General features: G+C 47.8%; 7 protein-coding genes, 1 long non-coding RNA gene and 1 pseudogene across 10 annotated transcripts in view; 6 read left to right on the top strand and 3 right to left on the bottom strand.

Annotated features, from left to right (window-relative positions):
* The window catches only part of LOC133909173 (protein OCTOPUS-like), a 2,554-nt gene extending 1,067 nt beyond the window's left edge, over positions 1-1,487 (top strand). The window contains exon 1 of the mRNA XM_062351487.1: positions 1-1,487. This exon is cut by the window's left edge and continues 1,067 nt beyond it. Coding sequence (XP_062207471.1) covers positions 1-1,233 — 1,233 coding nt within the window. The 3' untranslated portion in view covers positions 1,234-1,487.
* Positions 1,488-17,879: 16,392 nt separating this feature from the next.
* LOC133910163 (prefoldin subunit 3-like) lies at positions 17,880-20,740 on the top strand (annotated as a pseudogene).
* Positions 20,741-25,771: 5,031 nt separating this feature from the next.
* LOC133909172 (sedoheptulose-1,7-bisphosphatase, chloroplastic) lies at positions 25,772-28,769 on the bottom strand. The gene is made up of 8 exons (XM_062351486.1): positions 28,544-28,769; positions 28,316-28,447; positions 28,023-28,208; positions 27,858-27,939; positions 27,207-27,428; positions 27,021-27,121; positions 26,823-26,894; positions 25,772-26,306 (listed from the first exon to the last, which is right to left on the bottom strand). Exons 1-8 carry the CDS (start codon positions 28,643-28,645, stop codon positions 26,022-26,024), a joined length of 1,182 nt encoding a protein of 393 aa, XP_062207470.1. The 5' UTR covers positions 28,646-28,769; the 3' UTR covers positions 25,772-26,021.
* Positions 28,770-30,953: 2,184 nt separating this feature from the next.
* On the top strand, positions 30,954-32,086 carry LOC133908059 (uncharacterized). Its single transcript, XM_062350186.1, has 2 exons — positions 30,954-31,488; positions 31,524-32,086. The coding sequence occupies exons 1-2, from the start codon at positions 30,954-30,956 to the stop codon at positions 32,084-32,086; spliced, it is 1,098 nt and encodes a 365-aa protein (XP_062206170.1).
* A 2,354-nt stretch (positions 32,087-34,440) lies between these two features.
* On the top strand, positions 34,441-38,092 carry LOC133909169 (probable anion transporter 3, chloroplastic). The gene is made up of 8 exons (XM_062351482.1): positions 34,441-34,940; positions 35,396-35,622; positions 35,759-36,122; positions 36,226-36,270; positions 36,358-36,504; positions 36,810-36,947; positions 37,058-37,091; positions 37,179-38,092. Exons 1-8 carry the CDS (start codon positions 34,518-34,520, stop codon positions 37,361-37,363), a joined length of 1,563 nt encoding a protein of 520 aa, XP_062207466.1. The 5' UTR covers positions 34,441-34,517; the 3' UTR covers positions 37,364-38,092.
* A 136-nt stretch (positions 38,093-38,228) lies between these two features.
* Positions 38,229-42,187, top strand: LOC133909170 (calmodulin-binding receptor-like cytoplasmic kinase 1). Of its 3 annotated transcripts, none has more exons than XM_062351483.1 (6): positions 38,229-39,170; positions 39,806-40,029; positions 40,144-40,312; positions 40,732-40,821; positions 41,289-41,587; positions 41,670-42,187. In XM_062351483.1, the coding sequence occupies exons 1-6, from the start codon at positions 38,897-38,899 to the stop codon at positions 41,946-41,948; spliced, it is 1,335 nt and encodes a 444-aa protein (XP_062207467.1). In that variant the 5' UTR covers positions 38,229-38,896; the 3' UTR covers positions 41,949-42,187. The 3 variants fall into 3 exon arrangements, with proteins under 3 accessions (XP_062207467.1, XP_062207468.1, XP_062207469.1); XM_062351484.1 differs by having other exon boundaries at positions 41,289-41,583; positions 41,670-41,776; XM_062351485.1 differs by having other exon boundaries at positions 39,027-39,320.
* On the bottom strand, positions 38,975-41,788 carry LOC133909171 (uncharacterized). Its single transcript, XR_009908310.1, has 3 exons — positions 41,657-41,788; positions 39,181-39,235; positions 38,975-39,107 (listed from the first exon to the last, which is right to left on the bottom strand). It is a non-coding gene; the product is annotated as an uncharacterized LOC133909171 (long non-coding RNA).
* A 3,469-nt stretch (positions 42,188-45,656) lies between the features above and the next one.
* On the top strand, positions 45,657-52,446 carry LOC133909168 (alpha-glucan phosphorylase, H isozyme). The gene is made up of 15 exons (XM_062351480.1): positions 45,657-46,004; positions 46,111-46,290; positions 46,949-47,125; positions 47,209-47,294; positions 47,822-48,011; positions 48,213-48,305; positions 48,750-48,934; positions 49,082-49,199; positions 49,280-49,411; positions 49,726-49,944; positions 50,019-50,222; positions 50,336-50,494; positions 50,902-51,165; positions 51,333-51,523; positions 52,057-52,446. Exons 1-15 carry the CDS (start codon positions 45,813-45,815, stop codon positions 52,181-52,183), a joined length of 2,517 nt encoding a protein of 838 aa, XP_062207464.1. The 5' UTR covers positions 45,657-45,812; the 3' UTR covers positions 52,184-52,446.
* Positions 52,447-55,094: 2,648 nt separating this feature from the next.
* LOC133909167 (protein DEETIOLATED 2) lies at positions 55,095-56,208 on the bottom strand. The gene has a single exon (XM_062351479.1). It carries the CDS (start codon positions 56,007-56,009, stop codon positions 55,200-55,202), a length of 810 nt encoding a protein of 269 aa, XP_062207463.1. The 5' UTR covers positions 56,010-56,208; the 3' UTR covers positions 55,095-55,199.
* Between the last annotated feature and the right edge of the window lie 12,726 nt (positions 56,209-68,934).

Raw genomic sequence — 68,934 nt, 5'->3', positions numbered from 1 at the left:
CCCAAAGACCTGAAAGAGATAGCCGGGAGCTTCTGGGTCGCCGCCTCCGTGTTCAGCAAGAAGTGGCAGAAGTGGCGGCGCAAGCAGAAGATCAAGAAGGAGGCTGCCGTGAGCAAGGCCGCGGCAGCGGCAATGCCTCCACCAGAGAAGCCCTCCAAGCCATCATTCCTCCGGCGCCGTCGCCTCCGAGGGGAGGCCGGCTCGGAGCTCGCCGGTGGCCGTCGCTCGTGCGACACCGACCCGCGTTTCTCCCTGGACGCCGCGCGCATGTCCGTCGACGACGCCGGCTTCTCGTGGGACGAGCCCCGCGCGTCCTGGGACGGGTACCTGTTTGGTGCGGGCAATGGCATTGGCCTTGGACGCGCGCCTCCGCCGCTCTCCCGCCTCCCTCCCATCCTGTCCGTCCTGGAGGACACCCCGGCCGACATCATCGAGCGCTCCGACGGTCAAATCCCCGTGGAAGACGATGCTAACCCCGACGAGCCGCCAGGTGGCTCATTGCAGACAAGAGACTATTACATCGACTCCTCCAGCCGGCGGCGCCGGAGCCTTGAGCATTCAAGCTCCGTGCGCAGGCCGTCCTTCGAGGTCACCGACCCAAGGCCAGCTCCGGCCGCGGTAACCGGGAAGGAGTCCCCCGTTGGCGGCTCAGAATTCTACCACTTCCACCACGCCGAGGACTTGCTCGACCGCGGCTTCAGCTCCAACTCCCTCATCGAGGACATCTCCGCGAGCTTGGAGGCGGCCTTGTCCGGCCCAGCCAAGAAGCCGCGCCGGTGGCGCAAGGCGTGGAGCCTCTGGGGGCTCATCCACCGGCGAGCCGCGGGCCTCAGGAACAGCGGTCCGTCCGACATCACCGACCGTTCGTTCTCCGAGCCGTGGCCGAACCTGCGCGTCCGCGGGGCCAGCCCCAAGATGCAGCGGTGCAACAGCAACCTCAGCGCGCGCAGCTCGTTCAGCAGCAACAGCGGCGGGCTGGGCAGCTCCAGGCGCAGCTACGTGGACGCCAATGGCAACGTGAAACGGAGGGATCAGGAGCACGTGCAGCTGGAGCGGAACCGCAGCGCGCGCTACTCGCCCGGGCGCGCCGCGGACAACGGTATGCTGCGGTTCTACCTCACGCCGATGCGGAGCGGCAGCGCGAGGCGCGGCGGCGGCTTGCCGAGCAAGGCCGGGCCCGGGCAGCCGCTGGCCTCGCAGTCGTTCGCGCGCAGCGTGCTCCGAATGTACTAAGCCACACGCACGCTGACGCCGGCGGCAGGTTCCTCTATTACTCTACAGCTCAAGGAAGAGGGTTCATAGCCATAAATCTTCGTGCATTGTAAGCTGTTGCTACTTACTACCTTGTTCTTTTTGTTCATTTGTGGGGTGGATAACACGCAGCTCATCTCATAATATCCTATCGTCTTTCTCAAGTTATATCACCCGTGTTCTCGACGTGCCTTGAGTTGCCAGCAATTGGCAAAGTTCGTGTTTGGATGTACTAAATTTGGAGGGAAACTCATTCTAATTCTGGTGTCCGAGCTCATCCCGGACGCACGGCGCGTTGCGTCCTCGTTAGACCGACCAGCATCGCTTTGTGTCAAACGCGAGGGCCCTACCGCCGGTCACCCTCGTTCGCTCTTTTGGACCGTGGGGAATTCCTTCCCGCTGAGACCCGAGAGCTTGACAGGACACGCCGTAGGAGCGGGCGAGCAGACAGCAGGCCATGCCTCATGCGGCTCCAACACTGGTGGCACTAGGCTCGGGCCGTCCACTGCACGTGATTGGTCCTTAAAGGAGGTCGTGCTTGCCGCCGCCTCGGAAACCGTTAAAGGCAGCTTGCACTCCTGCTGGCCCGCGGCAAAAGAGCGCCCCTCCAACCTTGCCTGCCCTGCCCATGGGGCTCACCGTTGTCGCCTCCCGGACTTCCCCGGCCGCGTCCGCGCTTGTTTCTTGTGCCATTCTCTCTCAGGGGCGTGCTGTTGGCCTTGCGTTGCGTTTGCGCCGCGGCGCCCACCGGCAGCGTCAGCACAGGCGTTGGACCACCGCGCTGATCCATCTGTTTTATGGACGTGTCGCTTGGCTACAGGCGTCTGGTGTGGAGTTCTGCCGGCTGCTTCTGACCGATGTTGTCCCGTCGGCCATGCTTTGTCTCAACGGGCAAGTTCGGCTCGGCGAAGCGCTCGCCGCACCAGTCATCGGGTTCAGACGAGCCTGTGTTCATGTCCGGGGTCCAAGATATTTGCGTTGTTTTTTTTATCCCAACGAACTGGCAATGTGGAGTAACTTTGTATTCTGTTGTCAAGAACTGGACTGCTGTGACGCCCGTTTTTCTTGCTGCGGCCCAGCCCAGCAGTCGCCGCTTCCAGCCCAGCCCACCCCGTCCGCGCGCCGCTGCCCAGTGGGACCCGCCCGTCAGCTCCTTCGTCCCCGCAGCTCCCGCGCGCCGTATCCGAACCGAACCCGCAACTGCCGCGCCGAGTCCGATTTCGCCGCGCCGTCCGCCCTACGCGCTGCGCCCCGCAACAACCCGCGCCTGCCTCGCCTATATAACCCAGCAGCGCCGCCTTTTCCCCCCTGCACACGCGCAAGAACCCGAGAAAGCCGAGCGCCATAGCCGCCGCCGTCGCCGAGCCATCCGCCGCGCCAAGCCCTCCCCGCCGCGTCCGAGCTCGTCGCCAGCTTCGCAGTAGCGGGAGGAACTCGTTTTGCTGCTCGCCGACGCATCTCCACCGCCGGACCGAGTTCTCTCCGCTCGCCGGTAAGCGCCGCCGCCCTTCACCGTCGCTAGCAGCGCCCGAAGCTTCCCGCGGCCAACTAACCCCCCCTCCGGCACCTTATGTCCCCCAGGAAGCTTCCCCGCCCGTCGGATTCGCCTCTCCGCCGTCGCAGCCGGATCTCCGTCGACTTCCGAGCGCCGCCGCCCGCCATTGTCGTCGCCCGTCGCCGTCAAGACCTCCCCGGCCGTCGACAAGCCCCCGGTGAGCTTCCCCGTGCGCTCCCCGTCCGTTTGCGCCTTTCCCCGTAGAGTTTGGTAGCCCGTAGCGTGGTTTAGCGTGTCTCCGGCGATCCTCCGGCGAGATCCGAGGCGGCGCCGCCGTGTTCCGATCGCCGCCGGCCTGTTTTTCCCCCAATCAATCTCAGCCGTCGGATCCCCTTTGAACGCTCCTGATTAGATCGCAAATACCCCTTCGCAACCCAGTAGAAAGCCGCCACGTGTCCTCCTTAATCCAGTCAGCAGTCAAGACATGTCAGCGCGCCACGTGGATGTCCCTGTCCTACGTGGCAGAGCCCAGTCAGCAGTGGATGCCCAGTCAGCAGCCCAGTCAGCCTGTGACGTCAGCATTGCGCATTAATTAGGATTTCAGTATAAAAAGAATTCCACCTATTCTCGGAAAATAGGGAGATTTGCAAGGAGACCCCTAGGCTTCACTGTTTTTGCATATAGGCCCTTAGATAGTTCTGGATAATTGCAATTTGGCCCCTGGACTATAGGATAATTGCAATTAGGCCCCTGGATTTTAGGGTAATTATGTTTAGGTCCCTGAACTTTGCACTTAAGCCCCTAGAACTGTCTGTTTTACAATTTAGACCCTGCAAACTTTCAGAAAAGCCCCTGTAGAGTAGAATTAGTGTAACTTTTCCATACGACCTCCGATTTAGGTGATTTTCGCGCCCCCGAGATCGTAGCTGCGTGTACTTTCCGTTCATAGCCTTTTTAGAGTTAGTTTCTCCTGTTTAGTGTGTTGTGCTTAGCTGTTTTGTTATTTCTTTCCGGTGTGTTCTTCGGCTTAGGAGGAGAGCAGAGTGCCAGCATTCAAGACCAAGTTTTCGAAGATTCTGAGCAGCCAACTTACGAAGGCAAGTGTCCTTGATCACCTTGATTTAACCATAGATCATTATAGTTTACTTTTCCTTAGTTGCATGCTTGTCTAATTTTGAATCCCATGAATAGGGTTTACTAGAATTTGTATGGCCATTCCTTGTAGCCTTTTTGGGGTTTTTGGGTCCTGTCAAAGGGTAGTCATGCTAGTGCAGTCATGGATTAGAATCATTATGAACTTTGATTAATAACTATGGAACAAGTACTTGGGAGAATTGATAACCTTGTAGTAACTTGAATTTAGGGATCCCAACTGGATGGCTAGTATGTGGTGGAGCTATACAGCAGGGTTTGTGTATGTTCTTGTGTGGGATCCTAAGGACCGGTTCTTGGAGCCTGTAACCTGGCAAAACAGCACAACCATGAGGCCTATATGGGTACGGCCTGGCTAAGTAACTAGTGTTCTTCGCATTCTGTACGCACCGATGGTTGGTTCAGTGGCACAAGAGGGGGCCTCTGCAGTGGATGGGATCCCTGTTAGCGGTGAAACCTTAGTGGGTGCTTATAGATGCGGAGATACTTTGTAACAGCCTTGTAGTGAAACCCCGGCCATACACCCCGGAAGTGTAAGGCAAAAAGGGAATCACGACTCGTGGGTAAAGTGTGCAAACTCTGCAGAGTAAATAACTGATCGATCAGCCGTGCTCACGGTCAAGAGCGGCTTGGACTTCTTCAGGATTAGATGAGAACTTTAAGGGTTGGTTTGGGTAGTCGGGTGGTGGTACTCCCGATGAGTCGGTAGCCGGATATGGGATATCTGGTGAGTCTGGTAGTCGGATGGAATCCGATGAGTTATGTTCTTATATTGTTGGAATAAAATCTAGTAAATAGGATTGCTAGGTTGTTTGAGTCTGTTTTAGCTGAGCTTAGTCGCAGTAAATTCCCAAGTTGAACTTTCCTTGTCAATAGCCTGCATGTCATATTTTTCCTCCACTTGCTGAGTACTTTATGTACTCACGCTTGCCTTTTCCCTACCCTCGGATGCTGCTCAGAAGGTGAAGTCTTCGAGGAAGTCCCGGGCGAGGACGCTGATTTCTAGAAGGAAGAAGGCGTTGATTGAAGACCATGTCCTAGGCTGGTGTTTCCCCCGGACAACGCCTGTGGATGGATGGGTGTTCCGCTGCCAATTGAAGATTTATTAGTATTTTCTTTCAGACCCACGGGTCCTTTTGTAAGGATTGTTTACGTTATTTGAGACACAGTTTATGTTATCACTAATGACGTCGCTGCATGTATGTAAAACTTGATCCTGGCATACATGTGGAATACATCTGGTTGTTTCCTTTAAAACCGGGTGTGACAACTGCCTATCATCAGCGATGGGGATTCTGTTAAAGGGCGAGTAGATTTGCCACTTGGGCTTTGAGATGAACTGATTGGCACCACTTGAAACTCAACATGTTCTATTAAAAATGGTAACCATCGATCATGCCATGAGATTCCGCGAGCATGCATCGGCCGACCACTGTTAGCCATAATGAATTTGATTAAGCAATAAGCCATGGCAAGGATCAAGCCATCAAGATGGCGAATCATGCCGGAAGCGGAATAGAAACAGGCTGCAGAAGCAATGTGTTAGCAACAACTGGATATCATGTATATTAGATACCATTAACAGTAGCTAGATACACTAAGGTTCATCGTTGGCGATCGCCGGGATGCCTCCACCGCCTACAACTTCCTCTCCAAGTCCCTCCCAGCAGCGGTCCTCCCTCCCTTTTCTTGCCGCTCCTGCTATTACATTTACATGGGCCCTCACGGTTCCCAATTACCGCCCAAGTACTTCGGGTTAGGTCTGGTGAGCCGTCGCCTACGGCCCAGGTGCTCGTTGCCGGTTCTCGCATAGCTCTTCGCCACTTTGTTGTCCGTGTTCTGCTCCACTGATGCTTGCTGCCCGATGCCCTGTTACAGGTCCACGCTGACATCATCCCCTCCTTGTGAGTTGGCTTGTCCCCAAGCTAGAGCATCCGGGAACCAGCGATGCAGTTCATCTTCATTTTCCCACATTGCCATCGATGGTGGCCAAGCAGACCACTGAACTAGAACGTGCGGTATCACCTGACCTGCAATGGACCACAACCTTTGATCAAGCAACATAGCAGGAACTTGTGAGTCAAAAGGAGTATCTGGAATAGACGTACTGACATGCGTATCTAGGTCAATTGCTCGCTTCAGTTGAGACACATGAAAGATTGGGTGAAATGAACTGGACGATGGCAATTGCAACTTGTAAGCAGCTGTGTTGATTTTCTGAATAATTTGATAGGGTCCAAAGTAACGGAAAGACAGCTTATAATTGGCACGATGGACAATCGATGATTGAGCATACGTCTGCAACTTAAGATAGACAAAGTCACCAACTGAAAACTAACACTCCATTCTTTTCTTGTCAGCTTGAGTCTTCATACGGTGTTGGGCACGTTGGAGATGTTTCCGGACCACCTGAGTCATGAGCTGACGTTCAGCAAGCCATTCCTAGAGATCTAAGGACAGCATAAGTTTCAATAATGTCATAGCCAAAATGTTTGGGAGAATGACCATAAAGGACCTCAAATGGTGATCGGTTCGATGCAATATGATAACTGGAATTGTACCAAAATTCAGGCAGTGATAGCCATTTACTCCACTTTATCGAACACGCATGACAAAACAGCGTAAATAAGTTTTCAAGCATTGATTTATGCGTTCGGTTTGACCATCGGATTGAAGATGATATGCACAACTCATATACACTCGTGTACCTATCAATCTGAATAATTCTTGCCAAAAGAGACTTGTAAATAATCGATCTCGACCTGAGACAATTGACTAAGGCATTCCATGTAATTGAACACATGGTGCATATAAGTTGTAGCTACTATCAGAGCAGTCAATGGGTGTGCCATAGGAAGGAAATGAGCATATTTAGAAAATTTGTCAACCACTACTAATATGCAATTGTACTTACCAGATTTAGAAAGACCTTCAATAAAATCCATTGAAACCATATGCCAAGCATGAGAGGGAATGGGCAAAGGTTGTAAGAGACATGGGTATTTGAGTCTTTCAGGCTTGGCTTGCTGACAAGTTGGGCGTTGACTGACAAATATTTGGACAAATTTCTTGAGACCAAGCCATACAAAAATGTTTTTCACTCTCATGTATGTGACTGGAAAGCCAGAATGAACCCCTATGCTACAAGCATGTAAGGCTTGTACTACTTTGTTTTGTAACACTGTATTATTGCCTAGCTAAACTCTATTTTGTATCTGATAAGACCATTATGTAAAGTAAAATGCTTCAAAGAATGACCAGAGGAGAGGGTAGTCAATACCTTCATAGCAGTAGAATCCTATTGATATATTGACATCACATCTTCTATCCAGATTGGTTTGATGGCGGAAACAACAAAGCAATTAACTACTTGCTGATCTTCTGCAAAATTAGGACATCTTGATAATGTGACTGCCAAATTTTCTACACCCTGTTTATACATGGGTTTATATTGCAACCCCAATAGTTTTGTTAAAGCTTTCTGTTGCCAAGGTGTAGTAAGTCTTTGATCATCCAAGTGAATCAAACTTCTCTGGTCAGTTTTGATGATGAATTCAGTATGTGTCAGGTAAGACCTCCAGTGAACAATAGCAAATAAAATTGCCAAACACTCTTTTTCATAAGTTGATAGCCCTATATTTCTAGGTCCCAAAGCTTTGCTTATAAAAGCAATAGGATGGCCTTCTTACTGCAGTACTACCCCAATTCCCTTCTCACCAGCATTTGTTTCTATTACAAAAAAATTCTTAAAATCTAGTAATGCTAGAACAGGAGCAGTGGTCAAAGCTTCCTTCAATGCCTGAAATGCATCTTTAGTTTGTGCTGTTCAGGTGAATATATGCATTTCTTCAGTAATTTTGTCAAAGGTTTGCTAATAATTCCATAGTGTTTAACAAATTTTTGTGTAATATCCAGACATACCCAAGAAACTCCTAACTTCTTTCTGATTAGTTGGTGTGGCGTGTTGGACAGTGAGGACCTTAGTTGGGTTAGTGGATACTCCCTTCTGACTGATAACATGACCCAAAAATTCTAGCTGAGCTTGAGCAAATGAGCTCTTGGATAATTTCAAATGCAGCTTATGTTGTTGGAGCAGTGAAAAAACTTGTTGCATATGAGATATATGATCCTCCAAAGTAGAACTATACACCAATATATCATCAATAAAGACAACAACACATTTTCTCAAAAGGGGTGCTAGAACTGAATTCATAATACTCTGAAATGTTGCAGGAGCACCTGTCAAATCATAAGGCATTATACTCTTAATGTCCATTATGAGTCTGAAATATTGTTTAGTACTCTTCCCCTTCTTGGATCCTGATTTGGTGATATCCAGCTCTATGGTCTAGTTTGCTAAAAACAACAGCTAAAAACAACAACTCCAGAGAGTTCATCAAGTAATTCATCGATTACAAGCAAAAGATATTTGTTCTTCATAGTATAAGCATTAAGCTTCATGTAGTCCACACAGAGGCATCAACTAACATCTTTTTTCCTTACTGAAATGATAGGAGAAGCAAAGGGGCTTGCACTGTGATGTATCACCCCATTCTTAAGCATTTTAGATACTTGAGCCTCTATTTCTTCCTTCTACTCTAGGTTGTATCTATAAGGTCGCAATCTGAATGACTGGGCATGTGAGAGTAAAGGAATAGTATGGTCCAAACTTCTTTTTGGGGGAAGTCCTTGAGGCTTCTTAAACAGGTCAGCATATTATTGTAGCAATGCTTGTATTGCTAGTGAAATAACCTGATCAGGCTTGTGCTCCTCAACTGCATATAGTTCCAACACTTGCAGAAGAGAGTCTTGCTGAACCCAAGTCTATAAGTGATCCATAGATATTAGTGCACAACTAGAAACAACAGGAATAATACCCTGAAGGTTGATCATTGACTACTTATATTTGAAAGATATTGTCTTCTGTAACCAGTCCACTTTCATGGGGCTATGTTGTTTTATCCAGTCCATACCTAGCACCACATCATAACAACTTAATGGTAGCAACTTGAAGTTTGAACAGAATGTGTGTCCTCGACACAACCAACTACAGGCATGTATTTTTTAGTACACCACAATATCCCCCATCAGCCACCCTCAATTTAAGTGGTTGAAGTAAGATTTGTACTCCTTGCACCTTATCCAGCAACTGAGAACTCATAAAACTAGAAGAGCTACTAGAATCAATTAACATGAGTAATTTCATATTTCCTAAGTACCCTTGTAACATGACAGTATTGCTAGATTGAGTACCTGTCAGTGCTTATTTGGAGATTGACAATAATTGTTCTCCCCTTTGTGAATTGCTCTCCCACTCTCTACCTTCTCTAGACAATTCCTTCTCTTCAGGATCCTGTAACAAAACCCTCATTTCTTCCACTACATGAGAGGTATTGGTGAAGAACATTTATAGGTATGGCTCCATTCCCCCCCCCCCCCACATGTATAACACAATCCTTTTGATCTGTAACTTCTGAGAGCAGACAACCGATCTTTAGTCTTTTTGCTATGAGCATTGTTAGATAATGGATTTCTCTTGCTTCAGAGATTGCAGCAGACCCTGGCTTTCCCATACCTGGAGGAGGTGGCAATGGAAAGGCAGTTCTGAAGATAGTTACTGAAGTATACTTCTAGACTGGTTTGGACCAATGTTCAGCAGTATCTCCGTTCTTCACTGATTTGACTGAATGGTATGACTTTTTCCTGCAATATAGCCAAAGAACTAGCAATATCTAGATCTAAAGTTCTTTGAATTAAAACGATTGCTCTGATATCATCCTTAAGACCATTAATGAATCGGGTAGTAAAACAATGGAATTCAGAGTAGCATCATAAGCCATCAGTTGATGAACTAGGTTATCGAATTGTTCTATGTACTCCCCTACTGAACCCAATTGACTAATATAGAAGAATTGCCGAATTAGCTGATGATATTGGTCCCTTCCAAAAACGAGAACACAAAGATGCACATAATTCCTCCCAACGCATATGGCACAACCGATGTTCTACATAATCAGAATGTCGTTGTCCCCTAAAAATGCATGATAGCTAATTTCACCCACATTTCTATTGATACCCCCATACAACTCAAAGAAAGCTTCACATCGCTTCTTCCACATTCTAGGGTTAGCACCATAAAATTAGGGTTCCACATTTCCTTTCCACTTGATCCTAAGTATCTTCATATCCTCATCATCTCAGGATCAACAAAAATGGATGAAGGACATCACTATGAAAGGAGGACCAAGGCTAGGACCGATCCGAGTTTACCGGGAAGCTCAAGGGGAGTCAATATAAAGAAGACAGCTGGCAGAGGTAGGAATCCAAATCACATGCCCATTCTTAGCTCTGAGAAGGGTGCTCAAACCACAAATGTTGGAAGATGTGGTCACCTACCACCTAAAAGAGAGAGTTGCTCAAGTGCCTAAGCTAAAATTGAGACAGATGAGGAGGTGGAAGAACAAAGAGAACTTGAACCCCTAAAGATGCACATGCCTGAAAGGTCAAATATTCACCCAACACATGTCCTCAGCTACAAGGGCATGCCTGCTGTTGTAAAAAGTGAAAGGGAATCTGATCTAAAAGAGTATGAGATGTTCTCCATTGATAATCGTTTTTGGAACTTCTTCTAGCATGACTTCTATGAGTCAGTGGTTCTTCCTAGAAAGTATCACACTTCTCTCATACAGTGGGTCGATTGGTCATATATGGAGAGACAAGATGATCCTATTTTCAATAAGGTGCTAGCTACTTGTGATCCTTAGAATCTAAAAGGTATCATGGCGTTTGTGTATCCTTGGTGCAATAAAATAATTGCTCAGTTCTATGCCACTTTGTACATGGGGAAGGATGCCACAAGGACTATTCATTGGATGACCAACGACACATGCTACAAAATCAAGTATTCAACTTTTGCCAAACTATTGGGCTTCATAGCAGATGATCTTCGCAACAAAGAGTGGATCCGTAATGAAAATGTCATGCCCACAAATGACATGGAGTTCATGTACAATGAAGATGAGGAATATGAGCTTAGCAAAAACAAAATATCTTCTTCCTTTCTATGCCTATCTTAATAGGATGCTCAGGAGGACCATAACTCCAAAGGATGGAAATGCCAACATCATTCAATCTTTCACGAGGAACTTGCGTGCCCAAATGAAGAAGAACACAAGACAGTTTAATGTGTTCGACTTCATTTGGGAAGAGATTCGCCTCAACTCCAATGATCTAAGGAGAGGTTGTGGATATGCTCCTTACATTATATTCATGATTGAGAAGGTTACCAGCCTCACTTTTCACAAGGAGGATAGGCACACATGGCTACAAGTGACGATGTTTAAGCATGTTCCTACATCTGGGAGAGAGGAGTCACCACCAGCTGAGTCTTCTTCTTCTTTCACCCTACAGATCTTAAAGTCCATCTTTTGCCTGTGCAAGAGCACTTCAGTGAGGGTTCATAAAGAGAGGGCAACAAGAAAAAAAGCTCATCAGGAGAGTCAAGGAGATTCATAAGCATCTTGACATTAAGCCTTCGTGCTCTCCTGACGGCTCCGAGGTTGTGGACATCGATGAGGACGTGATTGAGGATCTACTCCATGAAGATCTCACTTTTGCTCACACCTCTGAGTCTGATGAAGAAGATGAGAAGGGCGACGACGACGAGGACAATAGCGAGTAGTTGATTCTCTTGGCTTATCTTTCTTCCTTTTTGGTGTCTTGATGCCAAAGGGGGAGAGAAAAGCTTAGTCTCGTATTGCTCCGGATATCTTCATTTCCTTTTCACTGCGATCAGTAGGATGTTGGACGTGCTTTATTCGGTTTTATTTGTTGAACTTTGTTCATTTAGTGTAAGAACTCTATTGTGCTAGTGTGATGTAATGTGTTATTTTTATGTCTTGTGGATGCTATGTCGTATGTCTATTTATGCTTCAAAATGAGTGTTGCCATGTCATATGGAAATTTTATTTAATATATGTGAGATGATATGTTTTATGAATTCATATTCTTCTATGCCACAATATCGCACATGTCCACACACTTGCACCCCCCACGAATGCCAAGATGTAAGGGGAGCTCTTTCTCAAATTCCTTTAAAATTGTGCATTCATTATTAAAATCAATTTTCTAATGTGGTTGAAATGTCTGATTTTCTCAACTATAGGGTTCTCGAGTTCTCTAATATTAATTGGATTAGAAGTTCTGATGCAAAGATCAAAAGTTTCAACGTGGTCAGATTGTCCGATTTTCTCAAACCTTGGTTCTCATGTTAGAATTATTTCATGAATCAGAAGTTCCGGTTTGTGATGTCGGAAGTTCCGATGTGTTTATTCTTCTAGATTTGGTTTGGGGTGGAGTAGCTCGATGTTGTTACTTTACATATATTGGAAGTTCCGATGTGAGCTAGAAATGCACATAACAGCTAGTTTTTTAGGTTATCTATATATACCCCTCCATCTCTCCCCAAGCGGGCTGCTGCTCCTAGTCTCGTGTGAAATACATCTTGAGTAGCATTTCACCTCTCCTCTCTCCCTTCTAAGTGATTCAATCTTGGGTGAGAGATTTGACAGGAGGATTTGAGTGCTAGTGAGAAGTTTTGCAATATTTGAGAGGGTCATCTCCAAGCATTCTTCATGAGCATTTGTTACTCTTAGAGATTAAGGTTTTCTAGACGGCTAGTAGTCATTCACGAGCCACCGATTCACTTGTGGTACATCGTGAGAAGTTTGTAATGATCGGATTTTACCTCTGTAAGGTAAGAAATACCAAAGGAAGCCGATGAGTGTTTTGTACAACCTCACGAGGAAAAGGGTTGAAAGTGACTCGGCTCAAGTGTGACCAAGCCCCTCAATGGAGATGTAGGTTTCCCTCAAGGATCTGAACTTCGGGCATAAATTCAACTTGTCTCCACTTTTAGTTATTTCTTACCTTTTATGTGATCTCGAGCATTTTGTTTATTATTTTGGGTTATACTTTGTATTTGCTTGTTCTACTTTAAATTGAGTAGCATCATACCCTTCTTCAACTTGCAGTTTGTAGTTTAACTCATCTTTGCTCGTAGATCTAGCTAGGGTTTGAAATCAGTTAAATCGGAAGTTACGATCGTATCAATCGAAACTTCTAGTTTCAATCGGAACATCCGATCATATATCAGAATATCCGACCTGCTTTCGCATTTATGTTTTAATTTTTGAAAAACGTCTATTCACCCACCTCTAGGCCGCTATTTCGATCCTTCAGCCACGCATCGCCCGCGCTGCCAGTATCATCTCCCCTCGCCGGAGCCATGGCTTGCGCTCACGACTGGAAATGAGTCTGATGCTCGTGAGGTGAATCCAGTACTGACTCTGATACTAGAATGTTAGCAACCACTAGATATCGTGCATATTATGTACCTTAACCGTAACTAGATACACTTAGATTCATCGCTGACGATCGATCAGGATGCCTCCACCGCCTACAACTTCCTCTCTAAGTCCCTGCTAGCAGCGGTCCTCTCTCCCTTTTCATTACATTTACATAGGCCCTCACGTTGCCCAATTACCACCTAAGTATTTTGGATTGGGCCTGATGGACGCCCCTCACGGCCTAGGTGCTTGTTGCCTGTTCCTGTACAGCTCTTCGTCACTTTGTCGTTCCTGTTTTGGTCCGCTGATGCTTGCTGTCCGATGCCCTGCTGCAGGTCCACGCTGACACAATGCCCACCTGTACACCAGGCAGCAAACCCAACTTATCAAATGGCTGGAACAAACAACACTTTCTAGCCTGCCGGCCGCCGCAATCGTCTGTGATGGCCGGTAAAAACGGCCGCTCTGCTCCGCACCGGTCACCAAATCGCAGCGGAATCGCATGATGGCAGCGACAAGCGCGAGGCGTAATCGAGCGCGGGGTGTCAAATAAAAGCGTGACAGCCTGACCGGCGGACACGGCATGCGTCGCTTCGCCGGGATCACATCGTCGCCACTGCTTCCCCTGCGCTCCGCCGTACCCGGTGTCTCTCGGGGCCGCAACAGGGAGGGCCAACCTTTTGCGACCCGAGAGAGCATGAGGCGCGGACGCATCGGCATTTAGCGTGGCACCGGTGTACCGTGGTCTCCTCTACCCCTACCACACAGTCACACACAGCCTCGCCTTCTTTTGCATGCATCGCAGCGCGACACTGACGGCGGCCGGTCACCTCCATCGCCCGCTGCTGGAATGTGTCGCGTGTTTTTCGACGTACGCAGCCCCCGCAGTTGCATGGTGATGCGTTGATCAGCTGAGGCAGAGAGGCACACACACCATATTCGATCGTACGAGACACGACCCTGCCGTGGGCTGTAGTTTGCTGCCGTGTCCAGAGCTCGGGGCTGCATGCGTACTCGATCGTTCAATTGTGCAGTCAGCAATCAACAGGCGAAATGCTGTACACTCTCTGTACTCTTGGACCGTAACCTGGAGCGTCGGTTCACGATGGAATGGTCTGCACTCTGGAGTGAATCTGCGTACTTTTGTGCCTCTTGTACGTGTGCCGAACAGAGCGGACTATACCATGAACCGCAGTACCGCACTGTAGTTCCGTCCGTGTAACAAGCTGAACTTGAATAATATCTTACAGACCTGCACCCATAGCCCTGAAACACCTTCTCAAAAGAACAGTAGGGGCGTAGAACGAGAGGATCAGGGGTCAGGAGTCGTAGTCTCTTCAAGTTTGCAGCAATGGATTGTTGGTCTAGGTCTCTCAACTCTCGAGGGCCATGCCCACAAACCAACAGCCTGTTCGATCGACGTAATGTAAGGGTGTGTTTGGTTTCAGGTTTCTCGTGTGTGTGTATGTATATATATATATATATATATATATATATATATATATATATATATATATATATATATATATATATATATATATATATATATATATATATATATATATATATATATATATATATATATATAGCCTAAGGATCATGAGCAGGTTTAATGCTAGAAAAAAGGAGATCTGCCTAATCATTTTGGTAGATGAAGTAGTGGGAGGTCACGAAGGAAGTAAGGGGTAATGTTAGGGTGAACCAAAAAAGTTTATATATATATATATATATATATGACACCTATTCTATACTCCTAGGAGTATGTACTCCCACATGCAATATACCACCTAAACAAACACTTTATACTCTTTTATCATTTTTAGTATACTCTAATACTAATTCTAAGATACTCCAATATGAGTTGTATGAAAAAAAATTCAATGTTAGCCTTTCATTTTTGCTATATACTCTTTTTTATACATAAAAGAAGTATATACGCAAATTATGATAAAAATCATGGAATTTCATAAAAAATTTCGTGGGATTTGTATTGTAGTATCTTATAATTACTAATGAAGTATATTTAAAGTGATAAAGAAGTATAACACACGTACAAAAGTGGTATATGAGAGGTGGGAATACATACACCCAGGAGTACATACTAGTTTTCCTATATATATATATATATATATATAAGTGAAGTAATATTTTTTTTAAAAGAATATTTGTTTGGTTGTATATGTCTGTATAGAACTGAGTTTCTGTTTGATCGATTCAATCTAAAGTCATGCATATATATATATATAGCCTAAGGATCATGAGCAGGTTTAATGCTAGAAAAAAGGAGATCTGCCTAATCATTTCGGTAGATGAAGTAGTGGGAGGTCACGAAGGAAGTAAGGGGTAATGTTAGGGTGAACCAAAAAAGTTTATATATATATATATATATATATATATATATATATATATATATATAAGTGAAGTAATATTTTTTTTTAAAAGAATATTTGTTTGGTTGTATATGTCTGTATAGAACTGAGTTTCTGTTTGATCGATTCAATCTAAAGTCATGCGAGTGGATATAAAAGTTGAGATTACGATTATTTACTTGTATTAAGATGATTTTGTGATACCGACAAGTGAACGCGTCTATATGAGCAGATGTAGAGGTTGTATCCATTGGATCAGACAGTTTAAATTTGACTTCACTCTCAGACCAAAATGACATTATATATTTGCATTCACGGAGCTAGACTGAAATTCAATAAATATAGGTAGTTAAACAGACTTATTTTAGAATTTATACATATCTGTTGAGCTAGAATGAAAAGATACATTGGGACATGGACTCTGTTGCTGCACTATTGCATGCACCGACAGTATCGAAAAGAAATAAGGCTGCAGAAATGGTCAAATGGAGATTGCCCACCGAGTGACATGCAGACATCCGATGACACAAGTGTTGCCTTGCATGCACACAACTGTATACAAAAGAGAATCTTTACTGTGCATTGTAGCACTGGGATGAGGAGAGTAGAATGGATCAAATCGGACGGTTGAGTGGTTAGTGTAGTTTTGTAATTGGTCAAATAGTTGCAAATTTTACACGGGTGCCACCGAGAGGTAGTTCGGTCTGTTAAATTAGAATCATCGAATTGTTCCGTGTTTATGGTGTTGCCTTCGTGCAACTCACTTTGTTGTACACGGCGACGCCACCCAGGTTCTCCTTGGCAACCTGCGCCGACGCCCAAACCGAATCCATCTACGTTGCTTTCGTCGAACCCACCTTTGCCCAACACGTCGACGTCACCCAGGTTCCACATGGCTTCCCGCGCCGACGTGCAAGCTGGCTCCGTCACCCATGTGAACCCACCTCCCATGCTAATTTGAGTCACCGCCAAGAGAGGAACCGGCGCCGCCACGAACTTGGCTCTTCCGAGGCACGCATCCTGGAGGCGTCACTGCGAGGCCTCACCGGGAGCCCTTGACGTCACTACCCAGCTGCTCCTCACCATCCCGCACGGCTACACAACCAGCCCATCGGTGTCTTGGGCTACGTCCAAACCCACCTTCATTGCTAATCCGAAGGGCTACACAGAGTGCATATGTCGTGAACCACACCGTCAACAAGCCTCATCCTCGGCCGGAAGGTCCCACGGGTTAGATCCCTCCCTCACCACCGACATGTCCGTCATGAAGCCACCTCCGCTGCAATCCCGCGTCGTGGGCAACCCGATTGTGGCAGTCCTGTGGCGGCTCCCAACACACCTCATTCGCTAATCCATGGCGCTACGCAGCCGCGTACTTTGCCAACAGGAAGGCTAGGTCAGAATCAGAGGAAGGGAAGAAGGCTATTGCAGGCTGAAGCAAGGCCGTGGATGATCCTGATCTTGGGATTTGGTGGCATTTGTGCAGGTATGACATGCATCATTAGCAGCATTATCACTCAATAATGATTTTGATTGCATTGTTTGGAAAGGTCATGCGGCATTAGATCACTGAATAATTATCACTAAATAGTGAATGCAAGATGCATGCTTGTATTTGTATTATTTTTGTGCTTGCCTGTTATAGTGTTTTGATACGTAAGTAAAAGTTTTTATTTTAACTGGTGCTTCTTAAGGAAGATGACGCCATACAAATCAGTGAGCAGTACCGCGTGCATGTTGTGAAATGCATATGCAACAGAGGAACTTTTTTTTTATTACGTTTCGATAATGATGTAATAGAAAGACATGGAAATCTAGTGGCCTATACATGTAGGGCTAATCAAATGTCCTTAAGATGTAACGGTCTGTTTGTCTTGAAGTAGTCATGTAATTAAGTTGCAAACTACTTTGAGGTACTTATTTGTTAAATTTCTCTTAGTCTTTGAGATTTTTGTTACAATTCAATTAATATTAATAGTTGAGAGATACTTGGGTTGCTACTTTCTACCGATATGATATATCATGTTGAGTAGAAAAAGGCAAGATTCATTAAGTAGCTTGACATTGATATCTGGATAATGACATCTGCAAATGCATTTATTGATGTGAAATCGTGCGTATTTTATGGTGAATAGACTCTGAGTTTGTGAATACAACATTTGTCTGCCGCTAGTAGTTCTTATCTGTTTATGCATGTGTATCTTTTTTACTTCAGCTTTATTTTGAGAAGAAATATAACCCGTATTTTACCTTCTTTTTAGGCTACAACAGTACAAGATAGTGGAGATGAAACTTCTAGCACAACAAAGAGATCTTCAGGTGCTCCTACTTTTTGCTTAGATTTATGGAGGGATGCTAATATGAAGTATGATTATGTTTTATGATTAGTCTACTTAGTTTTGCTTAACATTATCACTGAACTTATGAGTGGAAGTGTGAATTGTTTTTTCATCCCTGGATTTTGTCCTTTGACTGTATATCGCCAAAGTCCTTAATGTCTTCATGATACACGGATACAGACACAAGTATAAACTAGTACAAATTATGGTTTTTGAATTAGTGATATAGAAAAGTTGACTTATTGTTCATGTACTAAACTTCTGATTCACCAATCTGATTTAAATAACTTATATTAGCAGTTGTCAGTTGTGGGTACTAATGTAGTAATATTAGCAACTTAGCATATGTAACATTAGCTTCCATTCTGTTGCTACAGACAAAAATTCCAGATATAGAGAAGTGCTTGGACATTGTTGCAACATTACAAGCTAAAAAGGCTTTCGGTGAGGTTTGTATAATTTCTTAGAACCATGAATCAACTTTTACATTTTCTATCATGATGATGATGTTAGTGTCGAAATATGAACTGTAGCACTTAGACCCATATGTTTATGACGGGGCCTTAAATAGGGTTTTGATGTTTGGGAGTGATGTTTTGCATGCTTTATGGATTACTTTGTCTTATTTGAGGGCAGTAGGTTATCACTCTTTTGGACCTATGTTCTGCTTGTAGATCAATTTTCGTGAAACTGGGCACTAGTTTCTGTTGTAATATTTGCAATATAAGGAGCATATATATATATATCCCAGATGACAAATAAAATGAGCAGAAGGAACCTCTGAACAAATACAAGAATATAGTAATAATTTCTGTCATACTGAAATAACAGAACATAATAAAAATGTATCTGAATCTGAACTGAACTGAACTGGATGCATTATTGAAATGGCTCTCAGATCATTATTATCAGGTGGCCTCAAATCTTTAAAGATTTGTACCATAACTGATCTAGATAACATTTCATCAATTAAATTAGAACATAAGATCACATCTAGATAGTATTCTTGATCTACTGAGCTCTGAAAATTGCATACACTTGGGCAAAAGAACAGTACCAGAATAAACTGATGACAGAACAGTATATTAACCAAAAGGTCTCTCAACAGCATAAGCCATAGGCGCATGGAACATACAGGTGACAGAGATGAATCTATGATATGCCGTGATCTAAAGCAAGGTCATCAAAGCTCATATCACAGAACAGAACATATTATGATGTTCCTGCCCAAGTGTATCTCTCAAGACAGTGACAGCAATTGAACAAATCAAGATCTACAGACAGATAGTGATCTTGACAACCAAAGTCAAAACAGGTCACTGCATATGATTTAAGCAGAGCTTCAAGAATACATCTATTGTACTCAACATCCTAATTTAATCTCATCTAATTAAATCATCACAGAGCATGGTATATATAGGCATCCAACAGTTCAGATCTGAGAGGAAAACTCACAGGGAGAATGATGTAATCGAATCAGTCATAGAGGATAAGCACGGCGAGGAAGCCGCTGCCCCAGAAATCCAATTTGCCGACGTAGATGACGACGTGGAAGACGGAGGTACAAATCCTCACCGCACCGCGGACGGCGCGTGCGGGCGAGCCTTGACAATCGCAGCACCAGAGAGCACCAAAACAAGGAACTTCCTCACCAATTCCTTCCTGTATCACTATCATCAACACTCAGTCCAAGCTTCACTCGGATTGTGCTCGGGAGATGATTCCCAGGACCAAAGAGGTGAACCAGTGAGAAAGAACAGGAGTATGGAGGGGAAAAACTCATCTTCACAGAGGAGTTCGGCGCCCCCTTAAAGCAGCGACAGCCACGGCGCCCTCCAGCCCTCGTTCCCGAAGGAATCGGAGGCAGTTGCGCCTTCCGCCGCCCCTGCCAAGCAGCCGCCAGCTCTCTCCCTCGCGCAACCCTCATCTTCCAGGGATGCCGAAGGTGCTAGAAGCCCTAGTCAGCACCCTTTAGCAGGCCATACACAGAGCTCGGCCCAAATGGAAGAAGAAAGCCCGCCGATCAAAGCAAAATGAGCCCATAAAAGGAATATTAAAATTTTCAAGAAAATACAACAGTTTCATGATAGTTTCTTAAAGCTCAACCATGTTGAACACTAGTTGGAGTTCTGTTTAAGCAGATCAATCATCTCTACCCATGTACATCAAATCATCAATGTAGGCACGCATAGCTGATTTTGAACTATCTGAGGGAATCTACTCACATGCAAAAATTGAGGATACCGACTTAGTGTGCCTATGGTTAGGTGCCAATGTGATGCTGGAATACTCCTGCGATGAGGTTATTTTGACCATCCTTATTTTCATTTCCTTTTGCTTTATTCCAATCCTCTGATTTCCTGAAATCTTGCAAGCCAACACCCTCTTGAAAAAGAATTTGGAAAATGCCAAGGCCGGTTTAGAAGTCCTTGTTGCTGATCTTCAGTTCTTGCGAGACCAACAAACCATCACTCAGGTAAAATGGTTATTACTAGCTTAAATGGTCTTAAATTTGCGTGATTGAGCAATGATCAAGTTTAAATGGTCTTAAAGATTGAGCAATGAGCATAGCGTGATCTCATAACCTATACTGTGGAATATCTTCATCAGGTTACAATTGCTCCGGTATTCAACTGGGATGTGCACCAATGAAGAAGCAAACAGGCTGTAAAGGAATCTTGATCAGCTATTCCATGGGGCCAGGCAATGAGATTGGGACAATTTTTGTATCTTTTGCTTTCGATGTGTAACAATATATCAATATATTCTGTTTACTGGTGTGGAACTCTATGAGTAGAAGATGGTATTTCACTTCAGTTTTCACCCCATCTTGCGTTTGATAGATCTTATCTCTAGAAACTAGTTTACCGTTCTTCAGAGTTCAGAGAGAGGTCTTGCAATTGCCCAACATCTAGTTGGAGCAAGATAAAACTTTCTCTGACATGTTTACTGGTTTGCAATCCTCTCTGAGATAAACTCTCTCCTTTGTCATGTTGATCAAAACTTTGAAAAGGGAGAGCGGATGAGATGAGTAATTAGGTTTTGCATCGATGGTGTTTTAATGCTTGATTGATACATATGTTATTACGTATCTGGTCAATGGTCACGGTTGTACAATACTAACTATATGGTGATGTTCTGGAGCTTCAGTAATTAAGAACTGGCAGCTACAGAGTTTTTACTGTCATTTCAAGAGATGAATAAATTTGACTGAGCTGGTTCTTCAGTCACAACTCGCAATAGTTAACTGCCTGATTTGACCTATCACAGCCTTGCAGTGCACCAAACAAATCGCATTCTGCTTTATGATGTTAAGCTTTGAGCAGCTTACAAGACAAGCTTGAATTTGACCAAATCTGAGCCCATAAATATATGGTAGACCAGGCTCTGTAGTATGCATGCATCTTTCTCCGCCCCCGCCGCCAAAAACGCCGAGGAGGTGGCGGCGGCGACCGCCGACCAGCCGCCCCGCCAAGTCCCCATTTCTAAGGGGAAGTAGAAAACTCCAGCTCACTGAACTCATCATGCAGTCTTGCTGTCTAGTTGGACCGACTTTTCACTCTTGTTGTCAACGAGGAGCTAGTAGAAGCTTCAGACCCCAATCTCACCAGCACTGCATGCTCTGATCATCTGGCACGGTGTTGCTCTCGCTCTGCAACTATGAGTTTTACTCCATGACAGCAACAGTTCACATGGCAACCGTATCTTGAGTTATGGCTAATCACAGATCTTGTGCTTGCATTTCATGCCCAAACTCTGAACCTCACAAGCACTACTTGCCCTTATCGTCTGAGTAGCACACACGACTCAAACCTAAATTCAAGTCGAATAGGACCCATCCATCAAATATGGAACTGCTACGCTTTCCATGACCTCCTTGGACACTAACAGGCGGCCACCTCATGAGTATTTCCTCAAACACCTATCAGGCGAATGCTATGAGGTGAAAGATGCCTACACTTATAGGTTGCCCGCGCCTCCACGAGCGCACTGAAACAGAGGAAGAGGAACTTGTCGATGAAGTTGTCGCTGCGCTCAGCCTGGCCCGACACGACTTCGTCCACGGCTTCGCTGGCCATGGCTGCTGGCCTTGCCGTTCTTCTTGCACCAGCTCCTGTCGTGGACGTCGTCGTGCCTACCGCGCTGACTTGGGTTGTCGCCATCGTCACCTCCAATCTGCATTAGGGAGCCTCATGCCACGGTTTCGCGGGACGCCGCCGCCCCATCCCACGGACGACGCCATGCCTCCAGCGCCGTCCTGGGCCGCTGTCGGTGATACAGGAACCGGGGGTCCCCGAGTCTCGAGGCCAGAACAGCAGAGTATCACGTGGCGCCCTCCCTCAAGGGTTATCTCCCCGAGGTCCGAGAAGACCAAGTTTCGGGAGAGGGTGCTCGGGGCCATGAACAGTGGTCCTCGAGTTCCCCGATGACCCGAGAAGACCAAGTACCGGGAAGAGGGTGCTCGGGGCCATACACAGTGATCTCCAAGCACCCAAGTTCCCCGATAACAAGAAAAGCTAAGTTCCAGGAGAGAGTGCTCGGGGCCGCGAACAGTGGCCCCCAAGCACTCGATTCTCCGAGGACCCGAACAGTCAGTTCCGGAAGAGAGTGCTCGGGGCCGTGAACAGTGGCTCCCGAGCACTCGGTTCCCCGAGGACTCGAACAGTTAGTTCCGGGAGAGAGTGCTCGGGGTCGTGAACAGTGACCCCGAGTACTCGGTTCCCTGAGGACCCGAATAGTTAGTTCCAGGAGAGAGTACTCGGGGCTGCGAACAGTAGCCCCCGAGCACTCACAGTTCCCCGAGGGCCTGAGAAGTCCTTCGCCGGTGGTCCCCATAGGAGCTCAGTGGTAAGATGTCAACTGGTGAGAGGCCCGGTGCGACATTTAAGAGGGCGCGTGGCCTGTCTGTCGGTGAATCAGGAATCAGGGGTCCTCGAATCCTGAGGCCAGGCCAGCAATTCGCCACGTGGTGCCATCCTGTAGGGTCACCTCCGCAAGGTAAAAAAGACTAAGTCCTGGGAGAGGGCGCTCGGGGCCACAGTCAGTGGTCCCTGAGTACCCGGGTTCCCCGATGATCTGCGAAGACTAAGTTTCGGGAAGAAAGTGCTCGGGGAGGTAAAGAGTGACCCCCGAGCACCCAAGTCCCCCGACGACCAGGAGAACCAAGTACCGGGAGGGGCGTGCCTGGGGCTGCGAGCAGTAGCCCCCCGGGCACCCGAGTACCCCAAGGACCCACTGAAGGAAGTTCCGGGAGAGAGTGCTCGGGGCTACGAGCAGCGCCCCCGAGCACTCGGTTCCCCGAGGATCCGTACAAGCATGCCCGGGAGAGAATGCTCGAGGAGGTGAACAGTGGCCCCCGAGCACTCGGTTCCCCGAGGACCAAGGTAGGGCGTTCTCGGGAGAGAGTGCCCGGGGAGATGAACAGTGACCCCCGAGCACTCGGTTCCCCGACGACCCAGGAAGCCCCTCCGTCAGTGGCCCCCACAGCGGTCTAGCGATGAGGTGTCAGCGGGTAAAAGGCCCAAGGCTGCATTTAAGAGCGCGCGTAGCCTGTCACCTCCAACTGCTCCCGCCACGCTCGGTGTCAGTTCCTGCCATATTCTGGCAGAAGGGCGTGGGGACATTAAATGCACGGGTCCCATCCCGTGCCATCCGGTGCGCCTCGGGATAACGTCGCAAGGCCCGAGGCGTTCCGTCTGCCGCGCTGATGTGGCAGGCGAACAAGACAAGGCAGGCACGCCGGGCCGCTTTGTGGCTGCCCGGTGGGCCCTCTCCACGGCGCCCGTTGCCAATGCCATCATGACGACTAATGACCGGGCGCGGGGCGCGTTTTCAACCCCTGTCACTTCTCACAGAGGCTATGATGACTCCCTTTCCATTTATGGTGCCTTGGAACTCGTGCCCTCCCATTCGGGGCACGCTACCGCCGGCAGGTATTTAAAGCAGCCGGCAGCACGGACAAAGACAAGCAAAAAAAAGAGAAGTCTTGCAAGCGCACAAGCGGAAAAAGCCCGGCAAGCTCTGCACGGTTGAAGAAGTTAAGGAAGTAGAGAAGATCGAGAAGTCCAAGGGCACCTAAAGCCAACAGATACACACAAACCGAAAAACAAGGAGCCCCAGGCTCTAGGATAGACAAACATTTTTGTAACTAGCACATTTCTGAGAGACATTCTCAGGACATTTATAGCATCCACACAGGAGTAGGGTGTTACGCCTCCGTGCGGCCCGAACCTATCTAAACCCCCAGTGCATTTACTTCATTCTGCACTAGATCATTCCACCTCGCCAGCCATCGCATTTACATCCATTTATATCTCCGGCAAACTTATTCAGAATCATCCTCTTGGCCGAATCTCTAAAAAGGGGTCCCTCAGGATCCCTACGACAGGAGTTAACCCTCCGACACTGTCACTTCCAACCACTCCCCCCACGCCTGCTGTCAGTCCCTGCCACGGTCTGGTAGAGAGGCATGGGGACATTTAATATATAGGTCCCATCGTGCGTCATCCGACGCGCCTCGGGATAACGTCGCAGAGCTCGAGGCACACCGCCTGCCACCCTGCTGTGTCAGGCCTGCTCTGACTGGGCGGGTATGCGGGGCTGCTCAGTGGCTGCCCGGTGGGCCCTCCCCGCAGCACTCGCCGAAAAGCCGAATGATGACGAACAAGATCGGACGGGGGCACATTTTCAACCCTCCCTGTCACTTCGCGCAGCAGCCCATGATGGTTGCTTTCCATTTATGGCGCCTTGGAACTCGCGCTATCCTTTCTGGGCACGCTACCGCCCCGACGGGTATATAAGCGGGGCGAGCTCCCCGGAGAAGAGGATCGAGTCCTTGACACACGGCCAAACAACACCGAAGCACGGGACACATCGACGAGTCTCGAAGAACAAGGAGCACAAAGCCCTAGACTTAGACAAACATTTCTTGTAACACAGCAGATCCTCAGAGAGACATTCTCAGAGCATTTATAGCATACACACAGGAGTACGGTGTTACGCTTAGTGCGGCCCGAACCTGTCTAAAAATCTTCTGAGCATTTACTCCTTCCTGCATCCGATCATTCCACCTCTACCTGCATCTCATTTACTCCCATTTATTTCACCTACGAAGTGGATTTAGAATCATCCCCCGGCCGAATCTCAAAGGGGTCTCTCCGGATCCCCGCTTGAGGAGTTCACCCTCCGACAGCCACCGCGCCCCCCATGCCGTCCTGGTCCGTCGCCACCTCCCAAGCAATGCGTCTAGATTGATGCTCTGCCCTGACGCCCTGCGCCCCAAACGCCACCGGCTGCCATCATCAATTCGTCGTCCTGGGCCATCATCCCTCTCGCCCTCCTCCCGCCACCACCTATGCCATCGATGACCTAGACCGAGCCAGCACCACACGCACAGGCCTTGATGCCTTGCACCCCTCCCGCTGACCTCGAGGAAGGCGAAGGCATCCCTCTCTCCCGGCTCACGCGACGCCCGCTTCCATCACGTCACCGATGCGGGTGCGGCTGGTGGCGTGCTCTAGATCGTTGCAGAGGGACGTCGCGACCATCTACACCGTAGGGGGATCGACAGCCATGGGAGGTAGCTTTGACGGGATGGACACCTGGGTGTGGTGGCGGCGGCTATGGCGTTGTGTGAAGGGGGTGGAACAAATGAATGGATGGATTCGTCGTGTGAAACGGAAGAACACAGATGAAATGAATCGATCTCAAAATAAAATAAAAAAGAAATCATTTGTTAATACGTTGACCTAATAGATATATGAAATTAATTACACGCTATTACTTTGTCTACCGATAATACACTCAGACTATTAATACTAGTTATAAATACTAAGTATATTATTGGTAGGAGTTTTCACTAAGTATAAAATACATCTGAACCATTAAATTAAAGAAAATGGACAGCTCACGTTCTTTTAAGGGTTAAAAGTTCTCTAAAAAAATTACTTTGCAGGAGCGCGAGAGTTCTAAAAGACCGCGTCTGTGTACTGTATACGCAACACAAAATGGATTCTAGGTGATGCCAGCAGTTTCAGAGTGGCACGGCTTGCATCGCGGCCAAAAAAACTTAGGCGGCGGCGGCGCCAACGGTGGCACTGGCGGTGAGCCGCGACGAGCCGTAGAGGGTCTCCTCGAACCGGATGATCTCGTTCTTGGACCCGTAGGCCACCTGGGTCCGCTCGTCGAGTTCGTTGATCGCCTTATCCAGCACTGACTGCTTGCCGTCGCTGCTGTGCCCACCGGCCTTCTCTATCAGGAAGCCCAGCGGCGCCACCTCGAACAGGAGTCGCAGCTTTGCCTTCGCCGAGGGGGACGTCACGTTGGTGAAGATGCCCTTCTCTTTAACTATGATCTGCGTCATCACAGGCATCATGCATGCATGGTCACGTTAGTTCTGTACACTGAAAGAATTGGAAAAACATAAAATGAAGTTAGTTCACTGTGGGGAAATGCTGTGTTTGCGTAAAGCAGACGCTGGTACAGCTCAATAGTTTCTCACTAGCGTAGGCTTGCAGAAACACTACAGTTCCAGACACCTACTGGCAACACCAAACCGAATTCTTGTGCTCAAAAGTCAAAAGTTTGTTTTGCCTTCCCTGAAGAATTGTCTGTTGGGTACGAAGGACGTAGAATGGATATGACAGGTTAATCATGGCATTGTTCAGCGTTTGAACATGTACTCCTGATATTGAGTACTGAACTACTGTCATGGCAGTTCAGACTTCAGAGTACCATGCAAGTGAGCCACTTCGACGATTTTTTAAGCCAGGTACTGTACCATTTTTGCTCGGTTTGAGGCATCAGATTTTTTGTGCTTTGTAAGAGTGTGAACATAACTCGTAGCAGCTAAAGATTTTCTGATATATACCTGGTTGACATCAGGAACCATTCCTCCAGTGTAACGCAACGTGTACTTCTCCTTGACGTAGTAGTTGATGAGCTGCAAACATACATTTGGCAGCAGTTAGACTGATTAAAACTGTTCTTACAGATAACCAATCGGGCATAGAAAGTAACAGCTGCTAAAAGAATGTAAAAACGGTAACAATAGTCAGTAAAGGAGTACCTTGTCGTAATCAGGGTTATCAAATGTTGCCCTCAAATTACCAGGAGAGAACATTTTCCCTTCTCCAATGGATGTGGTGTCCTTGACATGCTGCCATTTGCCTGCAACATTTGCGAAGATCTCGATTACACTTACATTACATACTTGAACTCTGCAAGTCCCCAGCGGTTGCAAATTCAAGCACACCTTCGTCAAGAAGAAGGAACTCGTGTGTCCCAGGGCAGTCCTTGAGGGCGATAACGTAAGTCGTGCGAGGGCCGTAGATGCCCATCGCAGCCGCGACCTGGTCGGCACCGGTGACTCCCGTCAGCTTGTCACCGGGCCAGACACCAAAGATGGTTCCGACGGTGAAGTTTGTGTCGACGATGCTGGAACCATCAAGGGGATCGAATGCGACACTGAAACCACCTGCGAGAAGTGATGACAAATTAAGCCTGTCTAAACTTCTCAGTTATTTCTGCATCTTGTGAGCACTGGTCAAGACATGTATAATCGTCATTTCTCAGTTATTTCTGCTAATCTCGAAGACAGCATGGTGAGTTGGTGAGACAGATTGATGTTGATATGCAGTTCCATTGCTGCTGTGCTCTGACGACGAGGAAAGGTCCCAAGAGGAACATATGTTTGCTCAGTAATCGTAGTACTGACCGCTGCACTGCAAGTCTGCAACTCTCTATTTAGGCATGGAAAACTTTTTTTTTTGGAACGTGAATTTAGGCATGGAAAAGTTGCACACTAAGAAAATGGGCTATGAACATATTTAAATGGTAGTCATTATTCTATTCTTAAGTGCAAGAGCTTCGGCTTGTGTACAGGGCGGAGAAGCAATGGAAGTACCTTCAACTGGGCCACCCATGTCTTGCAGCTCAGGGACTTCCTCAGAGCACGCATATTTGCAGACGTGGGAGTATTCCAAAGCCTGCGCCCAGAGTACAAAAAAATAAGCGAAGTGACAAACCGTTGCGACACATCACACACACGGAGAGAACATTCGTTTCACACATCAAAGAGGAGCTGGTTGGCGAGCATGTCGACGGCCAGCTGCTCGTCGCCGAAGGAGTTGACGCACGCGGTGCCGCCGCAGGACGCCGTCCGGACCTTGAACGAGATCGTCCTCATCGCCTCCCCCATGCAGATCAGCAGCCTGATGAGGTTCTTGTCCGGCGTCGCCTTGGTCAGGAACTCCTCCTGGCACCACACACAAACACCCAGCGCACTCAGCAGCGTCAGTCGACTTCGCATGCCATGATGCACCGAGGCACCGCGCCGCATGCTGACGGTGTACACGAACGCACCAGGCTGTCCCCGATCTCGCAGCGGGTGTTGAGCGCCGCGCGGCTCGCCGCCTTGGACTGCCTCGACGAGAGCGGCCGCGCCGTGTTCACCCGCACCGACTCGCCGTAGAACGTGGTCGGCGGCCTGGACGCCTGCGGTGTCGTCAGCCATCACCCATCAGCAAAAGCTTTTTCCGCGCGTGCGTGACGAGCTGCTACACTTCACTAAACTGAAGTTGCACGCCGTACCTTGGGCCTGTACGAGTGCGAGAAGGACATGGCGGCGCAGCAGGCCGGGGAGCGCGTGGCGCCGGCCCTGCCGGCATAGCTCGCCGCGGCGACGGTCTCCATTGTTTGCAGGTGTGGTGCCCGGACGCTCACGAGCAGGGCCTAATCGTTCGGTCAAGCTGCTAAATTGCCTGTGCGAGTTTACGTTTCGTGGTCAGCTGGTGCTGCAACCAGCACGCTTCGGTGAGGAATGGATCACACGGAGGATGCACGTCTGGACCAGATAAGCCGGGCGCCGCCGTGGCGCCACGTGGCGTTGGAGAAGATAGAGCGGGGGCCGCGCTGAGGTGCACGACGACCGTTCGCGGCTTGTGTGGCCATGCTGGCTGCCCGGACGAGCCATGGATCGGTTCGGCCGTTGCCGTTCAGGTCTGGTCAATGCGTCAAGCACAGACATGCTGCGTTTTCCGTCGGGTCTGCCTCTGGTGATGGTTGATTCTGGTGTTTTGTTATCGTATGACGGTATTGTTCAGTATGATCTTAGCAAACATCACAGCAAAACTTACTGCTGCTAAAATACATAAGCTTGTGACCGTTAGCTAGTTCACTAAACTTAAGAAATTGCATTAGCGCATCATCCTAGGATACAGAGGTTTGATACTTAAATTGGTTCCCATAGTTTACTACAGTTTCTCGTGCGAAAGTACGGCGCTCTACAGTCTTATGTGGCGAACAAAACATCTGCTACAACTATAGCAAAAATTGGTAAGAAAATTGGCCATTGACATATAAGTCCTATTGATAAAAAAGTTTGGCACGCAATAGCCAAACACCTGATACATTTGGTTGGCCACGAAACAAACTCACTGCATTTTGGAACAGAATGGCTGAACACTCAAATTTGTAAAGGTATCATGTAAACCATGAATAAATACAACAGATTCATTGCATGTGTAAAAACATAGACGCTCTATGTAACCAATAGCACAAAACCACTTGATCATGGCTACATACATAACTGGTACTAACAACATGTAAACCATAGACAAACCTAGCAGATTTGTTTTAGATAAAGGGATGTTTATTTTATTAAGATAATAAAAATGTCCCCGCATCTACATCTTTCGATGTATGTGGCTGATAAATATTACAAAATTTATGACTATGATATAGATCGTCTTCTACCATATAGGCATCTCCTTTCCTCCAACACAAGAGGTGTAACCTAAAAGGAGATTGCACTATCCACTCCCAACAATAAAGGTTTAACAAATAAAGAAAGCTCTCTATTATTGCTCTATTATATTGCTAAACCTCCACCTATGTGTTGTGAAGATTTCTATTATCGTTGTCTCCAACACTCAGACACGTCACAAGCATAGTATCTCGGTCATCCATCTCTTTGCATCAGTGTCTAAAATCTTATCCAATATGTAGTCATGAAGATAACCTATATAGAAGAATGTATTTGTATTTTGTCAAAAAATAACATCATTCCAGCAGAGCTAAATTGCCCAACAAATGACATTAGCCCCAACTACAATGTGTTCTTTTAACTTTACTCATATTCACCTAAGCCATCCACCCAACATATGTCTAATACTTCAGGGAGGTTGCAAGCCAAACACCATCTCTAGTGATCTCCAAATGAACTTAGCAGAGCTACAATAAATGAAGAGATGTTGTATGGTTTCACTTCCATTACAGAAGCAAAATTTTCATTAATGTGCCAATTCCGTTTCATTAAATTGTATTTTATGAGGACTACACCTTTATACGAGAACCACATAAATATCTTAACTTTTAAAGGAACTTTCAACTTCCATATATATCGGTTATGTTCAATAATATTATCGTTTATATTGATTGGACTGAGAATTGCTCATTCTACTGTAATGACCACCTACAGATATGTAATAAGTTTAGGTGTAATGTAAACGGTACCAATCAGGCTATAAACACGTATCTATAGACTTACAAGTTAGCGCTCCTTCGACGATCGATGCCGCGCAGGCTCGATGTAATAGAGACTCGTGGCCATGTAGATCGTCGAGGAAGCAACACAGATTGCATGCGAACAACATAGGAGCGGTTGCGCATATGTGTTGCTTAGAAATCTTATTATCTCCCCTCATGCAGCCTTCACAACGACAATGACTCAAAGATATCGTTCACTTTTTACCTCGATGCACCTCAAAAAATAAGGATCGGCAGGATCAGATAGTACAACACCACAACTCAGTCTCCCGGATGGGAAAAAAGGAGGCCGAGATATGTTTCGTGGTTTTTTTCCCCACATGCAATACCTGGATACCCCGTATAGTGAATTCTAAATGTGGCTATACCTCTTAAACAACGCAACACTAGCTCAAATGACTTCCAACAATCATCTCGTGGGTTTCCTGTAAACCGACTTAATCTGGTCACCACAATGCAACACCTCCAAAACCTTTCCTCCCTCTGCGCCGTCTTCTCCCTCCGCCGCCGCGTCCTCCTCTGTACCACCACCACATCACCAGTCAGCTTCGTCGCCGAGAAGCGAGAACTACCTCGTTGCCAATGTGGCCTCACACCATCGCAAGCCCTCAGAGCCTCGAAATGCCTCTCCCACCTCAAGACCCCCGACCAGCCCGACGCCGTCCGCGCCTTCCCCGCCGACCTCAGCCTCTCCAAAGCCGACGTCGCCTGCACCGTCGCCCGGAGCCCCCGGTTCCTCTGCTGCGACGTGGAACAAACCATCGCCCCCCGCGTCTCCCAGCTCCGCGACATCGGCCTCTCCACTCCCCAGATCGCCAGCCTCGTACCCCTCGTCCCCTGCGTCTTTGCCAGCCCCGCGTACGTCTCCCGCCTCGCGTCCTACATGTCCTTCTTGGGCTCCTTCGACAAGGTGCACGCCGCCATCAGGAGGAACACCCACCTCAGCCGGAGCCTAGAGACCGCGGTCGAGCCAAACATCGCGTTACTGCGTCAATGCGGCCTAGCTGTTCGTGATATTGCCCAGGTGTTCGTCACTTCGTCCTGATCCCGCGGCTGCTCGCCGGGTCCCAGGAGCGTCTCAAGGCCGTCGTAGCGCGCGCCGAGGAGCTCGGCGTGCCCCGGGGCACAGCAATGTTCCGCTACGCCCTCGTCGTGGCATACTCTGTCCGGCGGGAGAACACCACCGCCAAGATGGAGCTGCTGAAGTCGCTCGGTTGGTCCAGCTGTCAGGTGGCGATGGCGGTGACCAAGATGCCGTCCATATTGGGTGGTTCCGAGGACCGGCTGCGGCGTGCCGTGGATTTCCTCACCAAGGAGGCCGGCATGGAGGTGGAGGCAATCGCGCGGGCACCATCGATGCTAAAGTTCAGCGTCGAGGGGAGGCTGGCGCCCCGGCTCAACGTGCTGAAGCTTCTCAAGGAGAAGGGGTTGCCGGGGGGCGACCGGGGCTTCTACAACGTGGCCTGCATGAGCGATGAGGCGTTTCTCAAGACCTTTGTGCGTCCTCACGAGGAGAGCCTCCCACCCGGCCTCGCTGATGCTTATGCTGCTGCCCGTGCTGGGAAGGCGCCGGCCAGAGCTGCATAGTGAGAAGCCCAATTTGCCGCGGCCGCGCGCTTATGCTGCTTTACCGTAGGCATTTGTCTATTCCCCTTCTCTGCCGAGCGCGTTGTAGACTTGCCAAAAAATTGGAAGAGCATTTGGCCGCCACCGTTTCGTCCGGCCGCGGGTGTGAAAATAAATTAACGCGTTGAATCAAGCAGGGCCTCACGTGCGTGGGTGCGCCAACTTTTAGCAGGACGCGCTGCGCGGCGCTGAACCAAACAAGCCTAGTCTTTTAGATGCTTTCGTATTCGTAGCTCGGAGAGACTTGATGGGTGTGCTGTGACCCTGTGAGTGACTATAATGTAATGCTAATTTGCTGTTGTCTTACACTCTTAGACTGTATCCAACTGTTTTTTTTCAGGGACTAAAATCCCTTCATGACGAGATTTTCGTTCCCTTTAACGCTCCAACGGTTTCCCTTCATAATTCCCGTCGCGAAGGGATTCCCAGGGTCATTCCCTCCAGATCGGGATTCTCTCTCCTTTCCCTTCGTGATTCCCCTCGAAGGGAAGCTGTTGGAGATGAGAGGAAATAAAGAGAATAAGAACGGGGAAGGGAATCGGAAAGAGAACGAAATGAAGAGAATATGGTTGGAGATAGTCTTACAGTCCAAGTTCTAGCATCCGCTGCTTTTTCTGAACACGGTGAACATGTGGTGCTAGATTTGCTAGTCAGGTACTTCAACATTGTGGTGAACATGAACCCTTTGTTAAAGTAATTGTTCAAATTTAGTGTCCGTATTTACCCATAAAGCTCCTTTTAGTTTTTGAGTACCGGAGGCTGACGCTGTTAGGGGCTGTATTATGAGAATCCAGTCTATTCTGTAGAATTCATAGAGGTTCTTTCGTATTATATTGTGAGTTGTGAGATTTTATAGTACAATATTGCTCGTGGATTGTGAGAATCTATTTTTATATTATGACGATTAGTTTATTTTTGTTTTTGCTTTTAGGGCTGTAGTCTGTAATTAGAATAAAAAACAAACAGGAGTTACTCTTTTTTTAAGGGAGAAGTGAGAGCAAATAGCGAGTCAGGTTCAGGGTTCAAAAAACCGTCGGTAACCGCTCAAAAATCGCGGTTACCGACCTTCCCGGTCCGGTCCGATTTCAAAAACCGCTCGGTAACCGAAATTTGAATTCAAAAAATTCGAAAAAATAAAAAAATTTAAAAAAAAATCAAAAAAAATCTTAAAAAAAACTAGACACAATTCTAAGAACTTCTGTGAAATTTTTTTTCAAAAATAATGTCGTTTGCATCATATTCTATAGGGAGAAAGTTTGAAAAAAATGAAAAAAATTGAAGCGTGCGGCTCAATTATTAACTCACGTTAAGGAAAAGTGTAACATGCAAACACATATTTTTCTTGTATAAAACGTATTTTAAGAGAACCTTTAAAATTGATTTCACTTTATTTAGAGTTTTATTAAATTCTCTATGATTTTTACAAAGTTCACAAGCATAAAGTGAATATGTTAAGAAAAATCACTGTAATTAATTTTTTCATGTCTACTATTATTTTTTCTACGTAAATCATAATATAAATAAGCTAATGAAAGTGGTTTCACTAATTTTTAAGGTGTGATGGGTCAGTTATGAATTAATCTAGTCGCAACATATTTACACAATCATGCATGTTACAATAACTAATTCATGAGTTCATATATTTTTAAAAGATATAGGATCATGTAAGAAGACTAACAAAATTAGTTTCATGATTTTTGGATTAGCAAAGAGTAAACTATGCATTTACCTTGGTTTAACAAATAAAATTTCTCACAGAAAATTTTGAACTTTTTTTATGAGTATAAATACTTTTATCATGTAGATCATGTTACAAGGAATCCAACAAAATTTGTTTCACTTGATTTGAAGCTCGGATGAATTAGTTATTGATTTTACAAGATTGAACCCTTTTTTAGATTTTTTGTTGAACTGCGCTGAAATTCGATAAAACCGCTCGATAAATCGAGAAAACCGAGCGGTTACCGAGCCAAACCGCTCGGTAACCGACCGAATCAAAAATGCGAGAAAATCGCTCGGTAACCGACCCAAACCGCTCGGTTACCGAGAGGGCAAAAACATGATTTTTTCGCAAAAATTTAAAATTTGCCGAATGAATTTTCTCCGAATTTTTTTAAATTTTTGACCGGTAATCGCGGTTACCGCGGTTTTTCGGTTACCGCCGGAGGTCGGTAAAGGTTGAGTGGTTTTGAGCTATAAAACTGGGCTACTCGAGCCAACTGTTCCGTTCGCAGGCCGAACCATGTTGGGACAGGCCAAGCCCACACCGAAACCACTGGACAAACAAGCAAGGCCCGACACGTCACTCCACCAAGCCACTTCAGTTGAGTCACCACTTCCGCTCCCCCCGGCTCCCCTTCCCCACGTGACTCCGCGACGGAGAAGACAAACGATGACGCCTCCCGGCGAACTGCTCCCCTTGACCCGCCCGCCCTTGTCCTGTTCCGCTCCTCCCCTTCTCTGCCGCCGCCGCAGCCGGTGCCCGCCTCCCGCCCACGCCCGGGCCCCGCCTTCACCTTCATGGCTGCCCCACGGCGTCCGCGGCCGCCTCCTGCCTCCTGCTCCTCTCCGGCTGTTCCGGGCTCCGACCAGGACCGCTCCCGCCCCGGCGCCTCCTGGGGTTTCCGCAGCTTCCGGAGGCGAGTCTCAGGCTGCAGCGGCGGCGGAGTTCGTGACGTCTGAGAGGGTGAAGGTGGCGGCGATGCTGGGGCTGGCACTCGCGCTTTGCAATGCCGACCGCGTTGTCATGTCCGTCGCCATCGTGCCGCTCTCCCAGGCGTACGGATGGACCCCGTCATTCGCCGGTGTCGTGCAGGTCCCCAGTTTCCCCTTATTCTGTTCAATTTTGTTTGGCTGCGCTAGTGACTACTGACTACCGATTAGCCATTCTCATTGAACTGTGTTTGGTTTTTAACGTGTTCAATTGCAGTAATCAAGGTTTAATGATGCGCTGTTAGAATGATTGATTGGAAATTTGGAACGATTAAGTTTAAGTGAAAGCGCGCTGGCATGGCTTGAGATGACATGTGTGCAATGGCATACTTAGTTCATTTGCTCCACGAACGTAGCAAAGCACTAAATATGATTGATATGCTTCAACTTTCACTTGAAAGATGTGTAGCATTTTATATTTCCTGCGCTTATTCCTCACTCAGGCTGCTGTAGTGAAGTAATTTACGGACAGTTACACATGAGGAAGTAAGGGCATGAGTTTATGCATCTTCTTTGGACAATATGGTGATGCCATTGTGTTTTTGGCGCTGCAAACAGTCATCCTTCCTTTGGGGATATCTGATGTCGCCAATAATTGGTGGAGCGCTTGTCGACTACTACGGTGGAAAGCGAGTCATGGCTTACGGTGTAGCCTTATGGTCCTTGGCTACATTCCTGTCGCCTTGGGCAGCTGGTCGCTCTATCTGGTTGTTCCTCTTTACTAGAGTTCTGCTGGGTATTGCAGAAGGAGTGGCACTCCCAAGCATGAACAACATGGTGTTGAGGTATCTTTGTAATTCTGGACCTTTAGATTAATTGTATTCATCTCCAAGTTTTTCCCCACAACATATAGTTATTTGTTTGGGGGCGTCATTCATATCAAGATATATGAAACTGTTTGCATTGGGCCTTTGCTTACAGGTGGTTTCCTCGCACGGAGCGATCTAGTGCTGTGGGTATTGCAATGGCTGGTTTTCAGCTTGGCAATACCATTGGCTTACTTCTTTCCCCAATTATCATGTCACGAACTGGAATTTTTGGACCCTTTGTGATGTTTGGATTATTTGGATTTCTGTGGGTGTTGGTATGGATACCGGCTATATCTGGCACACCTGGTGAACATGCACAGATATCAGCATATGAACTAGAGTATATAACCAAGGGTCAGAAATTGGTGAAACCTCAAACTGGAAGTGAAAAACCAAAAAAAGTACCCCCTTTCAGCAAACTACTTTCCAAATGGCCAACATGGGCTTTGATTTGTGCAAATGCCATGCATAGCTGGGTAACTCCTATAAACATCTAATTTTCACCAAGTCTTGGTAGGATTGTGCCATACAAAGAGCACCTTATAGGGATAATATCTTGAGCATCATGATGTTTTTCAGGGTTATTTCGTCATCCTTTCATGGATGCCAGTCTACTTCAAAACAGTATGTCTTCATTCTGCTTCAATGTTATTTGAATATATAAATTAATATTCCCAGTATTCAACCTGATATTGCATTTATGGTGATCAGATATATCATGTCAATCTGAGAGAAGCTGCATGGTTCAGTGCACTCCCCTGGGTGATGATGGCAGTTTTAGGCTATGTGGCTGGTGTTGTCTCGGACATGCTTATTAGAAATGGTACAAGCATTACTTTAACACGGAAGATAATGCAGGTATGTTGCTTGAATAAAAATAGGACAGCAGAACAATCAGGGAAGTTTTCATTTATTTTATTTATGCGACTTTGAGTGCACCTCCGCATTCTTACCAAATGTGACATACTTCATTATATGCTGCCCTCTAACTACTGGTAATTGGTTTCACAAGATACATCAACCAAATATGTTAAGTCTTACATGAACATTGCAACCAAATTTTCGTCGATATTAATTTATTTTTTGTCTTTGTCATTTCAAGTGTAGATATTAACTGCTGGATCAAAACTAAACCTTGACTATTTTGACTTATCTTCCTGCAGTCAATTGGCTTCCTGGGTCCTGGTATTGCTCTGCTTGGTCTGAATGCAGCAAAGAGCCCAATCATTGCTTCTGCGTGGCTTACAATTGCTGTTGGATTGAAATCCTTTGGTCACTCAGGTTTCTTAGTAAATTTACAGGTATTTGAATTTTGATACCTTAGTTCAGCGATGGAACATAGTCACTCTTATTCTCCACAATTTGGCTCTTCTTTTCCCATCTGATACATAACATTCTTCAAATTTATCAGGAGATTGCCCCACAATATGCTGGAGTGCTACATGGTACTAAATATGTTCCTTCCTTGCTTTAGTTATAGATTTTTATTCTATTGCATTTGCTAGCTTTAATCTATGATCGTGCTGTGACAGGAATGTCAAATACAGCTGGAACATTTGCTGCCATTTTAGGAACTGTTGGAGCAGGTTTTTTTGTTGATCAGATGGGTTCTTTCCGTGGATTTTTGATATTGACATCGCTTCTATACTTCAGTAGTGCTCTTTTCTGGGATCTCTTTGCTACTGGAGAGCGTGTTGATTTTGATGGCACTGGCTAGCACCTTGGAGGAACTCTGCAGTTTTTATCCTTAAAATACGAAATGATGATCCAGGACAGTATTTTACCGTGCTATCTGAGAAATTATCAGAAAGTTCTACGCACCTGAAGATGAAGAACTTTAGCTAGGACTATACAGCATGGGATTTCAACTTTTCAAAGTATGCAGTGAGTTAATCTTGGAAGTAGAATATTTGCGATGAACAAACAAAATGGAACTGGCTTTGAAGATCATGTTAGATTTTCTTGGAGGGCGAGTCCAAAATGTGAATGTTACGAGTCAATGAAATCCGAAGATGTAACAGAGCATAAATAGCAAGGTAGGAGCCCGACCATGTGCGGTACTGAAAGTAGTAGAGAATAGAAACTGATTTGCAGGCTAGCTGGATTGGAAGCTGGGAATCCAGCATGGGTTAAGGGAACAGGCGTTTGAAAACACAGGGAACTTGTTAGGTGTAAATGCCACAGAATATGTTTTGGGCTTTTAAAATCATAATGACTTGTGAGGTATTTTTTTGGGTAAATTTCCTTCCTTTAAGTATAAAATGCATGCGGGGAAACAGGGAGAAGACTTGTTGACCGGGACCATAGAAGGATATGTACATTGATTTATTTATTTATTTGTAAAGTTCCAATGTAAAGATGTTCGGTATTGCGAATGTCAGCATATACCGATGCCACTGGAAACTGCAGTTGTTTAGTAAAATGTGTTATACCACTGCTTCTTTGAGACTGAGGATCCATACGATAGGGAGGTGATATATGTAATCAAACTGGGGGTCAAGTGATTCATTTTGTTAAAAAGAAATATTCTTGGAGGTGCCTGTAGATTAGTAAATTATGTGTAGATCAAAATGCAGAAGGGTGTCAGGAAATTTCCCATTTGTGGTAGCGCACATCATACGGCTAAGCCATCTATTGAAGGCCCTCAACAGTTTGAACTTCAGAGCAGAGGATTAGGCCCAAGGGCCATGGTCCAATTCTCTCTGCCAGTGGAATTGTGGAGCATGCCTACTCTGGCATCACACCAATTGCTAAATTATTGCGATCGGTAGTTGTCATACATACATATACTCCTAAACGGTAGTTGTCATACATACATATACTCCTAAGGTCTCATTTGACATAACTCCAGATCTTAGATTTTTTTTAGTTATTTTGACTAGCTCCAGAAATCTTGTATCTAAAGTTGCAGTGGATTGAGAGTATTTAGTTAAGCTATCTAGTTTTTATTTTAAATTAAAAATAAAGTTTAAACTACTTTATTTTATCATACAAACTCTAGATCCAGTATAAAACTTGACATTGAAGTTGTGCCAAACAAATTCTAAGTCATAACTTCTAACGTCATTGGCTTGACCTGAAAGGCTGAAACCCATTTCGACAACCTTTTTTATGATAATAAAGATGTATGCACTCGGTCAAACTTGAATCAGTCCATTGCCTCTGAGTCTACAAAAGCTAAGAACCAGAAGAACATGGTACCTGCTTATGTGAGAGCAGTTGTTCAAGCCATCTTCGAATCTCATCAACTATGCAGGCACGCAACCGGACATTCACCACCGGGCATGGAGGTCTCTCGAGCTTCAACCATGAATTCCAGTCAGATCCTGGGTTTTCTATGACTTCCACCTACACACCTCGTTCCCGTGTGGTCAACAAGCAAGTCAGGAGCTCAAGATCATTCTGCGAAGGAGCTCGTGCGATTGCAGGGTCATGCGCAAACTGTTTTGCTCCTCGTCGATCTAAAGTCGAGGAAGGGCATGAGAAACCACCAGTCGATGGCCATGATGTGTCTATTAGTTCCAGTAAGCTCACCTTCTTTTCTTGATTCACTCATCATGCTGATGTTATTATGTTACAAGACCTGCATCTGCAATTATCTTAGTTATTAGTCATAAAATAAATTTTGCATTGGAAACAAGACATGTATGGCCATGATGTGTCTATTAGTTCCAGTAAGCTCACCTGGTGAAATAAGAAGTAGAAGCTCTTTACAATTATTGTGCATAAAACAGTTATAAATCGTGATAGTGCAAAAATTGCAGCATAAAACAGCAATGAGGAGTCAATTTTGATAGAGATTGTTACTTCTGAGTTAAATATCTCGGTATGACCCAATGTTTCTTTTAACAGACCAGCACATTAGAGCTTATAGGTACTCACGGCCAAAAATATTGCTTTTCACTGTCACCTTCTCTGTCCCAGTTTCATATAAGGATATGATAATTGAAACTCCTCCAAGAGAGCATTGCTGTCCAACTGACATTTCTATTGACATGGACATCCAATACATAAGGCTTTACGAAACAGACCACCAGCATTGTAGTTCCTCAATCATCAGTACTGTATAAGCATATGCCCTAAATCAATTGTTCAATTATTCAAGCAAAACTAAGTGTAATTGCAAATAAGATATTAAAGGTTTCCAGTGTATTGACAGTTTCAAGAATTTCGTCAGTAAGTAGCACAAGCACTAATGCATGCAAACAGAGGGCTGACAATAGCCAAAGGAAGTCATGGCAAGAACAGTTCTCATTTCAGGAAATTTACATGGCTACTTCAAACTTCAGTGAACAAAACAAAATTGGGTTAGGGAATTTTGGCACTGTGTACCAGGGGAAGCTCAAGGATGGATCCATCATAGCTGTAAAGCGGGCCACTAAGGTTTGTAGGTGAATCCATTCCTTCAACGCAAGAAAGAGTGTGCATCTTTACTAATAAATTACTTGCAACAATCAAATCAATCAAAACTTTTCACGCAACCTCTGGAATTGGCAGAACATGTATGGCGGGCACCTATCTGCAGAGTTTAGAAGTGAAATCCAGACACTGTCAAAGGTTGAACATTTGAACTTGGTGAAGTTTCTTGGGTACGTGGAGTACGAGGATGAACGCCTAATTCTGGTCGAGTATGTCAATAATGGAACACTTCGTCAACACTTGGATGGTAAGTCAAACATGTTCAATAAGCCACATTGGATTTTGTAACGATATTGTTTTCTAAGTAACCAAACAATTTTGTAAAAATGATTAAAAAACATAGAAGCAAGGATTTTGCCAGCCACGCTGTAGAACCAGATGAAATCAAATGTGTCAAAATAACGTGTAGAAATATAAAAGCCCTTGTAATCTCCTAAATGCTAGTCTTCTAAACAGGATGCAAACTGTACATATGTGAAGCTACTTTTAGTATACAAATCAGATTAAGTACTAGAAACTTTTGGTGATAACCATGTTTCATTAATGTTCCTTAAGTTAATCAGTTTTCTTTTAACTGAAATTACGTTGTAGGATGTACAGCCGTTGTCTTTCAAAATTTTCCATTGAATTAAAATAACTTTGAAGACACATTTTGCCAATATGCAGGATCTCGAGGAGAGCCATTGGAATTTTCACATCGTCTCAACATTGCTATTGATATAGTTCATGCCATTGCCTACTTACACGGATACACAGGTACCACACTCCATTGCTACATGAAATAATTGAATCATCCTCCATTTCAATTAACATATTTGCTATCCCTAAGAGTGTACATTTTTCATATTCTATCTCTTTATCCGCAAGCATGATTCATGTTATTTTGGTAGCCGCCGGACCTCCCAGAATATCTTTTAAGAAAATCTTCCTAGAGTAGAACATTCAATGTTACCGACAAACTTATAGTTTTCCCTAGTAAATGCATTGTGCACATAGCATGCATATGTTTATATTTTCATATACGGCGTGTGTTCACGATCGCATACATTGTCAAAGCCCTGAATGTTACACATCAACTCAATATATTCTACATGCAACACCACAAATCATCATTTCAGCACATTCTTGATCAGAATTTAGCCGACGCCACACAACGCATGTACATCTACAATGGTTACCAAGTTTTCAGCATCCTAATGTCTGGTAAATATGTGGGCATGAAGATCATCCAATCATCCACCGTGACATCAAGTCGTCCAACATTCTCCTAACACAACACCTGCGAGCAAAGGTTGCCGATTTTGGCTTCGCGCGCCTAGCCCCCGACAACACTGAAGCGACCCACGTCTCGACGCTAGTGAAGGGGACGGCAGGATACGTGGACCCCGAGTACCTGCGCACGAACCAGCTCACGGACCGCAGCGACGTCTACTCCTTCGGCGTCCTCCTCGTCGAGCTTGTCACCGGCCGACGCCCCATCGAGCGCGGCCGCGGACGCCACCAACGCCTCACCACCCAGTGGGTAAAGCATACTCGAACTAGCGATTTCGACATTCATACGTGTTGCGCGTAAGGAGTTCGACGAAATTACCGTGTTGGCGCAGGCGCTGCGGAAGTGCAGGGAGGGCGACGCGGTGGTGGCGATGGACCCTCGGATGCGGAGGAGCAGCGCGGCGGTGGCGGCGGCGGAGAAGGTGATGGCGTTGGCGGCCGAGTGCATGGCTCCGGATCGCGCCGGGCGGCCATCAATGCGGCGTTGCGCTGAGGTGCTCTGGTCCGTGAGACGCGACTTCCAGCACGAGCAGCAGCGCGCGGCGGCCGCGGCCGCGGGATCGAGGCGGCATGATGGCTCGACGTACGCACCGCCGTCGGTTACGAGTTGAGGCTTGAGGGGTCGGAGGAGTTGACAAGGTGCTTTGCGACACGAAGTTGACAAGAATACACGGGAAATTGGTGCGGACTGCGGAGTACCGTTGACTTGGTTCAAAAACTCGAGTTTAGTATTTGAGCGTCGAGAGTTTTAAAAGGAAAACTGGTTTTGTAGCGCTGCAAAGTTCTGAATTTGTCAAAACCATGAAAGCGTGTTAGTTTATTTTTTTAGTACCAGTGAAGTTTGCCTTGAGTTCGTATATTTGCCACTCCGTCCACTCGCCTTGATCACCCAAGGGTATTTGACTTTATGGAAACTAGCAAATTGGCATATGCTAATAGCATAATTAGTCTCAGTACAATATTTTTATCATGATAAATTTTGATTAAAAATCAATCTCTTTAGCTTTTTTACGAGATTAGTATTATTTAGTTACAAAATGTATAAAATTAGAAGAAAATTTAAAAATTATGTTAGTGGAAGAGAAAATTATTTATGCTTCAAACTTGTACTGAATCGTATAATTGATTTTATTCGTATACATTTTGATTAACTGTCAAAATCGTGTGTCAAATGTAGACAGTCTAATCAAAATTAGAATAAGTTTGTCATGCATACGTGTGGTGTCTTGCCTACTGACTGCTTGTGTGACGGCCTTAAATTATACAGTGATTCGTAATCTATTATCTTAGTATTTTTTTGAATTCTTTCATTATTTTTATTATGAATTTTAGCTATTTATTAATTGTATCTTACATAGGCTCTTTATTTAGGTATTTGATTTTTATAATAATTTATTTTCTAAGACTATATTTGATATGAATCCTTCTTTTCTCTATTCTAACCCTAATTTTAATTATTATTTATTTTATTTTATTTAGACTCTCTATTTAGATATTTTGTTTTTCAAACCGTATGCAAATTGAACTGGTAAATTTTCATAAATTTTAATTCCAAATTTAACTATTTATTAATCGTATTTGATATGGACTCTTTGTTTAATCTAGATTATTAGATGTTCATAATAATAAGCGATCTAGATTTTTTTTAATTAACGTGATAATTTTATGATCATATAAGCGAATATAGAGGCTTTTCCTCTCAAATATTAAGTTAATAGATTAAAAGTAAATGTTCAAATTGTGCACCGGCTCCACCAATATTAACTTATCTCTCTAACGCAGCTATGTTGAAGTTTCCGGAAAATGGTAAATAGGTGAGTGAGTTGTTTTTCGGTGATAATCTTTGGACGGTATAGACATAAGTTTTTCTATTTGGAAGTGCATTAATTTCTCCGGTGCATACCTACTGCGTCACTAATCTTATCGCATCACCATCCGACCATTGACGTGTTCATCTGTTGAGCTTCCACTCTCTTTTCGGAGCATCGACCCCTCTCCTCGAACCGGGTGAAAATTGAGCGTCTGATTGGAACGGTCCAATCCACGTAAATATACCGGGAACTTATCTCGAAATCCTGCCCAATCCTCGTAGATTAGATCGGGATTACTGCATTGAAAAAGCTCTAATTGAGCCACTGGCATTAAACCACGGATTGTGGCGGTAGGCACAGGTGACAGGTGCCAGAAACGCAACACATGTTGGCATGCATGCTGTTCACCTTGTGGTAGCTTCATGAACGAACTGGACACTACAAAGGATCGAAGTGCTTTGTCGTGCATGCATCAGCATCCTTCCGTTTGACAGCTCAGTGAGCGACCAGCAAGGACCTCGCTCCAAAACTAGACGTGACACCACGCATGATGCACGCACGGCAGCAAGTCCCCAGTTCCCTGGCTCGATGAATCGGAGAGGGAATACGACGCGAGTGGCCTCATGGACCGCAAAGGGTCGCCGTCTTGCAGTCACCTCACCGTCAAAAGCCCTTGGGATATTTAACAGAGCTTCGGGTCTACCGTAGGAGTCACACGGACAGATTTAGTAGTTGCAAGCCTGCAATACAGCAATCACATCGCCAGGGAGCAATTTGGTTTGGAGTCAAGGACTCACTGTGGCTTGGTAACGGAGGACGAAGCTGGGCAGCTGGCATTCCACCTGGGACTTGATGCCAACCATTGAGGAAGATTTTTGCACTAAACTGTAAACACATGCGATGACCGAATGCATAAGTATTACCTCCCATTCTAAATATAAATCCATTTAGATATGTCTTAAAGCAAACTTTTAAACTGATCATAAATAAAAAAATATAGATTGACAATATAAGGTTGATATTACTAGATTTATCCTAAAAATACTATTATAATATATAACTCTTTCTATTTAAAATAATATATTTTTTAGTATTAGTTAAAGTGTTATAATAGATTTATATTTGAGATCGGAGAGAGTATATCACAGGTGATCAGTCTAATTGGACGGCCCAAATATCTGTGTCTAACATTGGACTAGTTTTAAAAAAGATCGAGCGCAACAAACTGCTTAAGTTCGTCTCTAGCTCGGTCTATCTAGAAATCAAGCTAAGCTTGAGCCTGTGCGTGAGCTCGAGTAGCTCGTTGAGGCTCGGCTCTGAGCTATCCCATACCAGCTTTCGAGTCCCATGTTGTCTTTCCTCCACCTCAAGTACGTCAAACTCTCCTTCCCAAACCCAAAGATGAACTTTTAACCAATATTTTTTATGTGACATCTGCTTGCTTGGGGTTGGGGCAAAGGGGTAGCCTACATATGTACGAGCGTCTATTTAGAACGTAAATAGTCCAATTTGGACCTAGAACATTACAGTTTTTAGCTTCATTAGTTACATATCGAGTGAACAAGTTACGACGATTAGTCATGCTGTGTCTGAAAATCATAGACGGATCTTCAGGAGAGGGCACAAGGGCAAGCTCTATGTAGAGAGAAGATATAGGAGGAAAAAAGAGAAAGATGAAAAAGAACGGAAGAGACTAGATGTGCCCTGCTAGCGTCCAGCCTGCGTCCGCCACTGCTGAGAATAGAACGATATCTTGTTAAATTGGGTAAAATTCGAGCATTGCACAGGTGCCAATGACTGTAGGACGTGGGTTTGTTGAATTCAAACGGAGCCGGTTGTAGCATGTGTGCTCGGATCTGGCAACATGGTGCCAGGATGCAGTAAACTGGGGACAAATCATCTGAGCGCGCAAGGTGCCCGAGGGCAGAAGATATCATACTCAAATAGGAAAGCTGATGGAAAAGGCCAGGGCGCCGCCCATGCCCGATCTGGAAATGCCGGATCAATTCACCCGGACCCGATTCAGCCGCGCTCGCTCGCACCTCTTGCACTAGACCCACAAGCCACGTGTATTCTCCCGCGCTGCTCCTGCTCTCCGGTGTACCAGCATGCTACATGGACTCTTTAGTGAAAAATAAAGAGAAAGGAAATGAAAAATGGTTTGTATAAATTTGAAAAGTGAAAATTCCGTATAACATACACTTCATTTTTACAAAAGAAACTACAAGAATCTAAAATTTATTCTAGTACAGCATATATTTGAGAATATACATTTAGCGGTTGCATCCAAAAATACACTTGTCAAGAAAAAGAGCAAAAAAAAAAACAATCAAAGGGGCGCCAGAAAACAATCGATGCCCCTTCATTTTCTCCTCCGCTTGTCCGCTTCCACTCAAAATAAAATATATTTTTTTGCGGGCAAAAAATAATAAAATATCTCTGCGTCTGCATTTTCCAAAATTTCTTGATCTCGCCCAATTTATCGGATCCGTCGCCCTCCTCACGTGACCGCTTCCGTCTCCTAGAAAAGGCGCCCCCGGCTTCCAGAGCTCCTCCCATTCCTTCCGACTCGGTGCCTGCCCGAGCCCCGGAGAAGCCTTATCGCCTCCTCGCTCGCCAACTGCTCGACGCAATTCCCCACCGCTCACCTGCCGGGAGCCCGCCATGCCGGAGAGCAAGTGCGGCGCCGCGGAGAAGGTGAAGCCGGCGGCCAGCCCCGCGGCGGAGAAGCCCGCGGAAATCGCCGGCAACATCTCCTACCACGCGCAGTACACCCCCCATTTTTCTCCGCTCGCTTTTGGCCCCGAGGAGGCCTTCTACGCCACCGCTGAGAGCGTCCGCGACCTCCTTATCCAGGTGAGCGCGCGCGCACAGGCCGATCCTAAGAGTACCTTTCTCGCGGCCTCCCGCGCCGCACTGAGGCGGAGGTGTGATCTGTGCGCTTTTCCTCGCGCGTGTGCAGAGATGGAACGACACGTACGTGCATTTCCACAAGACGGATCCGAAGCAGACGTACTACCTGTCCATGGAGTACCTGCAGGGCCGCGCGCTCACCAACGCCGTCGGCAACCTCGGCATCACCGGGGCCTATGCGGAGGCCGTGAAGAAGTTCGGCTACGAGCTCGAGGTCCTCGCGGGGCAGGTGTGCTCTCTTACAGTGCTTTGTACTCCTAAATTGGAGTGTGCTTTGTTTAGTTAAGGCCATTTTAGTAGTACTTGTCAGTGATTATTTAAATGGGATAGCGCTTCGTTTGCCTGTGACATTGTCTAATGGGATTGACGGTTTTTATCTGACCTGTTTTAGAAACAGCTGAGATGTCTGATTGCATAGCTTAGATTTGATTCACTATTTTACCAAACCAAAAAAAAAGGGAAAACAAATTCCCACGCTTGGTAGAAGACCTTCTGTAAATTCCAGATCTGAACTGTGTAGGGGGGAAACTTAACTTGTTTGCTACTTTACCCATTTACAAATTCTGTTCTGTAGCTTTCCCAGAATCCAGAATGCTAGTGTAATATTCTGGACAGCAATTTGATACCCATAGCATTAGTGAAGAAGAGCTGAAAATGAGTTTTAAGTTGAATGAGTTGTTTATTATATTAATAAAAGCAAAGGTTCAGGATCAACAAGACAGGATATATTTTCTCTTTGTCTGCTTGGCATTATTTGACTTAAATACGAATCTGAATGTTGCCAAGGAACTTAGTTGTGGATTCATGGCATCTGAATCACCTTCTGATTGAAATGTCAGCAACTTTGCCCTATAATACTGATTTGTGAATTGAACTGATTTTCTCAGGAAAAAGATGCAGCTCTGGGAAATGGTGGCTTGGGTAGGCTTGCATCTTGCTTTTTGGATTCGATGGCAACATTGAATTTGCCTGCTTGGGGCTATGGTCTGCGTTACCGCTATGGACTGTTCAAACAGCGCATTTCCAAGGAAGGCCAAGAAGAATTTGCTGAAGATTGGCTTGATGTACAAACCTCAAATGCACATAAGATTATGCCAATTTATTTTATCTAGATCCCTCTGATGAGCTATCATTTTTTTCTTTTCAGAAATTCAGCCCCTGGGAGATCGTCAGGCATGATGTTGTGTTCCCAGTCCGATTTTTTGGCCATGTTGAGATTTTGCCTGATGGCTCGTAAGTACAATATGAGCACCGAGACTAGTTCTGTTTTTTCTGAAAAAAAGGGCTGCAGATTTGTAGTTTATCTTAAAGGCTTCTTATACCTTCTAGATTGAAAAAGAGAATTACATTCCTTTCTGTAAACTCCTTTTGGTAAAATAGCCAAACACCAAAGAAAAAGAATATGCTCATTAAGCTATTTTCAGCACATTTCTTGGCCTACACTATCCTGTCCTTTTGGGACTGGACTAAATAACCAACAAAGATGAGAAATTATTTGAATACACAGTACTTGCTGTGTTCAAAGTTTGATGACTTGTATGTTGTAACCCAAAAGCTAGACTAATATGAATCTTCATGTGTAAGCCACCCAGCTAAGTTTGCCTCAGGGATATGTTTATAATTTAATGACAAGTTCATGCATCAGAACTCCCATAAATCCTTCTCCCAGTTTTTTTGGTTATTTATTTCATGTTATTGGTGGTTCTTTCAAGGCCTTGATGTTATTCGTCTAATCACTGTTTTTATTTATTGCATGATAGTCGGAAATGGGTTGGAGGAGAAATCCTGAATGCTTTAGCATATGACGTGCCAATCCCTGGATACAAGACAAAAAATGCAATCAGCCTTCGCCTTTGGGAAGCGAAAGCTAGTGCTGAGGATTTCAACTTATTTCAATTCAATGATGGTCAATATGAGTCAGCTGCCCAACTTCATGCTAGGGCCCAACAGGTGATATTTCATCCTAAACTGAATACTACCAATTGTTCATAAGATTCATTTGCAAAGACTAAATAAAGAGTGTTGCCTTTAATTAGCAGGATACTGATACTGATCCATGGTATTGCATGCTGAAACCAGTAATTTTCTCTTTTATGGACTAGCTAGTTTGATCGTAAAAAGAAATTTATGCCTTTGAATACCACATTGCAGATATGTGCTGTCCTCTATCCCGGTGATGCTACAGAAGAAGGGAAGCTTCTAAGGCTAAAGCAGCAGTTTTTCCTTTGCAGCGCATCACTTCAGGTAGTTGAGTGATTCATTTCACTTAGGTGTGGTTCTTGTTAAAGGAACCTGACATCTATGCCCTCCTTGTGCTTTTCTGTATGTTAAAAAAAAATGCTAATGAGATACTTGCAAACATGTTGTATTTTTCTTGTATTGTTGGAACCTTCTATATTGATATTTTCCCATCTGATCAGGGAAGAATGTCCAGCTAAATTGTATGAAGGATAACTAAGTTTTTATTATCAGGACAACCCATGCTACCTTTAGTATATGGCTATATGCACCAGCACCCTCATTTTTTTTATGTACCAGGATAGTTATATTTTAGATTGTTTATTCTGTTTCTTTTAGTTACAGTGTACCTTTTTTATGGTCCTAGTTTGTCAAAGGTTTATCAATATCTTAAAAAAATTACCTCTGCGATGAATATTGATGAGCTAACCGAAAATGGGTTATTTCCAGGATATGATTGCCAGATTTAAAGAAAGGAAATCTGACAGAGTTTCAGGGAAATGGAGTGAATTCCCTACCAAAGTTGCTGTTCAACTGAATGACACCCACCCTACTCTTGCGATCCCTGAGCTAATGAGGTTGCTTATGGATGTGGAGGGACTTGGTTGGGATGAAGCTTGGGACATCACATATAGGTGAAGTTCAATTTGTATAATTGATCTATTGTAATCTGATCTCTTTCCTAGTCTTTCTCGACCAATATTTTACGCTTCATTATACTTTTTAGAGATATTTTTCCTCTAAAAATTGAACTAATTAAGAAATTATCTTCTGTGGTCCAGGACAATTTCTTACACCAATCATACAGTTCTTCCTGAAGCTCTTGAGAAATGGTCACAGATCGTAATGAGGAAATTGCTTCCACGTCACATGGAAATTATTGAGGAAATTGACAAGCGGGTAATTGTCATTCCACATTTGCTCTTCCTATGTGCTGCAGTTATGGTACAAGCTCACAAGTTGTGCCACTGGTTTTGCAGTTCAAAGAATTGATAATCTCCACCCATAAGGAAATGGAGGGAAAGCTTGACTCAATGAAAGTTTTAGATAACTCAAATCCCCAGAAGCCAGTAGTGCGCATGGCAAATCTGTGTGTGGTGTCTTCCCATACGGTAAATGCAGCTATTTCGATTCCATGCTCATGTTTTAGCCGTTTATGTCAGAACGAGCAGTATTGAGTACTGAGATCAGCTTTCTACTATGTTGGATTTGCCTCCATCCTCATCTTGTCACCTGATGCAAATATTTATAAGTGCCTATTTATAATTCATATAAGATGTGAAAATTTGTAATTATTGGTATAACCGCAATGTGCTCCAACTAGTTCTGGGATTCTCCATTACTGTTATGTTGAGTATTCCAACATTTATTTGTCTTCTAATATCAGATGAGAATGTACTAAAGGGTATTCAAAATTTTCTGACAGGTGAATGGAGTGGCCGAGTTACACAGCAACATTTTGAAGCAAGAGCTATTTGCAGATTATCTATCTATATGGCCTAACAAATTCCAAAACAAAACTAATGGAATCACACCTCGTAGATGGCTCCGGTTTTGTAACCCTGAGTTGAGTGAAATAGTCACGAAATGGCTAAAGACAGATCAGTGGACAAGCAATCTTGATCTCCTTACTGGGCTTCGGAAAGTATGTGTGCATTCTTCTAACATTGTATCTACTTGTTATTGCTCATCACAGTATTAACTGAAAACCTTCAACAGTTTGCAGATGATGAAAAACTTCATGCTGAGTGGGCATCAGCTAAGTTAGCCAGCAAGAAGCGCCTAGCCAAATATGTGTTGGATGTGACAGGTGTTACAATTGACCCAACCAGCCTTTTTGATATACAAATTAAACGCATCCATGAGTATAAGAGACAGCTGCTAAACATATTGGGAGCTGTGTACAGATACAAGAAGTTAAAGGTAGGCTTCTTTGACTTCCTCATGCCCTTTTTTTATTTTACCATGTTAACTTCTTTAGCAAGATTCTCGATGTACCCTGTTTTAGTTTTGAAATATTCCTATGAATCTTGTAGGAAATGAGCGCAGAAGAGAAGCAGAAGGTTACACCACGCACTATCATGTTAGGAGGGAAAGCGTTTGCGACATACACTAATGCCAAAAGAATAGTGAAATTGGTAAATGATGTCGGTGCTGTGGTGAACAATGATCCTGAAGTCAACAAATATTTGAAGGTATGAAATATTCGGTATATTGGCCCTGTTTGACACAGCTGAAACTTATGGACTTTTGCTGAAAAACTGCTTATGGCTTATGAAAAAAGCTGTTAGCTTATGGACTTAACTTTTAGGCTCTTAACACACAACTTTTCAGAAAAACCACTCTCGACTAGCTTATTAGTTTTTAGTTTATTTCATCAAAAGCCAACTTATCAGTTTTTCAAAAGCCAGCATAAGCTCAGCTTGTTTGGCACAGCTTATGACTTCTGAAATTTTGTTGGCAGTTTATTCTTAGAACCCATCAGAAACTTTATTATGTCTGTGTGATCCATCCAAAAGAATATCACTCTTGTTTATGTTCTATTCTATACATGAAAGTCCATTTTTTTCTACTTAAAATGTGGTTCTCCTTTTCCTCCCAGGTTGTCTTTATTCCAAATTACAATGTATCAGTGGCTGAAGTGCTTATTCCTGGTAGCGAACTGTCACAACATATTAGTACTGCTGGTATGGAAGCAAGTGGAACAAGTAATATGAAATTCTCTCTGAATGGTTGCGTTATCATTGGGACCCTTGATGGAGCTAATGTTGAAATAAGAGAGGAAGTAGGAGAAGATAATTTCTTCCTTTTCGGTGCCAAAGCTGATCAAGTTGCCGGGCTGAGGAAGGACAGAGAAAATGGCTTGGTAAGATAGCTTCAACTGGGTATAGATGTCTAGTTTCTACAGCTAGTATTAGGTTATCTGGACTTGCAGCTAAACTTGAATTTCACTGTTGTTAGTTTGTTTGATTCAGTTTATATTTCTTACAAGTGGATGGGCTGTTGTTGATTTATTTCTTACAATATGAACAGTTCAAACCAGACCCACGCTTTGAAGAAGCCAAGCAGCTTATAAGGAGTGGTGCTTTTGGTAGTTATGACTATGAGCCTCTCTTGGATTCCCTTGAGGGAAATTCTGGATTTGGCCGTGGTGATTATTTCCTTGTTGGTTATGACTTCGCAAGCTATATTGATGCGCAGACCCGGGTGGATGAAACCTACAAGTAAGAATACTAACAAAATACTCTCTGCATTTAGTCCACCTTGCAAAGTCTTGAACAACATGGCCTGCGACCCTTAATTTTACAAAAACCCTTTCCCTCATATTAGTTACACTGTTTCAGTAAAGATTAAAATAGCCCCATTAGATTTGGACAGTGTTAATGATGCTATTTCTTTAATATATAGTGATCACATCTTCTTCTCCTTGCTGGTGCTAGCTACAATTCAACCCTGTTTAAATAAGCTTTGCTATTCTTTAGAATAAAATCACCTGGTTTTCCTGCTTTTCAGTCAAACTCTGAACGTATTACTTTTGAAGAACCAAGCAACTCTGTATTAAATTTTGAACTATTCATCATTTGCGGAAGATGGTCAAAATTTGATTTACCTGTCAACCCAATCCACTATACTAATCTGCATTGCGCATACATAAGTGAGATGGTGAAAAAACGAGCACAGATAATGCTGAGCGGCAAAAATACTTTCTTCTTGTTTACCTTTCATATAAAAAACTGAATCCTTGGTTACATGACAGGGATAAGAAGAAATGGACCAAGATGTCCATATTGAACACAGCTGGGAGTGGCAAATTCAGCAGCGACCGTACTATCGCCCAGTATGCAAAGGAAATATGGGACATCAAGGCTACCCCTGTTGCGTAAAAGAGGGAGATGCAATCCAACATAAAATATAGTTCGTCGGATGCTATAATAAAGATGAATAATGATCCACGGTGCATGACACCCGCTTCCGTTGTAGCTGGAAGACAGGGAACGGCGCACGAAGCTTGTTCTACCGCTATGCTTATTTCGAAGTGCATGTAAAATGCAACTGTTCTTTTGTTCTATTTTTGTCTGAACCAAGATCCTTTTGATCTGTACTGGAATACTCCATCACGAAATAAAATAATTCAAAGTTTATATGATATTCCTTTTTAACATAATGTGTTTGAGCAGAGTCAACTCCACATGATAACATGTCGAGCTCGGATAATATAATTTGTCGAGTTCAAATGTCATACAACCTCTGGCATTTGCTATTATTTGGTCATTATGCTAAGTGTCCAAATCATGAATAATACAAGTTACGGACCAAAATGCAATGCATGTGTGTCCTACGGCCTTTTCTTCTTGATACGTGCTCATGTTTTGGTTTGTTGGCGTGTTTATTACGCTGTTGCAATACGACTATCAATCTACATCTACCCATTTTTTATCAATTTTTTTAGGACTCACAGGTACGCCAAACTCCAATGAGTGCGCCTGTACCTAGGGCGTGTACCTGGGGTGAGAAAATCTCCCTCCAGACTCCAGTATCAACAGAGCAGCCCAGAGCTCTTGGGCGAAAGAGCAACACGAACTTGCAGCTTCCAGAGAACCACACAACTTATATCTTCATCCGCAAACACAGATCCAGATTCCTTAGTTCTGAATTCATTGCACAATTGGACGCCATCCTTTGCTTGCACCTAATATACTTCACCAGCGACTTGCCCTAGCAAACTTGCTCCCCACTCCTGGAGCTCACGGCTTTGTGTTCTTATAATTTCTCATCTTTAGCTCTTCCTCTACCACAAGCTCTATCCATCACAGGAATGTCTACTGTACCCATAAACATGGAGCACCTTCGAACTTCCTCTGGATTCTTTGTGTCTTTTGCATGCATGTCTTCTTTTTAGACAATAGAAACTTCCTGCCTGTATTGAAACTATATAGTTTTACAACCAGTTCACCAGAACAGACCAAACTGAAAAAAAAAAGAGAGAAACAAAAAAAAAGCATACCGGGGATTCCAGTTTTACAGACAGAGAACACACAACTCAGCCTAACCAGGGTCGACACAGAAATTTCGCAACCATGCTTTGCATTGAAGTTCCCAGGCTTCAAGCTTCGACGGCTCTTGCCTTTTTAGTAGGACTTTCCATTTCTGTGCAAGACATAAAAATTTGAAGAGGATGTCAGTTGGCTTGCTCAGAAATCGCTTCTCGATTGCCATCTTGTTGCGCACGGTCCACAATGCCCAGATTATCACCCCAAAGCAGAACCACCAGACTGATCTGTCACAGCCCCTTGCCATGTCGATCCAGTCAGATACAAAGGTACCTGCAGTGGTAGGAGTTTTACCCGACTAAACTTTCGTTAAAACTACAACAAACAAAATTTGCAATCAGACACTGAAAAAGGATACGGTCAGTCGTCTCAGGCTGATTGCATAGTGCTTGTCTTCTTGACTATCAATAAGTACCACACCTAAAGCTTGGACGAAACCCTCAGCGGATTCTTGAGATTCAAACTCTTCATTGTCGGTCATCTGAACCTTCATACCTCTCTCTCTCTCTCTCTCTCTCTCTCTCTCTCTCTCTCTCTCTCTCTCTCTCTCTCTCTCTCTCTCTCTCTCTCTCTATATATATATATATATATATATATATATGAAAACTAGTTTGTATTTCTAGGAGTACATAGGAAGCATGTTTGATACTCTCAGGAGTATGTACACTCATATACGTATCTCATAACATAAGAAATATCTCATGTGATAAATATTATGTACATAGAGCATGTGAGTATATATAAGATCATCTAACTAATATGTGTACTTTTTTAGTAGTTTGCACATGTTTTTTTGAGTATATTACATTTTATGTACAAATATAAAGGTATTATCAAAATCTATTAAAATTAATAGACTTCTTTTCAATTTTTTTCATATAGTTCACATCAGAACATCTTAAAATGAGTATATAAGTATACTCATAATGATAAAAGAGTATATCCAATTTATTTACGTGGTATATCATAGTAGTATGTACTCCGAAGGTACAGACTAGTTTTCTCTTGACTTTCATCTTCCAACAGGTCATCTATGTCATAATCATTCCCATGCTCATTTGTTTGCTTTATCTGACCACCCACCACCTCAGACCACGATTTGTTGTGCTCGAACTGCCCTACCTTAATTCCGCTAGTCACCTCAGGAGTGACCCCCCTTGTTTCCTCTGTTATCACATATTTATTGTGATCCTCAAACTCCTGTCTCTGTAGGAATTCAGCAGAAGTTTTATCACTTGCAATCTGTTTATGCTCTGCACTTGCCTGTATGTGCGTCTGATTGACCAGCACTGCATTGTGACTCTCAGGCACATCATTCTTGCCAATAATTTCTGAGAATTGTATCCCAATGTTGGAGCCATAGTGTTGCAAACCTGAAAAGATGTTCTGCAATTGTCCAGCACCTTTATCTGAGGCAACTGGTAATACTGCTGCAGCACCCTCTGAATTCTTCAGCTTCTTATAGCTGATCTATCTTCAACAAGCACCAATAGCTAAAGCAAAGAGCAATTTGGCATCATGTGGCTGTAAATCCGGTCATGATTCCGCCAATGTTCATCTTTGTGTGCTACAGCGGTTGCAGCGACTGGTTCACCCTAAGCGAAATTCTGGACGAAAGCTTAAGAACTAGTATGGTTAGGCTATTTGCTTTGCTGTAAAATTTGCACGCGCGATGCACCTTGATTTAAAATGAATCGCATGCCCATGATTCCAAAGATCTTGACGGTCATTGCACACTATAGAGGCGGAGACATTTCACTTTTTTTTTGACATAGCAAAAGCTTCAATGGAGTACAATTTTTTTATTTTTCCCTCGTTGGTTTGCAAAAGCTTCAATGGAGTACAGCAGCTAGTAGATGTACGGTACAAACGCCTTGCGCGATGCCGGATACTCGTCGCCGAACTTCTGCACGTACCACCGGCGGTGATCCCTCGCCCTCGGCCCGAGGTTGGCGCAGGTGTAGAGGAAGAACGCCCACGCCGCCGGCGTCCACGCCACCACGGCGAAGCCCAGCCACTCCACGGCCTCGCCGAAGTAGTTGGGGCAGGTGACCAGCTCGAACCACCCGCCCCTCGGTATCTTGTACCCGCCCCCCGCCTCCTTGAGCCTCAGGAGCTCCTTGTCCGCCGCGATGTTCGTCCGCAACCCCCACGCGAAGAGGGCGAGCCCGACGAGGCAAAGGGCCAGGGCAGAGGCGGAGGCGGGGCGGTCCGCGTGGAGCGCCAAGGAGCGGGCCTGGACGTAGGCGTTGAGGAGGTTGAAGGCGAAGGCGCAGGCGGCGACGAGGACGGGCACGGGCGCGGGGGCGCGGCGCAGGCGGAGGAGGCGGAGTGGGTGGACGAGCGTTCGGTGGGCGTAGTGGACCGCGTAGAGCGCAGCGGGGAGGGCGGCGAGCGGGCTGGAGAGCAGCGCCGCCGCCGGCGGCCGGGAGGAGCGGAGGAGGACGAGGGGCGGGAGCCAGAGGGTGGGGCTCTCCATCAGGAACCAGGCGAGCGGGGCCGGCAGGGTGGGGCCCCATCCTGGGCGGGAGAGCTTGCCGTACGGCGCCGACACGAAGCGGAGCGCCAGCACGGTGAGCGGGCTGATCAGGTACAGTGTCAGCAGGCACCGCGCGAACACCGCGTCGCCCGCGGTCGCGGCCGCCGTTTGGTCGGCCATTTTTTTTTTTTACTTGGTTCGTAGGAGGCTTGGGGGACGAGTGCGGCGGCGGGTGGTGGTGGGGATGCGAAAGATCGTGGATAGCGGTCGCTCTGGGGTGCTAATCGCGAGGGGTTCGCCGGCGGCTGCGTTAACTGGGTAATCTTCGGTACGGTGAGAGGGCAGGCACGTCCGCGCCGCGAGCCGATCTGGAGTGTTGTGATGAGAGAATCATTGATCCGGTGGAAAGAGCACCGCAAGGCGACTAGGAAAGGGGGACTGCACGTGGCTTGATCCAGACACCGACCGGGAGCCTGATGGATTTTTGCATGATGACACCACGTCTCCTGTTGATAGTTAATCGATGTGGTCCGTCTGTAACGACGCGATCCAGGATCACCGGTTACGACCTACGACTACGAACGACCATGAGACATTGCTGCTCAACATTGGGCAGTGTATCTTGATATATAGTGTGTGGAAATACGTTTTTACGTCATGTTGTATCGCGTCACGTTTTATTTTTTTCTTTTCTTTTTTTTCCTTTTTCCTTTTTACTTTTTCCTTTTAATTTTTGCTTTTTTTAGTTGGCTTTCCGCATGGTATGTCCGGTGGTTGTGTTTGCATGCGGACAGCGCTGCTAACACTGTTATAAATGGTAGCGCGCGCTGCATTCTCTCCTAACGTAGCAGCTGCGAGTGCGACGGCGAGCAGAGCAACAGGTTAGCGCGAGCGCGAGCAGTCGAGCACGAGGAGCTGCGGTGCAGCAGGACAGTCTTCCTTAGTAGTACGTACGTAGATTATGTATGTATGTAATATTTAATTGTGTAAATGTAATTAGAGGATTAGAGTATTTATTAAGTTGATAAAATATAGTATGTATAATATTTGTATATTTTATGATGTCGTAACATAATCAGCTAGTTATTTGGATCCTAGATTATGTATGTACTTATATTTAGATTAGAAAATATAATTATAGCGTGTAGATATTAAGTTGCTAAAATAGAGTAGGTGTAATATTTGCATATTGTATGATCTCATAATAGATGGTACTATAGTGTAATAGCAATCGTAATATTTAGATTAGAAAATATAATTAGAGGAAGTAGAGTATTTATTCTGTTCGAATACATTGGATAAATGATATTAAGTTGGTAGAATAGAGTAGTTATAATATTTGCATATTGTATGATCTCGCAACAGAAGCAACTATAGTGTAACATTAATCGTAATATTTAGATTAGAAAACGTAATTAGAGCAAGTATAGTATTTATTCTGTTCGAATATATTAGATAAATGATATTAAGTTGGTAAAATAGATTAGCTACAATATTTGCATATTGTATGATCTCGCAACAGAAGCAACTATAGTGTAATATTAATCGTAATATTTAGATTAGAAAATGTAATTAGAGTAAGTATAGTATTTATTCCGTGCTAATACATTAGCTAAAATAGAGTAGGTATATAACATATATCTAATTAGTTATTTGGCCATTTACGTTTGTTTAGCAGAGACGCTATGACTATCCATATTTATTATGGAGAACGTCCCGCTGTTTTGCATAAGAGACTCGTGTCAATTCAAAACTAACAGCACGTAGAGAGCCTGGTTAAGCTACCAATTGATCTAGAAGGCTTACAAACACATGTTATGAGCCTTTTGCGTCTAAACCAGCAGTCCTATAATGTTATCCTAGAGGGTGTCAGGCCACGGCCTGTACCAAACAGCTCACTTATTGTCCATACTGTCGGAGAGTGAACTCCTGTCGCAGGGATCCCGAGAGACCCCTTTTTAGAGATTCGGCCGGGGGGATGATCCTGGAAAAACTTGTTTGGGAAATAAGCGGGAACGGAAATAAATACGATGGCTGGCGGGAGACGATCACCCTAATGCAAGAAAAAGTGGGTACGCCGGGTTTTAGACAGGTTCGGGCCGCACGGAGGCGTAACACCCTACTCCTGTATGAGCACTATATTTATCCTTGAAGGGAATTCTTCAAGGAGGTATCTGGTTCTAAGGGGAGAGCTGTTTACAAAGAGCTTGAGGCTCTTATGTTCTAGCTTAACTTGAGCTGGTTCGAGTGTCTGTCGATCTATCTTTGGCCTGGTTCGTCGGAGATTGTTGGTCGTCTGGTGGTCGAAGGCCTTTTTTCCTTGCTTTTAGTGTTCTCCATCCTTTCCTTTTATAGGCGCGCCGACCTCAACATATCCTGAATGGGAAAGAGGGGACGCGAATGCCAAGGTGCCACGGAGAAAGGCGTAATCATTTCATTTTGGCGAAGTGACAGGGGCGGTGGAGAAATGCGGCGCACATTCGACCACCAGCCGCTGCGTAAGCCTCGGGGCGCCCTAAAAGGGGCCCACCGGTCAGCCTCAGAGGTGCCCAGTGCGCCCACCCTGTCTTGTTCTTCTGCCAGGGCAGGGTGGCAGGCGGAGTGCTTCGATTCTGGCAACGTTATCCCGAGGCACCTGGATGAAACGGGACGGGACCCGTGCATTTAATGGACCCACGGCCCCCTGCTAGTGCATGGCAGGGTCTGACACTGGGGCGTGGGCAGCTGAGAATGTCAGGATGTCAGGATGTCAGACCGCGCGTGCCTATTAAATGCGGCATTGGGCTTTTGACTGGATGACACCCTGACGACGGGACCCTTCGGGTCGTTGAATGATCTTGCGCGAACCTTCGGGGCACCGAGTCCTCGGGGGCTGCCACGTGCAGCCCCGAACACTCTCTCCCGAGTACTGCGGTGGGACCTTCGGGGCACCGAGTCCTCGGGGGCTGCCACGTGCAGCCCCGAGCACTCTCTCCCGAGCACTTCGGTGGGACCTTCGGGGCACCAAGTCCTCGGGGGCTGCCACGTGCAGCCCCGAGCACTCTCTCCCGAGTACTTTGGTGGGACCTTCGGGGCACCGAGTCCTCGGGGGCTGCCACGTGCAGCCCCGAGCACTCTCTCCCGAGCACTTCGGTGGGACCTTCGGGGCACCGAGTCCTCGGGGGCTGCCACGTGCAGCCCCGAGCACTCTCTCCCGAGCACTTCGGTGGGACCTTCGGGGCACCGAGTCCTCGGGGGCTGCCACGTGCAGCCCCGAGCACTCTCTCCCGAGCACTTCGGTGGGACCTTCGGGGCACCGAGTCCTCGGGGGCTGCCACGTGCAGCCCCGAGCACTCTCTCCCGAGCACTTCGGTGGGACCTTCGGGGCACCGAGTCCTCGGGGGCTGCCACGTGCAGCCCCGAGCACTCTCTCCCGAGCACTTCGGTGGGACCTTCGGGGCACCGAGTCCTCGGGGGCTGCCACGTGCAGCCCCGAGCACTCTCTTTTGGTCTTAGTATTTGGACCCTGCAGATCATCGGGGAACTAGGGTGCTCGGGAACCAGAGGCGGCGGCCCCGAGCACCTTCTCCCGGGACTTAGCTTTTTCTTACCTCGCAGGGTGGTGACATGTGGTGGATAGCTGGCCTGGCCTCGGGACTTAGGGACCCCTGGTTCTGAATACACCGACAGTAGCCCCCGGGCCCGTTGGTAGCCGATGGGACGGAGACTGCGAATGGGCCCTTCGTCGCGACCGAGGCCAAGGCTAGCGCGGACGCCATGTGGCAAGCTTTCGAGAGGTGGCCCTTGCGGACCTAGACCTCAAGTACGTTCCAACGGGAAAATGAGTGGACGCGTGTCCACACAACTTCCGAAGGGTATGATAACCATACGGGCGGCACGCGCGGTCGCCGCGCAGATCGAGGAAAATACGCCTGGCAACCGCTGACATCGTGCGATCGGCGGGAGATTCGTCTGACAGTTGCGTCGATCGAGGCGACGCTTCGCCGAGCGAACCGTCTGGGGCGGCAGTTTTCAAATTTTGAGATATAAAAGGGGGAACGGATCGGTCCGTTTCCCCTTTTTACGCTCTCTTGCACTTGCGCTCCTGCCTTCTTGGTGCTCCGAAGCCCTCAGGAAAATCCCAGGCGACCGGAGCATTCTCCCTTCTCCCTCTTCTCCACCAAAAAACACCTTCCACCCTGTTGAGATGACGAGGGTTGGAGGAGGACGCCGGGATAGGACTTCGGACAGCATCTTGCCGGAGTCTCGTCTGAGGAACGAGGAGGCGGCGGATAAGATTAGGAAGCTGTTGGTACCGGAGGGTCAGGAAGGTGCCGTGGTGGTGAGGCCGGCGACTCTGACGCCGGCGACGACCGTCCCTGGGCGGACCGTTCTCTTCACCTCTTTCGTGGCGGCGTGGCTAGTGCCGCCGTTCTCCGCCTTCTTTCTGCAAGTTTTGGAGACGTACGGCATACAAATGGCGCACCTAAGCCCCAATTCCGTCGTGGCGTTGGCGGTCTTCGCGCATCTCTGCGAAATGTTCGTGGGGGTGATGCCGTCGGCGACGCTGCTTCGCCATTTCTTCGTTCTCCGGCCGGTGGGGAAGAAGAGGGGGCACTCCACGGCGGACGTCGCGGGGTGCTGCAACCTTCGGCTCCGGGAAGGCTTGGGGGATCATTACATTCCCCAGGTGCTGCGCAGCAAGTGGGAGGAGTGGCGGCGGGACTGGTTCTTCGTCGACATCGACCCCCACGAGCACCTCGAATTGCCAGAGAGGGCGGCGGAACCTCGGCGATCGACGTGGGAGGCGCCGCCGCCAGAAGACGCGAGGCTGAAGCCGGTGCTGGAGCGCATCTTGGAGCTGCGCGAGTCCGGGCTGACCTCAGTCATGGTGGTTGTGGACTTTCTACGTCGTCGGTTGGCACCCTTGCGAGAGCGGGCCCGACCAAGCTGGTTCTACACCGGGCCGGAGGACATCACCAGGACCCAGATTGGCGCGAGCTGGGATCTGGGGCAGGCGGAGCTGCGAGGGATGACCCGAGTGATCACCGGGACGGAGGACATGAGCCGGGCGGAGCTCCCGTGGCCGGAGATGGCGCTCTGCGCCAATCTCAACCGGGTGGCCATCATGGCGGGGCTGCCGGAGTTCGATGCCCAGGGGCCCGTGGACCGGCCACGAAGCCGGAGTCCCGAGGCCTCCGAACTCCCCGGCCTGGAGGAACTTCTTGGCGAGGAGGTCCCTGGTAGTTCGGCGCGGGCTGGCGACGGGGCAGCCGCAAGCAGCAGCCGCCGTGCCGGAGAGGAGGGCGCCACTGAAGTTGTTGAAGAGTTGGCGCCGGGAGACCGGGGAAAGCGACCCCGGGCCTTGATCCTAGTGCCGGATTCTCCGCCGTCGCCGACGGCAGCGGTGGCATTTCCGGTGCTGGAGCCGCGCCTGGTGCGGATGGGGCCTGCATCGACGCCGGCGACCTGTACGGCGGAGACCGAGACCCGTCCGGCGGCACCCGAGGTTCGCACGACGGCGCCCGTGGCCTGCGTAGTGGCTCAGCCGAGCCCCCAGCGGAAGAGGCGGCGGGAGGAGTCCGGACCGACGGCACCGGACCCGGACATCAGACTCCCAGCGGCCAAATGGCGGTATCGGTGAGTCTTCTTTCTTGCTTTTCCATGGGCATTTTCGGCCCGAACTAAGTTTTGACAACTTTCACTTGTCTCCCGCAGGCCAGCTGCAGGCGCTGCTGTGACGGAGAGAGAGCAGGCGCCGGAGCCAGAGCCGAGCCTGCCCGCTGCGACGGCGGAGGCCGGCATAGGATCGGCGGAGGTGCCAATCGACGTGGCGGCCCCTGGGAGAGAGGCGGAGGTGGCAGCCGAAAGAAGGGTGCCGACGGAACCTACCCCGGGCGCGGAGAGCCCGGGGCGGATAACGGTGGAGGCGGATGTTCTGCCGGGGCCGGTGGACAGGGCGGCCGATGCGGGAACGCGGCCGCCATCCGAGACCTTGGCTCCGGCGGAGCCTACCCCGGGCAGGCAGAGCCCGGGGCGGATGGCGGTGCAAGGCCCTGCGGAGAGCTCGGCCCCCCTGGAGGCACTCTGCGGAGAAGCCTGGGCCCCACCGGTGCCCGGTCAGCCCACCGATCTTTTCCTGGCCGCTATTGAAGGCGTTCAAGTAGCGGTTGGGCGGCTGGGCGCAGTGGTGAACGCCAAGGAGGGGGAGCTCGAGGCCGAGCGCGCCCGCCTGGCACTGGAGAAGGCGCAGCTAGCGGGCGCCCAGGAGGAGGCCCGTGCGGCAGCCGCGCGGGAGCAGAAGCTCCTAGAAGACATCCGCGCGGAAGCCGCGCGGGAACGAGAAACTCTGAAGACCGCGCGGGCAGAAGCCGCGCGGGAACGAGAAGACGCCGCCCGCTTGGCCGAGGCGTCGAGGCAGCAAGCTGCCGAGGCCCTTGCCAGGATGGGGCAGGCGCAGGAGAGGGAGGTGGCAGTCGCAGCCCGGGAGCAGGCTGCGGAGGAGCGGCAAGCCGAGCTGACCCGCCGGGAGGGCGCGGCCGAGAAGACGCGCGCCGACCTCCAGCGCTGGGAAGACGACCTCCGGAAGATCAGAGAAGAAATCAAGCGCTGGGAAGAGGAAGTCTCCATCCGGGAAGTAGACAACGAGCTATCGGCGTCTGAACTCAGTGCCCGGGAGGATTCGGTGGTCCAGCAGGAGGATGTGCTGGCCCGGCGGGAGAATGAGCTGAGCCGCCGAGAAGGCGAACTGAGTCGCCGAGAGGGCGAAGCTGCTGCTGCGGTGGCCGCCGCGGCTACCAGGGCGGAAGAGAATGCGAAGCACGAGGCGGAACTGGCCGCCCGTGAGCGCGCCTTGTCCGAGATGGTGGCCAAGGCGAAGCAGGCTGCCGTCCCCGCCGCAGCTGGCGGTTCTTCTGGTCCGGCCAGGGACCAGGGACTCGAGGCACAGCTGCGGGCCGCCAAGGAGAAGCTCGAGACCGCCTTTGTCTCGCGGGTCAACCTTGAGCATATGCTGGAGGACATCCTCCGGCGGATGCGACGGGCCGTGGAGAAGGGTGGTCTCGGACGGCTTGTCGACGACAAGAAGGGTGACGGCCCCGCACGACAAGTGTTGGGGCTGCAGCAGGTCTGCGAGCGCCTCGAGACCCTGCCCTGGGCAGTTCAGGAACTTGCCGCCCGGGAGGGACGTGGCTTGGCACGTGCCGTGGCCGAGCACGTCCTGGCCTGCTACCGAAGCAGGGACCCGAACTTCCCATTGGAGCCGGCGCGGGAGGGAGTAGTCGAGGCTGAGGAGGAGGCCGCCCGGGCAGCGGTTAGGAGTACCGCCTCCGTGGTGGTGGCCGGCTTCAGGCGAGAGGTGCCGCCGCCGCCAGCCCCCGGGGACGACTCGGAGGATTCAGCCGACGCCTCTGCCGCCGACTAGGCCTTCTGTGCCCTCTTTTCTTTTGTTGTAGATGTAGGAGTGAATATTAGGAGTGAACCCTTAGAAAACGCCTTGTATATGTCTTGTGAATATAATGGCAGCTTTTCCTTGGGCTCGCAACTCCAATTTCTCTGTGTGTTTGATGTTCCTTCTGGTGCTCTGCCTGGAAGTCCCGGGGAGTACTCAGTCGGGCCGTTCCCGACCTTCCCATCCCCGAGAAATGAAGTTGTTCCGGTCGCTGGCGTTGGCGCAGCCAGCCCTCAAGCTCTCGCGAGTCCGCACTGCCTAGGTTACGAAACGAAGACACAGACTCCCTTGCCCGGGAGATAGATCGATCCTGCTCGGAACACGCCGTGCCTAATGAACACTTTTTCACTTTGCGACCACTCAGTTAGTAGAAGGGAGACGTGTGCGGGCGAGAATGTGACCAAGAGTCCTCGCGGTCCGGTGGTGCCCGGGCTTGAAACGGGCCGGACCGAGCACTGACAGCCTGCCCCCGAGACCTGAGCTCCGGACTACCCGAGTAGCTCGAGCGATAGGATTACCCAGGGTACCCGAGGACTCGGTAGTGCTCGGGGTCCATAAAAGCAGACCGAACACCACGACGACCACGAAGGGCTTCGGTCAGGCATTATCGTAAGCACGGTACTCCTTTCTACAAACCGCTATGTCGTTCTGGGAAAAAGTAGACACGCGGCAGGGTTTTTGCGTGCAAGGAGACCACCTCGCCGAACAGATTAAAGCGCGAGAGCCCCCGAGAATGACTCGGGAACATAAATTTACTGAAAGCAGACTTGTCTGAATATAACCACTCACCGGACAGCTGTCGGCCTTCCGGCCAACCGATCCAGGAGGGGTGTGCTTCCGAGCTCGGGGGCCCGGGGACTTGATTCTTTCAACGGAGCGCCCGAGGGCCCAGAGGCATACGAGGCTCCTAGGGTCGGGTGGCCTCGACCACCCAAGCCTAAGTGGTAGGACCACCCGAAGACCCTTGGGGCCGACCAGAGACCGGGGCATTGAAGCCCTCGCGGCCGAACTACTTGTGATTGCCAGCCTGTGACTTGAGAGAGAATATAGAATTTCTTTGTCTGGTGCGCTCTGTTAGTGCGGTACTTGCTATAGACTGTTCTCGTTTTTGACCCGAGACCTCTCGAATACCCAAACCGGCGAACAAGAGCGGACAGAGGCATAACCTAGAGGTCCTATGGTTCGGTGGCGTCCGGGTATGACAGACCAGACCGAGCACCGACAGCCCGCTCCGAGGGCCCGAGCTCCGGACTACTCGAGCAGCTCGAGCGATTGGATTACCCAGAGCACCCCGAAACTTGGTAGTGCCCGGGAGCCTGCCACGACACCGAACACCACAGCCTACCATGCCGGACGTAGGTCAGCGGCGACTGCTCGCATGCATACCGATCGGGATTCTTTTGTCAGCGGGAAAAAAGAGAGAGCGAACTTTTTCTCGCACAACCGAGCTCCTCACCAGACATATTAAACATACGGAATCCAGAAAAAGTATTTTGATATAGCGATTGCTTATTGAAAAACTTAATGTGCAATATTTACAAGGTTGGGTGACATCGACTTACCCCACGGGGCGAAGCCTTCAGACTGCTCGGGCGGGGAGAAGCCCCCGGCCTTACTAACTTGAATCGCGAGCACGACCATCTACGGGTAGAAGCGTCGAAGATGCTCGATGTTCCACGGATTCGGGAGTGGCTGTCCTTCCTCCGTCGCCAACCTGAAAGAACCTGCCCGGGGAACCGCGATCACGGTGAAGGGACCTTCCCACACAGGGGACAACTTATTCATTCCTTCGCGCGACTGGATGCGTCGGAGAACTAGGTCCCCCACCTCGAGAGACCGGGCCCGGACATGGCGCAGATGATAACGCCGCAGACTCTGCTGGTACCGAGCCGCCCGGACAGCAGCACGCCGCCGGCGCTCCTCCAGGTAGTCTACGTCGTCGCGCCTTTGATGCTCCTGCTCACCCTCAGAGTATGCATGCACTCGAGGGGAGCCCAGAGTGAGCTCGGAAGGGAGGACTGTTTCGGCGCCGTAGACGAGGAAGAAAGGAGTCTCCCCGGTAGCGCGGCTTGGCGTAGTCCGATTGGCCCATAGCACGGCTGGCAGCTCGTCCACCCATCCCTTCCCGTGCTTAGCGAGCACGTTATAGGTCCGGGTTTTGAGGCCCTTTAGTATCTCCGCGTTGGCGCGCTCGACCTGCCCGTTACTCCGAGGATGAGCGACGGAAGCGAAGCAGAGCTTGATGCCGAGATCTTCGCAATAGTCGCCGAACAAGGCACTTGTGAACTGGGTGCCGTTGTCGGTGATGATTCGGTTCGGGATGCCAAAGCGGCTAGTGATGCCGCGGATAAACTGGAGCGCCGTGTTTTTGGTCACCTTGATGACTGGGACCGCCTCCGGCCACTTGGTGAATTTGTCGATAGCGACATATAGGTATGCATAGCCCCCGACTGCTCGGGGGAATGGACCCAGAATGTCCAAACCCCAGACCGCGAAAGGCCATGACAGGGGAATGGTATGGAGAGCCTGAGCTGGCTGGTGAATCTGCTTTGCATGGAACTGGCATGCCCTGCAGCGCCGAACCAGCTCGGAAGCATCCTGGAGAGCTGTAGGCCAGTAGAAACCTTGCCGGAAGGCTTTCCCGACCAGCGTGCGGAACGATGAATGGCCACCGCACTCGCCCTCGTGGACCTCAGCGAGAAGATCGCCGCCTTCTGCCCGAGAGATGCATTTCAGGAGGATACCTCCTGCGCTACGTCGGTAGAGATCCCCATCCACAATGGCATAGCGTTTGGACTGCCGAGCAACCCTTTCGGCAGACGCCTCATCCTCGGGTAGGAACTTTTCTTTCAAGTACCCTCGGATGTCAGACATCCACGAGGCATCTTGAGAACATTCGGCGAGCACAGCGCACTCGTCGGACGGCGGCGCCCTGACGGGGCTTCCCACTGAGGGCACCGCCGGGGTCTCCTGAATTGAGTTCGAGGTTTCCCCTTCATCCTGTTCGGCAGGCAGGACGGAAGGCCGTGCGAGTCTTTCTTCAAAGACTCCGGCAGGGACGCGCGCACGTGATGAGGCCAGGCGAGAGAGCTCGTCGGCCGGAGCATTGTCGCGGCGAGAGATATGCCGCAATTCGAGGCCGTCGAAGCGTCTCTCGAGCTTTCTGACTGCAGCCACGTACGCCGCCATTTGAGGATCCGTGCACTGGTACTCCTTGGACACCTGGTTGATGACCAGCTGGGAGTCCCCTTTGACCAGGAGGCGACGAATCCCGAGCCCCACCGCAGCTCGGAGGCCGGCGATGAGACCTTCATACTCCGCCATATTGTTGGATGCGCTGAATTGCAACTGTACGACGTACCGGAGCTCTTCACCCGTTGGGGAGGTGAGAACCACTCCGGCCCCTGCGCCTTTCAGCGAGAGGGAGCCGTCGAAGTGCATGACCCAGTACCCGGGCGCGTCGTGCCCGGGATAGGCAGAAACCTCTTCTGGGACGACGCAGGGGACGGGCGTCTACTCTGCCAAGAAGTCGGAGAGTTCCTGGCTTTTAATTGCCTGGCGACTGACGAAGTGTAGGTCGAACTCTGCCAGCTCTACTGCCCATTTGACAACGCGCCCGGTGCCTTCCCGGTTCCGGAGAATGGGTCCCAGTGGATAAGTGGTAACCACCGAGACTTTGTGCGCCTGGAAGTAGTGGCGCAGCTTCCGGGAGGCGATGAGCACGGCATAGAGCAGCTTCTGAGCTTGGGGATACCTTGTCTTGGCCTCCCGGAGGACCTCGCTGACGAAGTACACCGGTCGCTGTACCCGGCGGGCCCGGATGGTGGCCCCACCCGGGGGGCTGCCACAGCTCCCAGGGTCGGCGGTATGGTCGGGGTTGGCCGGGCATTCGAGCTCGATTCCTTGGCTGGGAAGAGCAGTGTGCTCGGGCTCGACCCCTCGCTCCGGGGAAGCCACGAGGACAGGTGAGTGGTCGGGGGCCTCTGGGAGCTGGGACCCAGCACCCGGCCCTGAACACTCGTCTCGCTCCACCACCAATACTACGCTCACAACCTGAGGAGTGGCTGAAACGTAAAGCAGCAGGGGCTCACCTTGAGAAGGAGCCACCAACACGGGTGGCGAAGTAAGGTACTTCTTTAAGTCGCGGAAGGCCTGCTCGGCCTCCGGCGTCCAGTCAAAATGACCGGATTTTTTCAGAAGCTTGAAGAGGGGGAGCCCTCGCTCCCCGAGCTTGGAGATGAAGCGCCCGAGGGCGGCCATGCAGCCGGCGAGGCGCTGGACCTCCTTGAGTCGAACCGGGGGTCGCATCTGCTCGATGGCCCGGATCTTCTCCGGATTGACCTCGATTCCTCAGCCAGAGACCAAGAAACCAAGGAGCTTGCCCGCCGGGACCCCGAAGACACATTTCTCCGGGTTGAGCTTGAGGCGGGTAGAGCGGAGACTGTTGAAAGTCTCGGCAAGGTCCTCGAGCAGGGTGGCGCAGTCTCGGGTTTTGACCACGAGATCGTCGATGTAGGCCTCGACGTTGCGGCCAACCTGCGAGTTAAGAGTGATACGAATGGCGCGCTGGAAGGATGATCCAGCGTTGCGCAGGCCGAAAGGCATTGACATGTAGCAATAAGTCCCCACCGGGGTAGTAAAAGCAGTTTTTTCCTCGTCCCCTACGGCCATGCGAATCTGGTGATACCCAGAGTTCGCATCTAGGAAGCACAAAAGATCACATCCCGCAGTTGAATCTACGATTTGATCAATGCGAGGTAAGGGGAATGGATCTTTAGGACAAGCCTTGTTAAGGTCGGTGTAGTCCATGCACATGCGAAGCTTGCCGTTGGCCTTCGGGACGATGACTGGATTTGCTAGCCAGTCAGGGTGGAGGACTTCTCGGATGAATCCGGCGTCGAGGAGCTTGCGGACCTGCTCGCGGATAAACTCCTGGCGCTCTGGCGCCTGCCGCCGGACCTTCTGCTTCACCGGGCGGGCGTCCGGACGCACGGCCAAGTGATGCTCGATCACCTCCCTAGGGATCCCGGGCATGTCGGACGGTTGCCAGGCAAACACGTCCACGTTAGCCCGGAGGAAGGCGACGAGCGCGCTTTCCTATTTGCTGCCCAGGTCGCTGCCGATTCGGACAACCTGGGTAGCGCCTTCGCCCACCTTGACCTCCTTCGTTGGAACAGAGGTGTCGGCGGCGAGTCGGGGTCTGGATGAAGAGGGTCCCGGGCCCCCTGAAGAGCCATCAACCTCGGCCTGTGCTGAGACCAGAGCCATGTATGATTGTTCGGCGCAGGAGATGGCGCCGCGGGAGTCGGCGACTACGGAGATAGAGCCTGCGGGGCCGGGCATCTTAACCGTAAGGTATGCATAATGCACGGCCATCATGAACTTGGCAAGCGCCGGACGCCCAAGGATGGCGTTGTAGGGGAGAGGGAGCTCCGCAACATCGAAGAGGACGCACTCCGTGCGGAAGTTGTCCCGGCTCCCAAATGTGACAGGCAACTCAACCTGCCCGAGGGGCAGGGAGTGCCCGGGAGTTACTCCACAGAAAGGGAGTGACGGCTTTAGGCGTCGGGAAGATACTTGCAGCTTCTCAAAAGTCTCCTTGGAAAGGAGGTTGAGGCCGGCACCACCGTCGATCAGCACTCTGCCGACCTTAACATTGCAGATAGTGGGAGACAC

This window comes from Phragmites australis, chromosome 2 (assembly GCF_958298935.1).
Source record: "Phragmites australis chromosome 2, lpPhrAust1.1, whole genome shotgun sequence".
Taxonomy (NCBI): domain Eukaryota; kingdom Viridiplantae; phylum Streptophyta; class Magnoliopsida; order Poales; family Poaceae; genus Phragmites; species Phragmites australis.
Note: the sequence above shows the minus strand (reverse complement) of the source record. Positions and strands in the feature narration are given on the sequence as shown.

Excerpts from the sequence above, each read along its gene's own strand:
- LOC133909167 (XM_062351479.1), bottom strand. The coding sequence starts at position 56,009 with ATGGCCGACCAAACGGCGGCCGCGACCGCGGGCGACGCGGTGTTCGCG.
- LOC133909170 (XM_062351483.1), top strand. The coding sequence starts at position 38,897 with ATGCAGGCACGCAACCGGACATTCACCACCGGGCATGGAGGTCTCTCG. Across the intron at positions 40,822-41,288 it reads CTACTTACACGGATACACAG|ATCATCCAATCATCCACCGT; the intron begins GTACCACACTCC and ends GTGGGCATGAAG. Across the intron at positions 41,588-41,669 it reads AACGCCTCACCACCCAGTGG|GCGCTGCGGAAGTGCAGGGA; the intron begins GTAAAGCATACT and ends GTGTTGGCGCAG.
- LOC133909172 (XM_062351486.1), bottom strand. The coding sequence starts at position 28,645 with ATGGAGACCGTCGCCGCGGCGAGCTATGCCGGCAGGGCCGGCGCCACG. Across the intron at positions 26,895-27,020 it reads ATAACCCTGATTACGACAAG|CTCATCAACTACTACGTCAA; the intron begins GTACTCCTTTAC and ends GTATGTTTGCAG. Across the intron at positions 26,307-26,822 it reads TGGTTCCTGATGTCAACCAG|ATCATAGTTAAAGAGAAGGG; the intron begins GTATATATCAGA and ends GTGATGACGCAG.
- LOC133909168 (XM_062351480.1), top strand. The coding sequence starts at position 45,813 with ATGCCGGAGAGCAAGTGCGGCGCCGCGGAGAAGGTGAAGCCGGCGGCC. Across the intron at positions 49,200-49,279 it reads TTGAGGAAATTGACAAGCGG|TTCAAAGAATTGATAATCTC; the intron begins GTAATTGTCATT and ends CTGGTTTTGCAG. Across the intron at positions 49,412-49,725 it reads GTGTGGTGTCTTCCCATACG|GTGAATGGAGTGGCCGAGTT; the intron begins GTAAATGCAGCT and ends ATTTTCTGACAG.
- LOC133909169 (XM_062351482.1), top strand. The coding sequence starts at position 34,518 with ATGACGCCTCCCGGCGAACTGCTCCCCTTGACCCGCCCGCCCTTGTCC. Across the intron at positions 36,271-36,357 it reads TGCCAGTCTACTTCAAAACA|ATATATCATGTCAATCTGAG; the intron begins GTATGTCTTCAT and ends TATGGTGATCAG. Across the intron at positions 36,505-36,809 it reads TAACACGGAAGATAATGCAG|TCAATTGGCTTCCTGGGTCC; the intron begins GTATGTTGCTTG and ends ATCTTCCTGCAG.
- LOC133908059 (XM_062350186.1), top strand. The coding sequence starts at position 30,954 with ATGCAACACCTCCAAAACCTTTCCTCCCTCTGCGCCGTCTTCTCCCTC. Across the intron at positions 31,489-31,523 it reads GCCAAACATCGCGTTACTGC|GTGTTCGTCACTTCGTCCTG; the intron begins GTCAATGCGGCC and ends GATATTGCCCAG.